Source organism: Cryptomeria japonica, chromosome 5 (genome assembly GCF_030272615.1).
Source record: "Cryptomeria japonica chromosome 5, Sugi_1.0, whole genome shotgun sequence".
Lineage (NCBI taxonomy): Eukaryota > Viridiplantae > Streptophyta > Pinopsida > Cupressales > Cupressaceae > Cryptomeria > Cryptomeria japonica.
Genome location: NC_081409.1, coordinates 167,060,376 through 167,132,464, shown reverse-complemented (window position 1 = coordinate 167,132,464; position 72,089 = coordinate 167,060,376). Strand labels below are relative to the sequence as shown.

The window sequence follows — 72,089 nt, the reverse complement described above, 5'->3', positions numbered from 1 at the left end:
AACCTAGATGGAGAAAATGGAGAGAAAATGACAAACAAGGTTAAATGAATAAATCATAAAACCCTAGAAGATAAATTAGGAATGCAAGGACGACAATTAGGTCTTGATGTAAGATTGATTTGATGTCGATTCGACCATGATTTTGAATTGATAAATGATCAATGTGATAAATGATTTGATTGATAAATGCACCAATTGACGAGGAACAATGACAAATTGATCCAAATTGACACGATTGAGAAGGACGACGATTGATGACAAATTGATCGCAAAATGACAAGATTGAAAATGATAATGCAAAACGACAACATTGAAAATGATAACGATCGAAGACAAATCGATCGTAAAACGATAAGATTGACAAGAGGACAAAACCCTAATTAGGATTGACGATGTCCAAAATGATGACAAATTAGCACGCACATTGATGCGACAGGATAAGATTGACCAAAATCATGACTGAAGATTGTTGTCGACAAGACCAATTTTGAAAGCGAGACAACTGAAGAATGCAGAAGAAAGACTCGATGCTCGCAAATGATAAAGACCAAGTGCGTGACATAGGAGAAATGTTAATGCGATGCAAAAACCTTAAAATAAGGCAATGCGCAAATGTTAAAGTATGATTCTGCAAGCATTGACCATTTTTAGGTGTCTACACATTGATCTGATGGGTGATAGTTCGATGTAGCTACCATACTACTTTACCGACTGAGGGAAAGGACTTCTCAAAATAGAAAAACATACAGACAAGTACTGAACCGAACTTTAGTGTGTTTGCCGAGTTGTTCTTCTTCGGCTTCCTTATTGTGTCCAGGTTCTCAAATAAGTTCTTTAGTAGCACTTCACATAAGTCTACTTTCATTCCCTTCTTTACTAATTTGTAGGCTAGGTCCACTACAGCACATGGTACACTATTTTCTCTTGCAGATTGGAAGAAACAGTAACCAATAACTCTGATTGCAAATTTTAGTTCAGCATCAGTGACATTATTCAATTTCAGTCCTCGGTAATCGTATTCTACTCCAGTTAGATTGATTAGCTCCTTTTGTGATATCATTTTCTATGCACGAGCATGATCGTAGATGGGATATCTGGTGATTAGGTGAATGAATTCCTTCATGATCTTGAACGGTTGCTCTTGTAGCCACATGAAATCATCATGTACTCTACTCAATACAAACTTAACCCATTGGGGTTTGAACACATGAGGATAGACTAGGGCTTCAGTTAATCCCTTGATTCTGATATGTTCAAATTTACTATCCAGTTTGTCATCAGTGCACAGTTCATCATATGTGACACTAATCTCTACATGATCGAGTTCCTCAACATGGCACTTGGTAAAGAATCTGACATCTTCTACCAATAGGACTCGATCTGGGATGAGTGAAAATGCAGTTTTATCATCCGGTTCTGAGGCGACTTTAGGAGTTAGGGAATACTTCAAAGATGGCTTCTCCACATTTTGGACAACTACAGGGTCTTGGATCTTGGGTGCCATGGTAGATCTCGAGTAAAATTCGACAAGTTATCCTTAGGGTTTACAAGTGACTTACTCTTCACACTCGGTAGACACTAGCAATTTGACTAGATCGGAAACTAGCTAAATAGTGTGAATAGATTGATGTAAATACCTCAAAATTCACTTTGAATGAAGTTTGATCACTTTGATTCACTCTGCTCTGCTTCTCAAAAAAATTGGTGAATGATAATGACCGCAAAAACACTTTTAAGTACTCAAAAATACCTTATCGAGCTCCATGCAGGTTAGGTCAAGATATTAAATGCACTCAGTTCACCTTTTACCAATTTACTCCATTTTTTGTTTTCACCGAGTACCCAACTTTTCTTTATTAACTGACTTGATAGGTTTCCTATATACACCGACTTGACAGGTTTCCTGTATAGTATACAAACTGACTAATTGCATCTTAACTATGCAGATTTTGAATTCTGTTCATAATAAAATAGGAACTGTTATGATTTAACTTTTAAAGAATGCAGTCCCTTCATACCTTATCTTGACTAATTTGAAATAGATGCACCTAACTTGGTAGGTAAGGTGCTTTCTTCATCAGACATAATTTCTTTCTTTTTCCAAATCATCTTGAATTTTTCTTTTATCTCCTCAGTGTCTCTTCTCGATTGATCTCTACAATCTCCAGCTAAATGTCTAGCTTTGTGACAATGAAAACATGCCATACCGAGATTTCTCCATGATCTCCATTTGTTCATTCCAAACGTTATAAAACAGTTGGCACTTATATGTCCATATCTTCCACAACATTTGCACCATATCCTTGTATTGTAATCCCATGGTACTGCTACATATTGTCGGTAAGGATCTGTTTGAGTTCGGTATCCTCCAGTGTTTGCTCGGTGTGGATACTTCATGTAGTTCTTTGCTTAAACCAACACTTCTCGATATTATGTCCATATCTATTGCAGTTTTTACAAAACCATTTGAATTTTGCCTTCTAATGGTTGTTAACAGACTTTGTCCTACATTGATTAGGTATGTGACCATATTTATTGCAATTATAACAATATCCATTGGACTTAGAGATATTCGGTTGCTTACCTTTTCTGATCTAGCATATGTTGGCAGTATGACCTTGATTTCCACAGTAGTAGCAAATAGGCTTCTTCCTTTTGATGTTATTCCTTTTTTCAGCTTGTTTTGATGATTCTCCTCTCTTGGTAGTATGAATTCCTTTCTCGGTAGAGTCTTTTCCTTTGTAACCGAGTCCTCCATCTTTGTAGAGTCTTCTTGTATTTAGTTGCTCATCCAACATCTTTGATGCTTCATAACTTTTCTCCAATGATTCTTTGGATTTCTTTTCTGTTTCAAGTTCACCTGTCAACCTTGATACTTCAAGTTTCAATGATTGATTTTCATCATTCTTCAGAATTGCTTCATGATGTGCATAACCTAGTTGATCTGTCATATTTTGTTGAATACCAGTTAACCTTATGATTTCATCATCCTTATCAGATACTAGAGCTTCAAGTTGTTATTTCTCTCTTTGTAGATCTCTTGCTTTATCCTCAACTATCCTTAATGCATCTAGATTTTCAGTCATTTGTGTACTAAAATGTTCATGTTCTCTTTTCATTGCTTTTAGTTGATCAGCCAATGCTTTGTTCTTTTCTTTCAACATTCCAATCATTTCTTCAGTCTCTTCAGATATACTGTTCTCAGATGATGTCTCGATTTGTTCCACTAGCTCTTGAGAATCCTACAAGTCATCAGATAATCTTCTCCTTACTTTCAGAGACTTTTGCATTTGCCTCTGCATGTCTGCAATCACTTGATTTGCATTATCTAGCTCTTCTTGAAGATGCACAATCCTCCGAGATTGTTTGTAGCCTTCCATTGCTAAGATCTTTCTCTTTAGGTAGTTAAACCCTTTTCCAAGATTCAAGCTCTGATACCAATTGTTAGGCCCAATATAGAAAGCTAATGTACTAAGAGGGGAGGGGTGAATCAGTACTCCAAAACTTTTCTTTGATAATAACCTTACTGTTATGCATAAACAGAATAGTGCAGTAACATAAAATAAAACTATAATCAATAGATAACAATCATACATGATTCACTCCATAACACATATATTTTGGTCACGCAGAAACTCTTGGTTAGAGAGAAAAACTGCAGTGGGGATGGCACCCACAACTTCACTACTGCAATAATAAAGAATGCTCAGTTAGAGCTACATTTAGCTATTTCTGATAGCTTACCCTGTTAGGAGTATTAAGATTAGTTAGATCTACCTTACTAAAGGATTTTTACAACACTATATAAGTGTAGAACCTAGTTAAAGGATTTACAATTTATAGACTTGGTTGGAGTCTTTTACCCTGTTAAAGGTTTCTCTTACAACTACAAAATATTACAATATAATCATTACAAATATCTACAACTTTACATCTGAAATGCTAAAGTAGATTCTATGTGCTCTAAATAAGATTACCTAGCTTGTAGCATACCTCGGTAACCCATAATGAAACTTGGTAAACTCTTCTGTTTACTCTGTTCTTTGACTGTTCACTGATAACATTCTCGGTGACTTCTCTGTGTCTCTGTAACAGTCTTCCTTCATGCATACACACTGCTATCTCATTGCATCTCATACCATATTTTTTTCTAACCCTAGAATCATGTTATATATATAGATCTCCTATAGCGGTGATCTGATTCATTGCTTCGATCTTACAAAAAGATTCTTCGAATGAATAACTAAACAAAATATCTCATAGGTTAGATTGGCCTTGTAATCATACACAATCTCCTAATGCAATTCCCAATGCAAAAATGGTTAGATGTGCCTCGATCTTGTAACATGTTTTCATGTGCATGTCCAGGTTCAATGTATCTAGTAAAACGCTTCACTCGGTGAATATCAACTCGGTAAGTTAACTTTACCACTCGGTAGCCATGAAACTTTACTTGTTAAACAGCTCGATGAATACTGTGTTATGTGGCTGCTTTCTTCAGTAACCGACTAGACTGTTCATACCAACTTCTCTGTGTGTACCGACTACATGATTCGGCAATACTAACCGACTAGAATATAGTATGACTTTGGATATGAAACTAATGGCAATTTGATAAGTAGTAACAGATTGAGTATTCTTTGTTTAGGTGATTATGCATGCAGAGCTAATGGTTATGGTATTATTGATACAACACATGCATATGTATTTTGGTGAAGTAGTTATCAAGTGTTGAATGATATTTCAAGTATTGAGTTTTATTGGTTTAGATGTCTGAAGTCTTACTCTGTTTAACCGGTATTGCCATGGTTAAGTTCAGTGATGAAGACAACTAGTTATCATTGTTTTAACTTGATAAGTTGTTGAGAAGTTTTTTCTTGTACTGATTCACCGCCCCCCCCCCTCTCAGTACCAGTTAGGGTATTTGTTGTTCATCATTATTCATCATCAACCTATTAGCCTGTGCAACTTATTTTATTAAATCATCTCCAAATTTCTAACTTCTAGGCTATTGCAGAATTTTCCCCTTTTGATTTCTACTCAGTAAAATTGTTTTGTTCCAGGGAGACAAATTTTGGACTCCATTATTACTATGCATGAGAAAAATCATTCCTTGGTTGCTTCAAACACATAGGGTTTTTTGCTGAAGTTGGACATTGTGAAGGCTTATGATAGGGTGGATTGGTCCTTTTTGAGGAAAATTCTTGATGCCTTTGGATTTTCTGGGAGGGTCATTATCCTTATTTGGCAGCTCATCACCATGACCTCAACTATTGTTATTGTCAATGGTTCACCATCTCAATTCTTCAGAGCCTCTCGCAGGTTAAGGCAGGGATATCCTATCTCTCTTATATTGCTCACCATTATTACTAAAAGCTTGGGTAGATTCATTCATAAACATGTGCTAGAAGGGACTCTAAAAGGCTTGAAACCATCTTTTGCCAGTTTAACTTGTTCTCATCAACAGTTCATTGATGACACTATCCTGATGGGGAGCTCTTATATTGGGGAAGCTAGAGTTATAAATTACACCTTAAGCCTCTATGAAAAGGCTTTGGGATAGGTGGTTAATAGAGACAAGAGTTCCATTTTCTTCTTCAATACTCTTGAGGCTAGACAAAATAAAATTGTCGATGTCCTTGGCTGCATGATTGGCTTGCTCCCCTCAATCTATTTACGTCTTCCTTTGGGATATAATCCTTCTGATTCATTTTGGCTTTCTTTGATTGATTGCTTCAATAGGAATTTGGCAGGATGGAAGGGTTCCCTTCTTAGTTAAGCGGGGAAAATTCAATTGCTAAAGGCCACACTACAGAACCTTTTGGTGTATTCCCTTAGCTTGTTCAAGATTCCCTCAAAGTTTGCAGATGTTCTTAAAAAAATTCAAGAAAGATTTCTTTGGTTGGGGGTGGAGGAAAGAAAAATAATCCCTCTGGTGGTGTGCAAGAATGTCTGTAAACCTAGAAAATATGGAGGTCTAGGGATTAGGACTATCAAGTCTTTTAATTTAGCTCTCTTGGCTAAACAAGTTTGGAGAACTTTTGATTGCAGGAGAGAATGGAATACTCTTTGGCTTAACAAATATCTCTATAATGTTCATACTTTTTCAAGAGTTTCTGAACTCCTCTCAAATCCCTATTGGATCATATCTATAGAATAACATTATTAAGGCCAAGGATGTTGCTAATCATGGATGTCATTAGAAGGTAGGGAATGGAAGGAGTATCCATTTTGGGATGATTGTTGGATCGGTAAGAGTTTGTTGGCCTCTGATCCTTTGTTGGGGACTTTTAGATATGTTTGTATTGCTTCTTTTGGGTCAATGGTGGTGGACTATTGGGTTGAAGGGAAATGGGTGAATCTCTTTTTTATTCACTTCTCTCTTGTTGAGATACAAGTTTCTCTATACTCCTTTGGATTAGAGAACAGTTCTAAAGATGAATTGATCTGGAGGTTCTCCTCAACTAGTAAATTATTTGTTGCTTTTGTGGCCTATTGTGATGATCCTCATGTTCCATGGTGGTCCAAGTCAGGATTAAACATTTAATACCTAAGATCAACATGTTTTTTTGGCTTCTCTTTTTGAATAAAATACTTACCATAGATAATATTTGTAAGAGAGGCTTTTCTATACCTAATATATTTTATTTATGCTTGAAGGAAGCTAAATCTGTTGATCATCTTTTTCTACACTATTCTTATGCAGTGGAATTTTGGAGTCAAGTTCTTCAGACATGGGATCTTTGTTGGATCTTTCCTAGTTCAGTTAGGGAGTTTGTTGACCAATGGAGGGCGCCTACTAAGAATTATTTATTAAAAAATTTATGGTCCTTTGTGTTTCCTCATGTGGCATGGGGTTTATGGAAGGAGTAAAATAATTGAATCTTTAGGGAGACCTATCTTCAGCCTAAGTTTGTTTTCAGGAAAATTAACCAGGCTATAATTGATAATCTCTCTACTGTCAGTTTAAAGTGTAAGACTCAAAACAATGGTTTTAAAGACTATGAAATTAGGATTGCCAATGCTTGGGAAATTAATTATGATATATCACATTTTGTTAGGCCCAATTCTAATATTAGAGCTAATCTTGGTTGGAGAAAACCTCCTCAAGGTTGGGCCAAAATTATTTTTTATGGGGTGGCCAAAGTTAACCCTGGGCCGATAGGATGTGGGGGAGTGTTGTGTGATCTTAATGGCAACTTTCTTTCAAAGATGGCTCTCCCATTGGGAACTCGAACTAACCATCTTGTTGAAGCCATTGGAGCCTACCAAAGCCTCATTCTTTCTAGACAACACAATTTCAAATGTGTTTGGTTGGAGGGAGACTCAAAAAATATCATAAACTATCTAAGGGGTATTTCTAAACCCTCTTGGAATGTTAAAATTTGGATTAAAAAATATAGGGATATTATTAAATCTTTTGATAAATATTTTATATCCCATATCTATAGGGAGTCTAATGTCATGGGCTACTACCTTGCAAATAAAGGCGTTACTATTATGATTCAATTGAGTTGGACCAATGGGGACAAGTTGGAGGCTAAACTTTTCATGTTGATCCTTCATGATAGAAGTCGAGGCAACGATATTAATGATAATTTGTGCCATCATGACTAGAAGTGCATCTAGAAATATCGACTCCTTTCCGATTTTGGCATGTGGCCAAAGAGGACAAAATAATAAGCGTGGATTTATTTTGCATGCTTTGTAGGTGTATATTGGTATTTTGTGGGCTTTGTTCTTTAGATTACAATCCATGAGTGTTGCTAATCACATAGAGAAGCTCAGAATGGGGGCGCCAAGAAGAGAACTGAGCCATCAAATTGTGTGCAGTTGAAGAAAGAGCACACGCTCTGGGGGCTCCTAGAGAAAGGGGGTTTTACCCCTTACACTGAAAGGTTGTAGGGTCAAAACAAGGATGTTACCAACTATTTTTCCAAGCACTAGAAAGATGGGACTGTTACTCTCCATGGGTGGAAGGTGTTGGTTGATGAGAGCCTCATTGACCAAGTCACTAGCCTATCAACTGATGGTATGAAGTATTACAGGGATAGGACTTATACTGAGCACAATGTGCAGAACATCCCAAAGATTGAAGATGAGAGAACTAAACTTGTGAAGAAGACTGCTAGCTACTATGATATCTTTGTGATCAAGAGCTTCTGGGCAAAACTCCTAAAGGTAATTATGGAGTATTTAACCCTAGATGGTCATTTCTCTAGAGATTGTGGACATCATTTTGTGATTATAAACCATTTTTGTCGTGGAGTCAAAAAAAAAAATTGTTCTATCTTATGTCTACTTTAAGGGCCAATTTCAAAGACCATAAGAAGACACCTACCAAATTCCCCATCCTTCATGAAGTAATTTTAGTCCTAATTGACTCTCACTTTTGTGCCCTTCCTGCTTCGAATGTTTATATTTAGACCTCTTTTGAGGATGCAACTAGTGCTAGGGAGTCGAGTGGTGAGGATTATGACTCAGAATCTGATGCTAAGTATCCTCCCCCTCTTTAAAAATTTATTTGCAAAGATCCCAATGGCCAAGCCTCCTATGGGAAAAGGTAGAAAAGGACAAAAGAAAGTTGTTATGTCTTCTTCTTCTACTTTGGCTGGCAAGGATACCCCTTTTTCTAGTGGTCCTAAATCTAACCCTGAGGTTTTTGTGAGTGAGAAGGAGGTTAGCAAGGTGTCGAGAAACCAAAACCTTCAGTTTCCCCCTTTGTTGCCCTCAGGCACTACTACTGCTAATATTGGTGTTGCGGCTCATGAGGATCTTGATCCCAAATGTGTTGATCTCAGTGATAAGAAGGAGGACTATGACAATGTGCTAGGTATGGCCAGGGAACATGCCATTGATACCTTCAGTATGTTCAAGTGGTTGTTTCATGAGTTGAAAGATGTCAGACTTAATCAGAGGGCACTGGGAAGCAAGATAGAGGCCATTCTTGTGGGTAATATCCAAGGCAATCAGAAAGAGGCTAGGTAGTGGATGGAGGAGGAGAATAAATCAGTGTTGGAGTGCATTAAAAGGGCTGGAGAAGGTATTAACTAAATGAAAAAATGGTTTGAAGATAGAATCTACAATATGGAAGCTGGCTATAAGAAAATCCAAGCTACCCTTAAGACTATTATGTCTTGTAGCCATAAGATTTCTAAGAAAACTGCAGATGCCATGAATGCAATGGTGAATAACCTTGATAGTATGCAGTAGAACATAACTATTATTACCATTAGAGATGGCAATGATGTGATCTAGGTTGACAAAGGACCCAGTAAGAGGACTCGAGGCAATATGAATAAGAAATCAGCCACTCAGAATGTGGACTACAAGGAAATGAAGGCTACAACTGATGAGATGAGTATCCTAGAGGTGAAGGTGGCTGAAACCCTCAAGTGCCTCATGTAGTTGGGTTGTTGGTTATGTTAGTTTGTGGGTTCGATCTTTATGTTGGTTTTTTGCTGCCCATTTGGGCTTTTGTTGTCTTTTTGTTGTTGTTTGTAATGTTCTATACTTTGCAATCTGTCTTGTTTTGGATACTTTTTATAAAGCTTTGATTCTAAATCTTTTAGAATCATTTTTGTAAAGGGTTTCAAGGCCCTTTCAAAAACTATTTTTCCAAAACATTTGTCCAATAACCACCCCCAAAGAAAACATCCTTTTGACATCATTGACAACATATTCCCTCAATAACTTTTATACTCCTTATACTTACACTTACTCCAAATTTCCCATCTAATCATCCCATTTCCAACTACTCTTCATATCCCCTATCATTTACTCTACTTTATTTCATCACGCATCATCTTGAGCATCATAGTGCCTTGTTGTACACAACATATCTATCATGGGGCATGTTAATCTTACATGACCTAGTCCTTAGATATCACAGTTGAAACTCTCTATCCATCCATCATAAGTCCCCCATCTATCCTATACTATCCACCATCCATTTGCCTCCCTCCATCCTATCATCACCACAAGCCCTTATACCTAGCCATAATATTTCCCTTGTCATTGGTATTTATCTTCAAATTACCCTACATACCTTTTAATATAATCTCCCCATCCATCCATTACCCCTAGCAATATAAGGCTCTTGGTAGTCCAATATTATAAGATAATCTTAATCCATGCAATCTAAGCACATCATCCAATCACAATCATGATCATCTTCCTAGCCTCATTGCAATCCATGATCAAAATCTAGTCATCATTATCAGGATGTATCCTTCTCAATCTTAATGTTGTTATGGAATATATTATTTCCACACAACAACACTTGTCCATCATCGATCCATTAATCTTAGATTTTCAACTTGACTAGGGAAACACCATGTTTGTATTTGTACTATTTTGTGTATGCTTTATTTCTTATTTTGTGTATTATCATTTTATTGCATCAGCATCACTCTATGTAACCTTCACAAATGGTGGCATCATGGTCTTCCATATCATGATTCTATGTGGCATAAGATTGCTTCCAACTTTTTTTATGCACTAGTTCATATTCTTTGGTGCTTAATTAGTCATACCATATCAAATAAATATTACTTAATCCAATGTAGCTTGACTAGCTATGTTAATCTCCCTCCACTTTCTCTTAATCCTTTTAACAATTATCCCTTCATCCCTTTTCTATCTCATCAATCTTGTATTATCCATCCTTCTGATATCACACTCATGCTCTCCCAGCCCATCTACATTCTCTTGGGGGCATCATCATCCTTTCTCCTAATAGATTCTTTGAATAACTAAGGCAATCCTAGCCAACTTCTTCCAACCAATCTTATACTTCTTTGAAGTAATGCTACTTAATAACATCACTTATCATAAAATTTGCTTGAAAAATGTGCAAAATGTAGAAATCAATACATTTTTTTATATTAAAGAGTAGCCAAAAAAGGGTGTTCTCCCTATAATAACAACCTAGCAAGTGCAAGGTAAACAAAAGGAGAATTAGCAGAACATTAAAAACACTTTAATAATTAGCTAATATCCAAAACTACATATCAACAACATAATAGCTAATATCTTTGGAATATTATCCAATGATCTATCAATCCTACTGAAAGTCTTAAAACCAAGCCACCTACAACTAAAATAAGTAACAGTCTTAATACATGGCCTTTTGCAACCAAAAACAACATTAACAACATCAACAATACAAATTAAAGAAAAAAGACCCCTAGCTACCATCCCTAAACTTGCATCCTGCTTGGTGGACAACATTGGACCAATCCTCAATAAGGAATTTAAATAGTTCCTTGTAGTTTCCCTCCTCTTCTTCTTTAGCTCCTAAGATCTTCTGCATTAAATATAGGGAAGTGGCCGAGCTATGCATAACCCTCAGACTGAATCAAGAAACACTCCCTAGTTTCCTTTCAAGTTCAAAAACCTTAGCTTTAACCTTCTCCAACTCCATGGAATTAGAATTACATCCAAAATAGGTCCCTTCCAACTGAGATTTACCTTCTACTTTCAGTTTGTTCCTCTCCATTTCATTGGGCATCATATCCTTAGTGAGATAGATTGGGCTATTTGAATTATGAGTGGAGCTATCATTGTTCATAGATATTTCCCTTTCCTCTTATTTATCCCCTCCTTTGTTAATTTCAACACTCTTCCTTTCCTTCTCTTCTTTGCTACCTAATTTTGTCTCATCCTCAATCTCATACTCCACAAGGTTCTTCAGATTTCCTTTCTCAGTGGAGCGAATGGCCAACCTAAAAGACCGTCTAGGGATATTTTCACTTTTACTCAAGTATCCCCCCTCTTCTTCCTCATCCTCACTCACTTCTTATATAGAAATTTTGGGCTTTTTGGTCAAGGGGAAGGTTTTTTGCCTTTTTTGGTCCTAGTAGCAGGGACCAGGCTTTGTATTTGGGGTCTTTCTATTCACTTTCAATTAGCAAGGGAGATTATAGGAACCAAGATTAGGACATGATTTTAACAACACTTGGGAATATGGTACATTTTTTTGAACTCGGGCTAGGGATGTCTATAGGGTTAGCCAGAGGCATAAAAGTAGGGCGAGAGACTTCTTGCACTTTAATTTTTATTAGGCACAAAGCCAAGTGAAAAAGATAGAGGCAAAAAATCAAGCCTTTATGGAGTGGTATAGGCTTCTTTCCCTAGCTCTTAGCACTCTCAAAAACCTCATTCACCACACATTCCAACGAATTGAGAAGGAAAAAAGGAAATGAAATGAGGCTACGATTCCTAAAGTGATTGAGCAGTAGAAAGTGATAAAAGTAAAAGATTTTAAATCTTCCTTCTAGGGTAAAATACTACATGATCATGAGACATACCTAGTTAAGGGAACGATAGTTTCTCTCTGTCAAATCCACCATGTAGCTTAATAGGGCTCTTGTTTCCCCTAAAACATTGGTTGAGACTCTCATCATAAACTCTACTTATTTTTTTCCATTTCTTTCCTATAGTTGGCAAACTGATTGCTTAGGCAAAGACCTCTTCATTAACCTCAAATTAAATCCAACCAATAGAAACCCTTCTATCCACCCATGATGTTGCAAAATGGATAGAGAGGCCCTCGTCATAACTATTGATGTTCTCAATAAACTGAGACACACCACCCTAATAACAAAAATGTCAGATAGTGACATCATTTTTGAACTCGTCATGTTTTCTTAGCTTGATTCAAACCTTGTCCCAACCCTTTCTATCACACTCAGTCACAGTAGAAGAAAGCGCCTCACAATTTTTTGAGAAACCCCAAATCATATTGAAAGGGAAGGGAGGCATAAATAACTAGAAAAGGTTGTAATTATTAAAATGTCTGCCAAACTCTCTGTCCCTCTCATAAAATCCTACTCATGCAGACAACACTTTCTTTTTATGAGTAATCAATTGGCCCAGATCACAAAATCTTTCCTTGGCTATGCTAAATTTAAAAAGCTTTTAAATTTCACCTTTTTCATCTCATCATGAAACCATCTCATCATTAGGGCCTTTTTCAAGATATTCACATGGTCCATGCATTTCCAAGTGATCCACCTCAACATATTACATGGGGACCCCTCCACATAAACATACCCTTCCCCTAGACCTTTCTTCCTTCTAAGCCATTTCAAATTCCCCATCACATGGGCTCATTTTCCCATCATTATCCTTTTGAGACGTTATCAATATAGACCCTTGTTAGCAAAAGTAAAATGTAGGACATGGTAGTCCATAACCATGGATTTTTAATCTCAATTCAGAATATTATTGGCTTTACTCTCTCCCTCTAGGAGAGTTCTGACATGTGGTGGGAAATAGTTGATATTTCTCCAACAACTAATACCATCCATTTCAATACCCATAGCTATCAAAGCATCCACAACCCTGATACCCTCTCTGAAGGAATGATAAATAATAATCAATTCAAGCCCTAGGATGAGTTTCTTGATATCCCCAATGATTCCTTCAATGGATCAACATGGTTTGTTTAAGCCTTTCACCACTTTAATAATTAGTTTTGAGTCCCCTTCAATGGCTAAAGCCTTAAAACCAATGGAGAGAGAAAATTGTATTCCCCATAGCTAGGCCATCCCCTCAGCCTGGTTATTAGAATAACCATTTAGATTTATAGTATATGCAATCACCAAATCCCCATTGGTGGATCTAATGACCCCACCCACAATAGCCTTGTCTCTTCAAGCAGCACCATCAAAATTAAGTTTATACCAACTTGGGATTTGTGGTTTCCACATGTTGTTCCTCCTTACCAATATTTTGGAGTTGTCAAACTTATCCTAAGTATTTTTCAAGTTCTAGTTTCTCACCATTTTTTCATCAAGAGGGGTAGGAGGGTAGGATGGCCACCTCCAGTAATGACCAGTAGGTTTTCCTTGAGTGTCTTATAGAGCATTCTGAAAACTACCTCAACTGAGCTCTCCTCCTCCCTAAAGATTTTGTCATTTTGTTCCTTCCACAAGATCCATCCCAGCTGGAGGGGGATCTACCTCTAGAGCTATCTAAACAAAGGGTTATGGGTAGGTCCCCACCATTTAGTGGCAAATTTTTGAAGGGAACTATTCTGGGTCCACTAAATTTTAAGCTTCACCATCGCTTTTTGCCAAAGCTTGTGAGCAAAATCGTAATGGAGAAAAACATGAGGGATAGCCTCCTTGTCCTAGTTACACATAACACACCTATTTGGTAATCGGAATCCTCTCTTAGTGATTTTATCCTAAGTTAAGATATTATTATGCATAGTCATCCACCAAAAGAAGTTTATTTTGGGGATCAATTGAGGATTCCAAATTTTCCTCCACCACCCTAAAGATTTTTCTCTAGTCAACAACACATTGTAAGCCAATCTAACTGAAAAAACTCCATGTTGCTCCATCCTCCATATGAAGTTATCATCTCTCAGTAAAAGAGGAATTCTAACTTTCTTCAAAAGCATTTGTAGCTCCACTACCTTCTGAGTCAAGAAGGGTTGATTCTGACAGCATTGAGTAAGATCCTTCCAACAATTAGAGGGGGTAAAATAATCCATAGCTAGAGTACCAAAAAAACTTCTGGCATTATCATAAAGGTATATGAAATTTTGGTTAGATGTACAAGGCATGTCCCCAAGCCAGACATCCTCCTAGAACTAGATTACACACCCATTCCCAATCTATCATTTCAAACCAAATTGAATGACATTCTTACACTTAGAATGTTATTTCAGATTTTTGATCCACTTGGGAATCCAGTAGTAGAGAAGGTTCTATAAACAAATTCAGAGTTAAGACACTTGGCCCCCATAATTTTGCATAAAATAGAGTTGTTTAGTGCAAGTTTCCACCCCATCTTAGCAATAAATGCTTTATTAATAGTGGTTAATTTTCTGATTCCTAACCCTCCCGGATTCTTAGGTTTGTAAACTATCTCCCAATTAACAAGGGTCATTCTATGTTTTTCCTCCATACCTATCTAGAGAAAGTTCCTCTAAGTTCTTTCAAGTTTCTCTACCATAGAACCAGAAATCTTAAAGAGAGACATAAAATAAATAGGTATTGTAGAACACAAGATATCATTGAGAGGGGCGATGAATCAGTGATTATAAACAATTTCAAATAATGTGTGCAACCAGTAGGATAATGAAAGCACTAACAAGCAATCACACACAAGAGAACATCTCATAACATCGGATATACGAGGAAAAACTAGTGTGGGAAAAGACTCAGTGAGAAAAGTTGTTGGAAATATACTACTCTAATCCAGCCTCATAATGAAATAACAGTTTTACAATGTTTAGGGCACCAACCCTTATTCTATTCTGAGCATCAACTCAAGGAGCACCGACCCCTACACCAAGCACCCACTCAGTGAAATACAATGAGATATAAAATCTATACAATGATAAACACTTGGTTACAAATGAATTTTGTAACACCTAGAAACTATTCACTATGTCGATTAAACTCTTATCTGTCACACTGCTTCTTCTTTTCTATCAGTCTTTTGTTCTTACTTTATGAATCCTCTACAACTCAGTTTCAACCTTGCTAGATCTTCTCTAAAACTCACTCCGCTCTCCTTCACTCTCTACTACTATCTTACCGGTTCAGACACTATCATTTTAACAGACTGTTAACCTTTGTAACAATTTACCGATTACCTTAACCCTTGCCGATTAAACCTTCCTTACCAGATCTTCTCCAACACTCAATCGCTTCAATATTTTCTATCACACTTAGACTAATCAACTCTTGTCTCACAGAGATTCACTGTATCATAAATCTCTCATCAAGCATCCTCTATCAAAATACTTAAGTTTTTTATCTGCATATTTATATATGTGCTTTCTCGCCAAAATAAAAACTCAAACTTCACATGCTTAGGGTTTTCTTCACTGACCTAGATCCATATCAAATCGGATCTCATCTTTCTTGAATCAACAACCTGCAATAGTATAGCAAAAAGCTCTATCCTCTTTTTATTCTTCCTATGAACATTTACTATATTTAGCAAACTAGACTCTGTTCATCAATCTTGACTTTGTCAATCACAATAAATGATCTAGCAGTTTCCTTCTCCAGATCAGCAAGATAATCAAATATTCTAATTTGATCATAATATCAAAGAATAAAATCTCTCCCTTCGATCTGCTTTGAGCCACAATCCTCGGCAACTGATCCGTGATTTTCGCAATTGACATTTAATATTGACCTAGTCCACAATTACCTCATCAACGCACCATTCACCTACCACTGCATGTTTGCCATCTGGAGTCCATGTGACATCATTGTCAACATCCAGCTCACTTGATTGTGTTAGTTCAAACTCAGTCACTAACTGAACATGCTACTGGTATACACTAACCGGTTAACTTTCATATTGTGCACTTCACTATTCTATTGGTTAGGTCATGTTATATCGGATTGCACTTACTGGGTTTTCTTGCTTAGCGGTTGACATCACATACCAGTTAACATCAACATGCCAACAATCTCCAATGTAGGTAACAATATCTTGCATACTGGTTGACATCAATGACAATAGAATGCCAACAATCTCCCCCTTTGGCATTCATGTCAACACCCATATTATCGGGTTAAACTCCACAACTTGGACTCACACTATGCACTATCTCCAACTGCATCTCTTTCTCCAATTGATAACTTTCTCCCCCTTTGACAACAATGAAAAAGGGCCAAGACAACTTTCAGAGGCCTCCCCTTTTGTAGGTAATTCATGAACTACTATACTCTATCTCCCAGTAGGCTAGACTACTTCTCCCTTTCACCCTGTGGTTCAATTTGTGATTTTGATTAAGTACAAATTGAATAGACACTCAAAACAACCACAAATACGAACTAATGAGCACATTCTTCCCTGGTGAAGTTACTCTCCAGGTCAAGTAGATTGTGACTTTGGTAGATAGACAAATTGAAGAGACAACTTTCCAAAGTCCCAAACCTGTCGGTATTGTAGCATAAAACCCTGAATTCATTTTTTATACTAAATTTTTTTTGCCATTTATGTGAATTGAAGAGACAACTGACACAACTATGAAAATCACAAACAAGTTGGGGATGCGTACTCTCCCCCTGAGTATAGCATATGGTCCAAGAGTCAAAAATGTATGGCTATGAACTCCCCCTGAACCACATATTTCCATACACATTTAAGTGCATAAAGTTGGCGAGAAAACTCCTAACTTTTGTCTTAGATATTCAAATGTGTTTACTGGTAGAGTTTTTGTGAAGATATCGGCAACATGTTCATTTGTAGGAACATATTGTACCTTCACTTCTTGCTCTGCAACCTTCTCTCTAAGAAAGTGATGTTTGATAGCAATGTGCTTTGTCCTTGAGTGCATAGCCATATATTTGGAAATGTTGATTGCACTTGAGTTATCACATCAAATTGAAATAGGGTCAGATATTTCTATCTGAATGTCCTTGAGGTTCTGCTTCATCCATAACACCTGAGAACATGTATTAACAGCAATATCTTTTGCCTCAGCAGTAGATAAGGAGATTGAATCCTGCTTCTTGATGTGCCATGAAACTAATCATTCACCTAAAAGGAATGCACCACCGCTTGTGATTTTTCGGTCATCAATGCAGCTTGCCTAATCAGCATCAATGTAGGCCTGTAAAGTGAAATCTCCTTGCTTTGGATACCATAAGCCATAATTAAGTGTTCCTTATAGGTACCTAAAGATTCTTCTAACTACATTCTCATGTGATTGTTTAGGTGCAGCTTGAAATCTTGCCACCATACATACTACCTGCACTATATCTGGTCTTGAGGCAATAAGGTATAATAGACTACCAATCATGGATCTGTCAGGGTCTGATCCACTTTCGGTGACTCATCAACCTTGCTCAACTTGCATTCAATCACCATGGGGGTACTTAGTGGTTTGTTGTCTTCCATCTGAAACTTCTTCAACATATCTTTACCATACTTGGTTTGAGAGATAAATATTCCTTTTTCTTGATGCGAAATTTTCAAACCAAGAAAATATGATAGCTCTCCAAGCATTGACATCTCAAACTCTGATTGCATCTGATCAGAAAACTCTTTACACAAGATATCCTTGTTGCCTCCAAATATTATATCATCCACATATACAACAACAATGATCAAGTGATTTCCATCTGCTTTGATGTATAGATTACTATCGGTGCTTCCCTTGTTGAAACCTTTCTCCTTAAGATACTTATCCAACCTTGAATACCATGCTCTTGGAGCCTGCTTTAAACCATACAATTCTTTCTTCAACCAGTATACAAAATTTGCATCATCGTGCACTAGAAAACATTTTGATTGTTCTATGCAGACTTCTTCTTCCAAATTACCATTCAAGAAGGCATACTTGACATCCATTTGATATACCTTGTATCCTTTGAAGGCAAAGAATACTAAGAACATTCTAATAGCCTCAAGTCTTGCAGCCGGTGCAAATGTTTCTTTAAAATCAATTCCTTCTACTTGAAAAAACCCTTTGCACACTAACCTTGCTTTATGCTTGACAATCTTACCTTCTTCATGCATCTTGTTCTAGTAGACCCATTTAGTACCTATGACATTCTTATCTACTGGTCTAGGAACTAATTCCAAAGTCTTGTTCTCTTCAATCTATTGCAGCTCTTCTTCCATTGCATCCATCCATTTCTCACTTTTGCTAGCCTCATTGAATGTCTTGGGTTCCATTTCAGTCATGAGATAGAAATTCACTTGTTCATTGTTTTGGGAAAGTCTTCTTCTTGTATGTACACTGCCATTTTTATTTTCCTATAATCTGCTCTTCCAGGTGATTTTTCTGCACATATTTGTTAGGGGTCTTGTTGGGTGTTTCTCTCGATTCATTTTCTAACTGAACTTCATCTTCATCACATGAATCATCATATCAGTTTACATGTGCTTGTTTGGCTTTATGCAGATCTTCATCAACTCTTACATGCACACTTTCAATGACTCTTCTCAGTCTTTTATTGTAGCATCTGTAGGCTTTGTTGTGAGTAGAGTAACCCAAGAAGATGTCTTCATCACTCCTAGAATCAAAACCACCTAAACAATCTTCATCTATCTTGATGGAGCATTTACTTCCAAACACTTTGAAATATTTAACTGATGGATTCCGATCATACCACAGTTCATAAGGTGTCATTTTTCTATTTGTTCTCAGCTGAACCCTATTCAATGTATATACAGTAGTATGTATTGCTTCCTTCCAATACATATCCGATATGTTTGCCTCATTCAACATAGTTCTTTCCATCTCCTTGATAGTCTTGTTTTTCCTTTCTACAACACCATTTTGTTGTGTTGTTCTTGGGGTTGAATATTGTCTTCTGATTCCATGCCTCTCACAGTAGTCTACAAACTCATTTGATGTGAACTCACCACCCTGATCTGATCTCAGACACTTCAGCTTGCATCCACTTTCCCTCTCAACCATCTTCTGAAAGATTTTGAACCTATCATAAGCTTATGATTTGTCATGTAGAAAAGTGACCCATGTCATTCTTGAGAAATCATTAATGAACAACATGAATTATCTCTCACTGGCTAAAGCTCTTGTTATGGTTGGACCACACAAATCTGTATGCACAAGTTCTAAGGGCCTTGAGGTATTATGTTCTTTGATCTTGAAGGTTACCTTAGTGTGCTTGCCTCTTAGACATTCATCAAAAAAAGTACTTGTCGGTTTGATGATTGGTGGTATATGCCTCACATATCCTGTCTTGCTTAATCTGACCAAATTATCAAAATTTATATGGTCCAATCATTTGTGCCACAATCAGCTCTCATCTACTTGTCCCATCATGCATTAGGACTCAAAGAATTCCTTCAGATTATACACATTTCCATCTATCTTGTTACCTTATGCAAGAATATGTCTGGTACTATCCTTCCTTATCTGACAACTGGTAGAGTTAAATGTGAATTTTTATCTTTTATCACACATTTGACTCACACTTAGCAAATTATGCTTTAGTCCTTCCACATAGTATACATCATGTTCTTTTAATTTGCCATCTATGTTTAGAGTACCTTTTCCTTTTATCTTGATGGAAGAATTATCGTCGAACCTCACCGAACCTCCATTCCAATCATCAAGCTTGATGAACTTATTTTTATCTCTGGTCATGTGATTGGAACATCCACTGTCTACAATCAATAAATTTCTTATTTCTGCATGCAGGGCAGTCTACACAATCAGACTTGATTATGCTTTATTCTTATCCTTCTCAACCCAAACTAGGTTGGCTTCCCTCTTCTTGTTAGTTGCTATTTCTTGCTCCGGTTTTGCTTCTGGTTTCTGATCCAGCACTGACTTATTTTTCTTAGAATTCCTTAGTTTACAATGCTTTGAAATGTGGCCAACATTTTGACAATGATAGCATTTCACATTGACATTGAATGAAGAATTTAAAAAAGTATTGTAGGATACCGGCTGGCTTCTCCTACATTCATAACTCTTATGAACAAAACCATTACATTGATAACAAGTGAAATTCATCTCCCAGAGTGTAGCAAACGAATTTCTACTTTCAAAACTAGTAGGGGGATTACACAACAACCTACAATCAGAAATTCTATGACCAAACTTATTACACCGGTAACAATAACCATGGAATTTGGGTGCAAACCAATCTTGTTGAATTGGACTGGAAAACCTTTGTCTCACTGGATGTTTTCCTCTCATGATATTGACTCTAGTGAACCCCTCTTCATCATTCTTAAACTTGCCTTTATGGTTTGTATTCTGGTATAGAGAGTGAGCCTTTCAGTTCTAAGCATTCTAGCTCACAAGAAGATTTCTTGTAGCTTCGGAATAGGTCTTCTTCTCGGTAGCTTTGTTGATAGTAAAGGTTTGTTTATCTTTACTCTCACTTGAAGAAGTAAATTGTATCTCCTTGTCGGATGTGTCTTTGCTATTTGAACTCTGTCCCTCTTCAAATCCTAAACCTCTAGTATCTTTTGAGTGCTTCTAATTACTCAATATTTTGTCCAAGATTTCAATGTTGCCCTCATACTTACTCCTCATCTTCAACTCATCCTTTCTCTTTTCAAGCTCCTTTCTGAGCCTTACAATTCCTTCTTCCAAATTCTGATGCTTCTTCTCTTTCTTTATCAAATCAGAGGATGTAACTTCACATATCCTCTTGGCCTCTTCCAACTGGAGTTTCAAATCATACTTTGTTTTCTTGGACTCATCCAGGGATTGCTTCAAATGGTCTTGTTCTTCAGTAGCAGCACACTTAACCTTCTTGAGATCTCTTCTTGTTTTACTCAACTCCTCAAGAAAAATTATGAGCTCACCTTCCAAGTGCACTTCAACTTCAATGTCTTCATCTTCATTATCTTCATCAACTGGTTCATCTAGTGCCATAAAGATATTGGTTTCTCTTTCATCCTCATAATAGTCATTTTTTGAGGCACTTTCTTCATCTATGACATCATCTTCAATAGTATACAGGTTGTTCTTCTTCCAATAGCTTCTTTTATCTTGTCGGTAAGCATTCTTCTTTTTATCCTTACCCGAATGTCTGTTGGTGCTTTGTTGCTCCTCTCCAGCATGACATTTTGAAGCAAAGTGTCCTATTTTACCACAGTTAAAACATTTGAGAGGTAATTTTCCTTTGTACTTACCGGATCCTCTTTTAAGCTTCCTTACAAAGTTTGCTACCACTGTGTCTGAATCTTCACTAGATTCTTCATGAGTAATTTCTTCCTTACCCTTTTTGATGGATTTGAAAGTAACATCTTTCTTGGAAGTTCCTTCATCGGTTGTTCTCATCTCATAAGCGGTTAGGGACCCAAATAACTCATCCATTGAAAAGGTTTTCAAAACCTTGGTTTCTTCTATTGTAGGGATTTTCATGTCATACAAAGATGTGAGTGATCTAAGTACCTTTTTGGCAATCAATTCATCAGCTATATCCTCTCCAAGTCCTCTAATAGTGTTCACAATTTCACCAATTCTGTGAAGATAATCAACAATCTTCTCATCTTTCATCTTCAATCCTTCAAGATGACCTCTTAGTGTTTGCAGTTTAGCCTCCTTGACCTTGACATCTCCTTCAAACAATCTTTTCAACTTATCCCAAGTTTCCTTGGCGGATGAGCAGTGCATTACCTTAACAAACTCATTATCAAACAGACCATTGAGAATAGCATGATTGGCCTTGGCATTTTTTTCATACTCCTTCTTAGCATCTGGATCTGTAGGAGGATTATTAGGGACAGTATACCCATTGTTCATTGACATCCAAACATCAAAACCTAGGGAGGACAGATAGGTTTCCATTCTTTTGCTCTAGAAGGCATAGTTGGTACCATCAAACATGGGAGCTTTGGAGGAGGAGGACTCATTCCTTGTCATTGTGTTCTTAAACAAGAATCTACCCAAGCTAGAGAAAGCTTTGACAAATAGGGAACCTAAGGCTCTGATACCAATTGTAAAACAAAAGATATCACTGAGAGGGAGGGTGAATCAAAGATTATAAACAATTTCAAACAATGTGTGCAACCGATAGGATAATGAAAGCACTAACAAGCAATCACACACAAGAGCACATCTCATAACACTAGATATATGAGAAAACTCAATGTGGGAAAAACCTCGGTGAGAAAAGTTGTTGGAGATCTACTGCTCCAATCCAGCATCACGATGAAATAATAGTTTTACAATGTTTAGGGCACCAACCCAAGGAGCACCAACCCCTGCACTGAGCACCCACTCAATGAAAAACAATGAGATATAAAATCAATACAATGATAAACACTTGGTTACAAATGAGTTTTGTAACACATGGAAACTATTCACTCTGTCGGTTAAACTCTTATCTGTCACACTGCTTTTTTTTCTCTACCGGCCTTCTATTCTTACTTTCTAAATCTTCTGCAACTCATTTTCAGCCTTGTCGGATCTTCTCTGAAACTCACTTTTCTCTCCTTCACTCTCTGTTGCTATCTTACCAGTTCAGACACTGTCGATTTAACAGACTGTTAACCTCTGTAACAGTTTACTGCTTACCTTAACCCTTGTCGATTAAACCTTCCTTACCAGATCTTCTCCAACACTCATTTGCTTCAATATTTTCTATCACACTCAGATTGATCAACTCTTGCCTCACGGAGATTCACTATATCATAAATCTTTCATCAAGCATCCTCTATCAACATACTTAAGTTTTTATCTACATATTTATATATATGCTTTCCCACCAAAATAAAAACTCAAACTTCATGTGCTTAGGGTTTTCTTCACTGACCTCAATCCATATCAAATCAGATCCCATCTTTCTTGAATCGTCAACCTGTAATAGTACAGTAAAAAGCTTTGTCCTCTTTTTATTCTTCCTATGAACGCTTACTATATTTAGCAAACTAGACTTTGTTCATTAGTCTTGATTTTGTCTATCACAATAAATGATCTAGCAGTTTCCTTCTCCAAATCAGCAAGACGATCAAATATCTTGCTTTGATCATAATGTCAAAGAATAAAATATTTGCCCTTCGATCTGCTTTGAGCCACAATCCTCTACAACCAATCCGTGATTTTCGCAATTGATATTTTATACCAACCTAGTCAACAACTACCTTGTCAATGCACCATTCACCTACCACTACATGTTTGCCACCTAGAGCCCACGTGACATCTCTGTCAGCATCCAACTCACTTGATTGTGTCAGTTCAAACTCAGCCACCGACCAAACATACTACCGGTATACACTAACCAGTTAACCTTCATATTGTGCACTTCACTATTTTGTCAGTTAGGTCATTTTATATCGGGCTACACTTACTAGGTTTTCTTACTTACCGGTTGATAGACTTACTAGTTGACAGACTTACCGGTTGACATCCCATACCGGTTGACATCAACATGCCAACAATCTCCAATGTCGGTAACAATACCTTGCATACCAATTGACATACTTACCGGTTGACATCAATGACAATACAATGCCAACAGGTATACCCTGAAGTGAGGTTGCAAGTAACTAGAGTTTCCCTACACTGGTAAGGAGTTTTCCTTTCCACCCCGCCAGCTTCTTTTGCAATCTTTCTAGAATTGAATTCAAAAATGTCGGAGTCATATCCTTGACAATTAGCGGAAGGCCAAGGTACATTCCAGGAAGGACCACACATTGACAACCCATGATGGCTTTGATTTTGATCTACAAGTCCTCCTTAGTGTTAAAAAAGTATAAGCTATTTTTTTCATAGTTGATATTCTACCCTAAAGCCTTGGCATAATCGGTAAGAAAGGTCCTCCATTCTCTAGCTTCAACCACTAAAGCCCTTCCAAATAAGATGGTATCATCTACAAACTGTTGCAAAAAAATAGGAGGGATGGTGAAGGTCGCTTTAACACCTTGAAGTTTGCCCAATCTCACCAGATTTAGGAAATTCATGTCCAAGATTTCAGCCAAGATGAAAAATAAGGGGTCAATGAGTCTCCTTGTCTAATACCCTTGGCCGCTCCAAAAAAACTCCTCGGTACACTATTAACCATTATTGAGAATCTAACAGTTTCAACACATTGTCTAACAAGATTGATAAGCCTTTCGTGGAACCCTAGTTTCACAAGAAATTTAAAGAGAAATTCCTATCTAACACTATCACAAGCCTTTGAGATATCAAGTTTGAGGACCATACCTGGCAAGCGACACATATCCATAGAATGCATAAGCTCATGGGTAGTAATAACAAAATCTAAAATTTGTCTCCCCAACACAAAACCTTTCTGATTACAGTTGATAAAACCATCAAGAAAGGGTTTGATTCTATTCATTGGGACTTTAAAAAAGATTTTATAGATTGTGTTGCATAAGTTGATAGGTCTAAAGTCTTTAAGTCTCTTAGGCTCTTGAATTTTAGGAATTAAGGCAAAGAAGGTGTTGTTGAGCCTTTTCAACAATTTTTCAATTCTAAAGAAATCTTTAGTTGCCATAGTTACATCAAATCCCATGATGTCCCATAACTCTTGGAAGAATAAATTCTTAATTACCACATCAAATCAACACATTGTTAATTACCTATTTACCTATCTCTTTCTTTCTTAATGATTGAATAAATTCTTATTTATCTTGTTAATTATCCAATTTACATGGACTTATTAGTTAAATAATATTTTATTATTTAATTATTAATATGTATATTACGAAATATGTAAGTCCTCAAAAGATATGCTTTGTTTTATACACTTTCTCTTTAATACATGTTTTGTTGATTTTTTCTTTTAATTTGTTATATTTACACTCCTATTCATTTTTCCTTGAACTTTTAGAATCCTATTCTTTTTTCTTTATATTTTCAAGATACCTGAACTAATTTTAACTTTACATAAATATCAATATCATTTCTTATTCATTGAACTTTTAGAATCCTATTCTTCTTTTTTTATACTTTCAAGATACCTGAACTAATTTTAACTTTACATAAATATCAATATCATTTCTTATTTTATCCTAATAATACATTAAAAACATCTATTTATATAATTAAATGATACATATTTAAAGATGAAAGAATCAATATTCAAAATCATTATAACAATTTTAATAACAAAATCATAAAAATAATCAACCTCTTTTAAGTAAATACTGAAAATTAATACATTTTAAAAATAATAAGAAAAGTAATAGTGAAATAAAAACTTTGACCAAAGAATGATGCAATGATATCCACTATGTCAAATCTAAAGCATTTTGCATTTTGTGAACCTATTAAAATATAAACATATATATATATTAAACTTATTTCAAAATTGTAAGGAATGAATAATGAATGGAGCGTCAAATCTAAATCACGAATAATGAGTTCCAAAGCAAGGGGCCACACCCTCAATTTCACAATCGATAATAAATAAATAAATAAAAAAGCATCCCCACCAAATACAAAAAGATATATGTAATAATAATAATAATAAAGCGTGCAAACGGCAGGCGAGCCATATTAATTAATTCCAACGGATTATTCACATTTAAATTGAAAATTGCTACATAAATAATTTAAATTCATTAAAGCTTTTATGAACGTTTAGATAAATATTTTAAATTCATTCAAGCTTTTAAAAACGTTTAGAAATTATTACAGAATGTTTTCACAAGTCTTTTTCTTTATATTTCAGATGTATAATCCATCACTGTTATGATAAAAACAAATTAAACCGTTTATACAATTATATCTATAAGTATTTTCAATTTTTTATAATATTATTTATGAAGTTAAATATTGGTAATTATTGTGGTTGTAGTTTTAAAATAGGCAAGAAATATTAATTTTTATAATTTGCATCAAAGAAAACAATCAATCATATGGTGACACATAAGATGTACGATAATACATGTCTTGGTACAAATATTTAGTATGCAGTCACATCAATTGTGCGTGTAGACTATCGAATGACCTTCTTGAGAGTAGAAAGCAAACTCTATATAAAAGCTACATTTTTATTATTGGTTGTGGATAGTAAAGGGTTAAGGTTATATTAGTAACCCAAGTTTCTAACATACCTTAGACAATTCTTTGCTAATAAAAATCTTCTAATTGTTTGTAATCACGATCTCTCAAGTAAGAAATGGGGAAACGATTCAATTAACTAAACAGAAAGTAATAGGTTCTTCATACTTTAAGAAATAATAATTTGTAGCTAGCTAGTAAGATTGGAATGATCTTGATGATGGATGAAATTGGGGGTATTCTATCACATCCCCACATTCAAAAGTCTCATCAAAGAATTAACTTTAAATTTCTATGTAATTTTCTTATATAAATTTAAGATATTTATTAGTAAAGTTGTAAATGTATTAAAGGGGAGAGAATACAATGTATTTTAAAGAGAAGAGGACAATAGTGTTCCATTCTAGTATTCTCATAAATTTTAGTGACCTTTTCTTTGTTTAAGAATTTAAGAAGATAGTGCAACCAATCTTTATTCACAATTTTTAAATTTGGATTTAATCTCATATTTGAGGATTAAATGGATATATACTCACTAATACATTTGTTAACATCATAGGCCTAGGTAAAGATATGGTAAATATTGCATAAAAGTATATGGATATTTTTATTAATAAATTTCACATTAGTATATCAATAAAATAAGGGATTAGTGCCTAGCACATTCAAGGTAATTTATGGAGAATGTTGATTTTGAATGCATACACTTGAGCTTCAATCTCGTAGGGGAGCTTTTTCTAGTATACATGCAAACATTTCAAGGTAGGGGTTAAAATTATTGAATGCATGTCCCACTATTTATTATCATGGATGGATCTTGACACACAATTAAGCGTAACTAAAAAGGAATCCAACACACCTCCATGTGCTTGATGATCTCTACCTAATATTTAACATAATTCAAACAAGTTTCTTTAATGGATACTCCATGGAAGAGATGGAGACTTATAACTACATTATAAATATATTTAATGGTTGAATGTAGCTTCTACCATATTTTTCTCCTTTTCTCATTAAATGATCAAATTAAATATGTTTTACATGCATATATGTTTCCTATGGTTACATGTTTGTTTTAATTGGTTAATGTCAAATTATGATCTAGAAAGATATACATGGTTTTATATTTTATTAATCAATCCTAACAATTTTATTTTTCACAATCTTTTTCAATTTATTTTGTTTGTCCTTTCATTCACCAATGAATCTAGAGGGTCATATAAAATGATAAAGGGTAAAAATAGCCCTAGTTCCTTTATATCAAGGAATATATGGTGGATACTTTTACCATGTCTATCAAAATCATTTTCTACTATATATTTATTAGGGAAGCAAAAGTAAATACATTCTCAAAAGTTAAGGAATGCGTCTGTAGAAGTTGAGAAGGAAATCCTAGCTCTTGATTTAGATATAAATGAATTACATGATAATATTTAGAGATGGTATATTATATGTTTGATTAATTGATTCCTTAACATATTACAACTATTTAAGAATAGACTTTATAAATGGGCTAAAAATCACTAAAATTATTTTCGAGAGAAAGGAATCATATCCAATATGGTATATTATTATCCCTCTTTCCAATGAGAAAGGCTATGAGAATATCTTCGAAGGAAAGAATTCGTTTCACCATAATGCAATACTTTTCATTAAGTTTTATTGGATTCAATCTTACTAAAGATATGCATCCTCAACCATTTATTTGATAAGATCGATGTCTTCTCACATGAGCTATGGTTATATCAGTTTTTGTAATGTTCTTAGACTTCATTGAAAAAAATATATGTTTGAATTTCAAGATATAATTGGCAGAGGGCTTTCAAGCTATGTGAAGATATATTTGTTAATATATTTCAAAAATTCTCTCTTATTATTATTTTTTTTTTTGTGAGGATCTAAAGAATTGAATATGAATATGTCCACTTCAATTGTAGAGTGTAATTGTTGACAATAGTATTAGCATACACAACTTTGAGTGAATGATAGGTAAGGACATGGATACCAAATAATATATAGAGGGTTGGGCTTGTGAGTGATGGTACATGGGCATAGTGACCTAAGAAAATGGATCAATCACTACCCTAGAGGAATTTAGCCAAAGATTGATGGAGTGGTTTGATAGGAAGGATCAAAAGATTCGCTTTAGGGAGTCGGCATAACTAAGGTAAGAGGGTACAATTGAGAATAACTATGGTGAAATATTTGAGAGGTTATTGGTAATGGTTTGAAATGTAACAAAAAGGAGACTCATAAGTCATTTAGTAGAGGGTCTATCCAAACTATTCAATGATTTGGTAATCTCATTTGATTTGCATTCCTTGCAAGAGTTCATTACAAACTCTATTAAATATAGAGGATTTAGTGACCAAAAATAAATTATAATCCAATAATGCACCATTTATTTCAAATAAGAAGTCTCCTCATAAGAGTTTCCATCAACCTAAGGTGTTAACCCAAAAACCAAACATGGATAAATAATAAAAGAATCAACTTCAAAAGAAAAATATGTGATTTTTTATAAGGATCCATGTAATCCAAGACATAGATGCTTAGGTAAATGACATATATATTATATTGAGGTGATGTCAAATAAATATTAAGAGTCAAATGATAAACATGATTTATTTAAAGATTATATTGATCAAATTACTAAGGGGAAGAACATGCAGTCGTAAAGGGAAGTACTCTTCCTAATCTCTCAACATTTTCAAAATATCATATTTTAAAAGTTTATGGAGTGCTATGTGGACATTGAATGGATGTGCTAATATATAGTGGGGCTACATAAAATTTAATTGATAAAGTTTTAGTAGAAAAGAGAGGAATAAAGATAGAAAAAATTGAAGGCTTCAATGTCGTAGAAAAGAGAGGAATAAAGATAGAAAAAAATGAAGGCTTCAATGCCATGGTAGATGGTGGATTCACCATTACATATACCAAAGTAATTAAGTAGCTCAATACAAATCTAGGGTCACATAAGGTACATGATAGTTTTTGTGTAGTTGTTTTAGAAAAGACTAATATTATTTTGGGTGTATAATGGTTGAATTATCTAGGGGAGTATACATAGAATTACCAAACTATGGAGCTTAAGTTCACAATAGATTGGAATAATATTGTAGTTAGGGGGATCTCAAATGGATCCCCATGGGTGGTGAAAACATAAGGGATGGGTAGAACCTTTCACAAACACCAATAAGTGTGGACAACAACATACCTAATTCTTCCAACAAAGTCTCTACCAGGAGAGAAAGACGTGCTTCACATTTTATAAGAATAATGTAGTTTTTAATGATACGTCTCCAGTACTCTAGTACCACCAAATAGAGTATTTTAGCATGTTATAGAGTTGTAATGGGATAAAATTGTTATAAATACACAATGCTTTCATCTAAGAAGATTTAAAAAGATATTGAGAATGTTGTCAAAAAGTTTCCTAACATGGTCTTTTTACTAACTAGACCTAGTCCATTTTCATCTTTAGTAGTTCTTATGAAAAAGAAGGATTGCGCTATGTAAATATGTATTGATTATATATCTTTAAACAAGAAGAAAATCAATAATAGATATCCTATTCAAGGCACAAATAAGATCATAGATAAATTGTATTGAGCTGTGTACTTCTCCATAATTGATTTGAGGTCGAGATACCATCAAAGCCACATGAGAGATAAATATGTTGAGAAGACAATATTTAGGTGTTATTATGGGCATTTTTAATGTAGCATCATAAATTGTACACCATTAATTTGGTGGTACAATTCCATACTTAAGTTAGCACCTTCCTTACTTAAGTTAGCACCTTCCTTAGTGTGTTTGCATCTTGCATTTCAAATTCTCTTTAAACATTTAATTAATTAATTTAATTTAATCCAAAGTCCTCTTTCATCCCTCTACACATCATAAAATTGAGCCCTTTACCCTAAGTGTTCCCTTTTCTATTTTATTCTTTCAATTAATTAATTCATCAAAAGCCCTAATTATGTCATATTTCAACCTTCAAGGTCCGATTTCACATATCCAAACACCTTGAATCATTGCATCCTTTTGGAATTGACTTTAGAATCATGATACCTTGCATATCTAAAAATTTGGAAAAAAGTCGGCCAGACCATGGCGTTGCTTTTTGGTCCCTACTTTTTGTCCTCGAATTTCGAGAGCATGTTTTGGCGGTATTTTTATGTTTGAATCCAAAGGATTGTGAAATTATATTGATTCTAGCTCGTCCTATGATCAAAAAACAAAGTTAGGGTTTCATACATATAGCCTTTCCTTTCCTCATTTGAAGGATTCATCTACAAGAAATTGAAGGAGCCTCTTATGAAGTGAAAGTGAAGGTTATGTGAAGTCTTCAATCAGAAAATCAAGCATCTATCAAGTCTACATCAACTATTTTCATCATGAATAGGAGCTTTGAAGACATTGAAGAATAAAAGGAGATCATCGACTGTTGATTGTCTTGTACCTCTCCCTTAGGGTTTGGTATGGTTCCATGTTATTTTCATGTCCTTGTCTGAGCTTCATAACATTCATTTTTTATATTTATATTCATGCTTTAGATCCATTATTGTATTTGTGATTTGAAGCATTTACATTTACATTTACTATCATTTAAGTTTTACTCTCCAAAGCGTAGGGTAGAACTCTAGATTTACTTTCTTGTTCATTTAGGATCTTGCACACACATTTTAAATACGTTATTAGCTATTTGTGTAGGTGGAAATCACCAAACAAGGTGTTTGACTAAGGAAAAAACCTATATAGCCACCTAGACACCATTTTTCAAGTTGTAGGTGCAGGTATAGGAATCTGACGAATGCATGACATTTAGAACCGACAGATGACACAGGTGTAGACTCGAGGACAAAGAAAGATCTCAGTTTTCTGAGACCAAGGCATGGCACCCTAGTCCTGGACTAAGGCATGCCCCCCCAGTCCTTTAGTTTTTAAAGATTCTTTTGGCAGAACTTCCACAATGCAGACTTTTAGGATCTAGATTCTAGAAGTACATAAAGGTACAGTATCAGGGGCCAAGGCCTGGCACCCTGGTCCTGCATAATCAACATCAAATTTTAGTGACAAGTGCACATTTGAATTCACCTTCCTGCTCTGATTTTGTATCTCAGTTTCAAATCTTCAAATTTCAGTATTTTCAATTTACATTCGCATCTTTGTTTATCTCCTAGCATAGTTGATCACAGCAGCAAAGGAATAGAAACCCTAAATATATTCCTTGACTCTCTCTTGCAAGAAGTAGTCAAAGTGAATCATCTCCTTAAGATCTTTTGTATTCCAATGTGTGCACGAGAGTGGGATTAGGTCTTAGTTTACTTGGTTCCATTTTCATCCTATACATTTAGTTTCTAATCATTCCTTTTAGTCTCACTAATACTCTAGCCACTTTCCAATCATCTACAAACAAAGGATTTGGTAAAAAACTCAAAAAATTGTGCTAGTATTCTTTGATATCTTGATATATAGTAAAACATAGGAGTATTTGAAACATATAAATATTTTGGGGGGTATTTTGGAGTTTTATTATTTCGAAGTTGTCCAAATATGAGTTTTTTTTGGAGGAGATTTTATTTTTGGGAAATTTCATAAGTTCCAAGGGTGTTCACATAGATCAACATAAGATCTAAGTGATTCTAGATTGTTCACCTCCCACTAATCTAACATAGTTGAAAGAATTATTGGGTTTATGTTGTTACTACAAGATATTTGTGAAATTTTTCTCTTAGTTAGCAATTCCTTTAGCTATATGAACAAATATAGGAGCTTTTACATTTAATGAAGATGGTAAAAAAACTTTTGATGAGCTTAAGGAGGCACGTAGTATTGTAAATTGTACTCTTTTAATTATGAGTTCAATTTCACACTTTCCCTAGCACTTATTTTAGTTTTCCATTCCACTAAGCATTTTATGATCATGTCTAGCCTTGGATAAACCCTCAATCCAAGAATATGAGTCCTATCCTATTGTAAAACTTTAACACTCTCCTCCTTGGACCCTTACTTCAGTGTGCCCTTTTTCCTATATCATTTCAAAATTATTTGGGGTTCTATCCTATTTTAAATTTCAATGACTTTATTTCCCACTTAATTATCATCAATCCTAATATAAATTTCAAGTTTAATATTAGGGCCCTATTCTCTCAATTTCCTAAAAATGGGGGCCTATTTTGTTGGGAAACTTGCAATCGTTGCTAGTGTTTGATGCCTTTTGGATAGAATTTTAGGAAAGTAACATGTTGACCTTAAAATTTTTGGATCTGGTCTCGGCATTGGGATATGACCATTGTAAGTTAGCCAAAATGAAAAAATAACTTGAAAACCCTATATAAGACATCATTCTTAATTCATTTTATCATCTCATATCTACAAGTTTCATTTCAAGAACAAATATTCTTCTGTCAAGAGTAGATTTGAGTATAAGGAGCATCAAGCTAAAATAAGTTATCTTCAATTATATTTTCATGATGGATTTTATTTACCATTTTATTGCATCAACACTTGAGAGACTTATCTAAAGAGCATTGCATCATTAATCAAAGGTATAATCATTTCAATTCAGTATTCCCATTCAATCATTTCATTTCATATTTAGCATCTGTCATACTAGGGGTAAGCCTTCTTTTTCATTATCATTAAAGTAGTATTAATTCCAATCTAGGGTTTGGTTTAGGCAACCCCTATACAACCCAATACCACCTTCTCCCTATTTTTTAGGTTCAAAAATAGGCCTTAGTCAAATTTTGAATCCAAATAAGTACTCAAGACTCACAAATAGAAGTTCTCAAATAATTTTATCATAAAATATTTGGATAGTGACAACAAGCGCTAGTGTCCTCAAGACTATGGTGCCTAGCACCACAATCTAGGTGTTTCGACTTGAAATTTGACCAAAAGATAGTTTGGAGATTCTTGAGACTAGTTTGACCTATGTTTTGCACCTGGACACCTAATAAGACTAGGACACCTAGCTACAGTGTCCAATCATTTTGAGCTCGTACTTTAGACACAAATTCCTCTCTACAACTCATTTTTGTTTCGTACATATCAGTTGATTCTTAGATTTGCATTTGTCTGATTATGTTTATTATTACCACTTTTGCACTATTTAGCCTAGCTCTTGCATTTACACATCTAAATCATTATGTGATCATATTCAATCAAAAGAGAACAATCAATCATAATGCCCAACTCTCCCAAGGGTTTGAAGTTGAGCCTAATTATTTGTTCTCCAATTTAATTAATGGGATTGGATTTGACTCCTAGTTTGTGTGCTTAGACTAGTGAACCCTGTTTACACTACACTATATTTTGGTGAACCCGACATGTCTAATTGTAGACACCTAAAACTGTCCTATCTAATTAAATAAATATTTTTATTTATTTAATTATTTTATCCTAATTCTTCTATTAATTAAATGAATCTTTATTTATTTAATTAAATTTGTTTATCCTTTTCTAGCCTTATTTCTCATTTAAATAAATACATTTATTTATTTAAATTATCATTTTTCTAAATTAAATAAATATCTCATTTATTTAGTTGATCCCACTTCTTCTATTAATTAAATAAATCTTTATTTATTTAATTAATTCATTAGCCTTTTCTACCCATGACACATGTCATTCATCTCTTAATTCCTACACTACCTACCCTCTCATTATTTTCTTATTTTCTTTACCTGCCCTCTAATCCTAGCCGGCCATTTGTCTTTTACACCTCTTAATCTTATCCCTCCATTTCTTATAGTTTCTTCTATATAAGGATATGCTTCCTTCATTATCAATCCCTTTGGGAATCTTTCAAGCATTCTAGCATTCGAACTTTCATATGTGATCAAGCTATCAACCACATTCTGTTCTTTGTTAAGCTCTTGTGCACACATAAAATTTGAGAGCAAATATATCAAGCAAGATCAATGGAGATAGGAAGAATGGAGATCCAAACCCTATTGGACATATGATGGTATAATCTTTGTGATTTCATTTGATTTGCATTGTCTTAGGTAATATTCATTTGTTATGGTGGATCTTTGTTGTTGTTAGGCTAGGGTTTTGTGGTTGACTCTATTCAATCCTTCAATATTGTTGCTTCCATTTTTACCATAAACACTAACAATTGCATAATTTTTTATTTTAGTTTCAAATCTGATTTTGCATGAGTTTTTTATATTTAGGTACACTCAATTTTCAAATCTATTGCTTGTGTTCTTTCATTGGCTAATTATACACAGTTCTTTATCAAAATTTCTCAATCATTTGGTTAATCATATCATTGTTGATTACATAATTTTCTTTGAAATCTCATTGTGTCCTTAAATAGTTAGTAAATTTTCTTTTACAATGAGGTCATTTCATGGATGTGATAGTTCATTAGCTCTTCTTATGACCCTCTTTCCCTCTCCTAGTGATCCTCCTATCCATAAGGACATTTCAAGGCAAGAGGATGATTACACTAGCTCCTTTATTAATGCTTAATCTTCTAAGGATGAAGCATTAATGAATCATGCTTTTCCCTCTTCATAAATTATCCCCACCAATAAGGATAATATAGTGAAATTAGATGATACCATTAATACTTGCCTTCATGACACTTTGTAACCTCTTATTCACTTAATGATATATGCCCTAGAGATGAAGTATCCATGAATCATGCTTGTCACTCTCCTAAAATTGATCATATTCATGAGGATATTTTGGTGCAAGAGGAAGATATCACTAGTAATATTTTTAATGCTCTCTCCTAGAGATGAATCTTTAGTGGATAAATAACCTAATCAAGTAAATTATATTTATATTCTTAGTAATGTGAAGCCTAAAATTGTTATCCATTTTTATCATGATGCCCTTCAAACTCAAAACAAACCTACATTATTTTTCTAAATGGTGCTAAAAAAATTTATTATCATGTAATAGCTCACACATATAAACTTTAAATAACAAGAAAGATTCAAATGTTCTTCCTACTTCTCAACCTTTTCTTCCTCCACCACCTCGTCTTTCACAACATTTTGGTAAGGAGTATGATCTTGATGAGCAACTTTGTGCAACTCCAAATAAGATATCCCTTTGGTATTTGATTAAAAATTCACCTAAATACCATGGGATGCTCCAAGAAGCCTTACAAAAGGTAGTTGTCTCACCTTATAATAAACCAAATGATTTATCAACCTTTCTCAATCATATGCATGAAAAAAAGACATATATTATGTTCCAACAAGGCAAGTTATCTCCTTTGGAAGTTCAAATTTAGTATGATCCCCTCATGATTATTATCCTCATCAATGGTACTTCCTTAAAAATAATTTAGTTGATAATGGTTGAGGTCTTAATATTTGAATAATAAACTTGTTGCATGAAATCAAGATGGATGCCTCCCTTATTCAACCAAATTATATCTCTATTTGTGGATTTGACAATGTTGGTAAATAGTCATTAGGTACAATTATATTTCCCATTAAACAAGGTATAGTGATCTTACCCACACCTATCCATGTCATTCCCAATACCTTACATATAACCTTATTCTATGTAGACCTTGTAATCATGCTATGCAAGCAGTCCCTTCTACTCGTCATCACAATCTCAATTTAATTTATAATAATATGATTTGCACTCTAGATAAAAATATGTGTAGTGGTGTACAAAAAGAGGTAGAATATATCTTCCCTTAACACTATGGTTCCTTCTACAACACAATCTCTTGTTGATGATGCTTTCCTAGAATATAATTGGGGTCCTTTAGAATTTGTACCTCCTTTTGTGGAGAATATAAAGTTACTAAATTCAAACCTAAAGCCTTGAAGGGGCCTAATGTGTCATTTGTTCAAGCTTCTTTTAAGTCCATTCCAACTGTTTCTTCTTCCAACACATGACTTCTTGATGATTAAGGATCTTTAGAGTTCAACCAAATCAAAACTAAGAGTGAGCCCTCTCCTCTTGACATTTCAACACCCACTAAAACTCCTACATTTAGTTTGGAAAAACAAAACAATTTGGATTCAATGTCAAAATTGTTTCTTAGCATGGATACAATAGACATGGTTTAAATTGTGTGCAAAAAAGTGTTGAGGCTCATGAGAAATCTACATCACACTTTTTTAAAGAGATTTTAGGTTTCCAACCTCCTCATTTGTCAACATCCCCTCCCCCATTGTCTAGTACATCTATGTCTTCCTCTCTTAACTTTTCATCAAAACAAGAGAGCGTTTTATTCGACCTTCTTCAATACAACTTGATTGCTCTTCCTTGGTCCAAATGAAGGAAAACCCATAGAAAAAATCTTAAGAATTATTTAATTTTTTTATCATTAAGTGTATAGCCACTCCACAAATGAATGTCAAGCTTTGAAGACTCAAAGTCAACAATTCATTGATCCTAGTATCATTCACATGATAAGTGATAATGAGTGGCACCTTTGTCATGACCTTTCTAAGTAGCATTTAGTTCCTATTATGTTTCTCCTTACTATGTGACATTGGTAGCTTACCTATCGGGAGCTCATTGTTATTCATGGTAGTACAATTTTATGTGCAATCATACTGGGGTTAGAACATAATAACTTATTTATTCTTGTGTCTAGGTTAGGGGGTGTAGACACCTAAAATTGTCCTTAATTAAATAAATATTTATTAAATTTATTTAATTATTTTACCATTATTTCTTTTATTAATTATTTCACCATTATATCCTCTATTAATCAAATAAATACTTCCTCTCCCAAATGACTTAAAGGTTGCATTTCAATCATAACTCAATAACAGGTAGATTGTCTATTCTAACCAAGAGGTTGAAATATTTTGGTTAAAAGAAAAATCAAGAAAATATAATGTGAAGGATGGCTATAATTTGTCAAGTAATGATGGAAGTATTATTTCTTGGCCAATAAGAATTAACTAGGAAACAAAAATTAAACACCCTTGAGATAAGATCACTTTACACCCAAGACTTCTAGAAAAATTCCTATGACCTAAGTAAACTTAACATGTGAATAAGAGATACTAGAGAACTATTTTGGTAAAATGCCCCCTTCATATTGACAATTTACATCCAATGAATCTCAAATACAAAGTCTGTGTCATGATCATCCAAAATCATTAGGTTTTTTATTCTAGGATTCCCATACTTGAACACAAATGATCAAAATAAATTCTAAAAGGAATTTGATTAAGTGTATATGACCCTTGTAAATGTACACATTCATCCCTTTATATCCATCACAACGATAATGGGTCAACCACAATGTAAATCTATAACTCCAAGTTTGAATAGTGATTATGGGTAAGAAAAAGTCCCACTTTTGAAAGTTATGGTGCCAAAACTGATCATTAATGACAATATAAAATGTGTTTGGGTGATGTGGAGAGAACAAAAACAAAGGTGGGAATATTAGGAACTAGGGCTCATAGATACCACAAGACTCATACCATAGGTCCAAGGATTGTGGCTTGAGCAATGGGCATGCAAATAAAGATAGGTCCAAAAGTCCAACAAGGAATAAGAAAAGGTTGTACTTAGATAGGGAGCTCTAAAAGTCTAATGATTAATAAACACTTAGAAGAATTAGCACGCCTTCAAACTCAAATACTTTGAAGACCTATACAAACAATGGGGGAAAGAAAGAGGAAGAACAAACAAAAAAGGGACCAAGGGAGATGCAAAAAATAGGAAATGAACAATTTGGTCCATAACTTATTATTACAAAAAGGGGACATGTCACTTAAGTAAAGAAAAAAAAGTAGAAGAGTTTCTTAGTCTTCTTAACTAATTAGGATGACTTATTATTTGACCATAAATGCAATACATTCTACATCTACATTGTTTCCTTGGGGTTAATCATCAAAGTTTACTTTATAGAGTTTTATGATGTAGTTTGGAGAACTAACATACACTACCCCTTTAGACATAGGAGCAATGAGTTGTAGTAAACCTACTATATTTGTTTTTTCCTGCTAGTTAACTTATAAAGGTTTAGGTTCAACACACATGCTAAATCAAGTCGTCAAATGTGGATTTAAACTAGAACAAACATAATGATTTTATATACTCTTGTTGGAAATATGTTGGATTTGGTTAAGTGTTGTCATTGATGTCAATAGTATATCCCGGTTGGAGACTATCTCGGTTGGATCTTTCCTAGTTTTTGATTATGAGAAAAGCAGGTTTTGAAGGGACCCCGAAACCCTTTACAAAATATCCTTAAGAAATTAAAGCATTAAGAAACAAGAAGAAACAAACAACTAAAAAACCAACATAGAAACGTGTAATATCCAGCAAAAAAGCCCCATAGAACCAGCAACGTCCAGCCAACACAGACAAAACACAGAAAACAAACTACTTAATGTTTTTCAGGGCATTAGCGAGATTTCCTCTAATCCCATGCAATTCTTTAATATTATCCCTAATTTTAGGGATTTCCTTAGAAGAGGTCACCACAGCTTTCTTCATGCTTACCCTTGTTCTCTTTGTCACACCACCAGGAGCACTTTCCACAGTCCCTATCTCAATTGCATCCTCATCAATATCAAGGTCCACAATGGGTTTGGGAGTGCTAGAGCCCTCAAGAACCTTAGATATTTCCTCTAAGTTCTTAGTAACAGTGGTAAGGATATCCGGAATCATTACCAAAAGGTTTTTCATAGCAGTTTTTCCTTCCTCCAAATTACCAATCTGAGCTTCCATCTTCTTTTCTTTTTCCTCCATATCCTTCTTCCATTGCTCTTGGTCCCTATCATCTTTCTTCCTTTTCTCTTCCCACTGCTTCCCATTTTTTCCCAGGTTCTTGATTCCTTCATAAGCCCACCTGTCAAAACCCATTCTAGCCTCAGATAGATTTTTGAGATTATCCAGAATTAACCCTTCTCCAGCATAATCCTTATCCTTGCTCGAATTCTCCTTGTCCATCTCCTGCTCAAATTCCTTATTCTTCTCCTTCTTAATATCCATTTCTTTTTCCTCATTAATCTTATTGTCCTGCTCCTCCATTGGCTAGCTATTGACAGTACTTAAACTAACACTATGGGTAGGACTATCATGATTGAAAACGTCCTCAGCTCCTCCTTCCTCATCCCCCACTTCCTCTTCTTTCTATCTTTCCCCTCCTCCAGACTCACCAGTTTCCATCTCACTACCATCTTTTCTGATATCCTCTGAGTCAATCTTCATCTCCTTTTGATTATCCTTGTCCTCTTGAATTTTCACCCTAGTTGCTTTTTTGCCCTTTTGCTCTGAATCTACTCTTCCTTGCTAAGCTCGCCTTCCTCCATCTTCCTCTTACATTTCCTCAGAGACATAGACAATCTCTTATTTTCCTGGATAGCAAGAATTTTGCAGTGCTCATTAATGAGGAAAATGAGGCCACAATGAAGCACTGGAGTCGAAGGGTTCTTGCTATGCTTATTAAGAGACCTCGACAGAGACTTGAAGAGGTAGTAGGGTAGGGAAATCCTCTTCTCATGCTTGAAATGATTTAAAAGCACAAAATGGTATGTGTGGACCCTAGTAAAATGATCCTCCACAGTAATGTATTCCATAATAGCATTCAACACACATCCCCAAATTTTCTTAATGTTGGATCTTTCTTGGTTAGTCTTGGTGATCTTCTTAGTTTTGGCTATGATTCTGATCCAATATGATCAGATCTCTGGATTAGGTTTTGGATGCTTATTCTGGTTGGTTACATGCTTGCTATATTATGTTGGTTCATGATTTGGTGCTTTGGTTGTTATCACTTTTGGTATTTACCAGTACCGACTAGTTTCTGACTTTACCGGCTTGCCTCTCCTATCTCGGTTAGCTTTCCCGGTATGCTTTATTTTGTGACTTGGTCAGTGGATTTTGGGTCCAGCTTATGGAATTGGTTTTTATCATGTCGAAGGTGTTTCTTGATCATATTCCAAGTATTTGGTGACTTTGCATTGGATGACGTGTTGTTATGATGGTCCTATTTGGATCTGGTTAAACTTTTTGTTATTTCACTAAGGGTTTCTATCGGTTGGTGAAGCGTGTTGGATTTTGGTCTTAGTGGAATTTTCGACGGATATAATTGTTTGGATACTTGATTTAGGTCCATGCTATGTAATGTAAATCATAATATTGGTCTGGTGGTATCATGTGATGCAATTTTTGTAATTATGGGTTTATGGGTTTAGGCTTTAGCCGACCTTGTCAATAAGGTTGATGATTTGTATTTATAGGTGACTTATTCATGTAACTTGGATATTGATGGGATGGATGGTTATGTATGCATTATCGAAGGAAGGAATATGTGTGAATAAAGTCATATCATTCAAGTGAAGGTTGGAAAGGTTTTGTATTGCAGAACAGACATCAGTGCTTAACTAGAACTATATCAAGCATTAGTAGATGCTACTTTCACAGTTTATTTCTTTCCAGATTGTAGTCCGATGTTTATGTAAGTCAGCGAGAATTCCCTTTGTGATGAGCAGTGCACTCTAGGTTGTTGGCCTTTCTGCAAGTGTAGACCCCATTGTAATTATTCATAATACTACTGCAGAGTATTCATCTGATTGTGGGTAGGGTTTCCCACCATGTTTTTTCCCTTTATGGGTTTTCCACGTCAAAACATTGGTGTTATGTGTGTAGTGCCTTCATGATATATCTTTCATTGTTTTGTGCTCTAGTATAAGGTTTATAACTGAATTAATTTTTGTACTTGTGAGTAAGCTGATTCACCCCCCCTCCCAGTTTACTATTGATATCAGATCATTCCAACAATTGGTATTAGAGTGAGGTCCTCTTTGCAGAAGCTTAACTGATTGAGGATATCCAATGGCAACTACATCAAGTTCCACATTCAATCCTTACCGGAAGGACAATCCCATATTTGATGGTACTAATTACAAAATATGGAAGGAGCGAATGAAGATTAATCTCAGATGTCTTAGATCTGAAGTTTGGGAGATAGTGGAGAAAGGGTATATACCTCATGATCCTAATTCTGGAACACCGACACCTATTGATGAACATAAGAGAGCTGAAAAATGATGTCAGAGAAAAAGAAGCATTGTTAAGCACCATATCTGATGAAAATCTATTGAATGTCATAGAGTTGGAGAATGCTAAGATGAGCTAGAAAAAGCTTGAAACTCCTTATGAAGGTAAATAGGCTATGAAAATCGCAAAACTTTAAGTTTTCCGAGTAAGATATGAAACTTTGAAAATGGAAGAAGATGAGAAGATAAGTTCTTTCATGGATAGAGTCAATGAGATTGTCATGGGTATCAAATGTTGAGATGGATCAGTTAGTGAGGATGAGATAGTGTCAACAGTTTTGAGAGTTCTATCTCCGATTTATAAGATGAAGGCTACTGCTATTAATGAACTCCAGACAATGTCAAGTACCCCTATGACCAAAGATACATTAGTTGGGAAATTGACTGCTTTTGAACTTGAAGAAATTGGAGATCAAAGTGCTGCTAAAATTGAGACCGCATTTAAAGCATCTGCCTCCGGTAAACAGAAGATAGATTGGAAGGAGATGTATGCTAAGGATATGGAGGAAATTGAGAGAGAAGAAAGATAACTTGAAGAGATGGAAGCCCTGATTGCTAGAATAATTCCTAAAGGACCATCTGGAAGTAAGTATGAAGAAAAAGTCCCTTTTAAATGTTTTTCATGCAATAAGATTGGTCATTTTGCATCTAGATGTCCTGAAAGAGCTGCTAGGAATCATGAAAGATTTGTGAATAGTTATAAGCCTAATCCTGAATATCAGAGCAAACCTAGATTAAGAAGGAATAAGGATAAATCATGTTATTATGTTGGTGATGATGATTTTAGTATTTCTGACATTGATGATGGTGAACCTTTGAGTAGATCTGGTAATGGTGCCTCATCCGTCAAAGATTGGGTCTTTATTGTTATTAAGGATGATTCTCCAGAATGTCATTGAAACAACTCATATGGAAGAAAAGGCTTTAGCTACAAAAATTGAAGAGAACGATGAATGGGTTATAGACAGTGGATGCTTGCATCACATGACTGGTGACAAGAGAAAGTTTTTATCATTGCAAGAATTTGATGGTGGATTGGTCAGATTTGGAGACAACAAGGCATGTAGGATCAAAGGCAAATGAAGAATATCATTGGATGGTAAGACTAATACTGATAATGTTTATTATGTTGAAGGCTTAAAGCATAATCTTTTAAGTGTAGGTCAGATGGTGGATAGAGGACTTTATTTGCAATTCAAGGATGGAAAATGTAAGATCATTAATAGATCTAGATTGGAGATTGCTTCTGGAACTCAAACCAAAGGTAATATCTTTTATTTGAACTTTGGTGAGAAGGCTTGATTGATTGCTCAGATTGATGAAAGTTGGTTATGGCATAAGAGGATGTATCATGTAAATTTTGATTGCATAGTGAAGATCGATTCAATACCAACTGTCAGAGATTTGCCCAAGATTGTTAAACCTCATAATCCAATATGTAGAGAATGTCAAATGGGTAAGCAAGTTAAAACTTCTTTAAGAAGTATGCATGATAAATCTAATGAATTTCTTGATCTTATTCATACTGATTTGTGTGGACCGGCAAGGACTAAAAGCTTTCAAGGTGATAGATATTTTATGTTACTTATTGATGACTATTCTAGAATGATGTGCGTAGCATTTTTTAAAGAGAAATTTGAAGCTTTTGAGAAATTCAAAATCTTTAAGACTATGGTTGAGAGTGAGACAAGACTGAAGATAAAATGCTTAAGATCATATCATGGCGATGAGTTTACATCTGGTGAGTTCAAAAACTTTTGTGAAAGGAATGGTATTAGGAGACAACTTTCTGCCCCAAGGACTCCACATCAAAACAGATTAGTGGAAAGAAAGAACAAAACAATAGTGGATGCAGCAAGGAAAATGATGACTGATATCTATTGGAGGGAAGCTGTCAATACAACGGTATACACTTTCAACAGAGTACACATAAAAGGTGATAATGATAAGACTCCTTATGAATTATGGTTTGGTCATACTCCTACTGTTAGATATTTTAGAATTTTTGGAAGCAAATGTTACATTATAAGAGATGATGCATTAGGAAAGTTTGATCCTAGAAGTGATGAAGGAATATTTTGGAGTTATTCTACTAAGAGAAAAGCATACAAATGTTATAACAAAAGATTGAATAGGATAATGGAGAGCATAAATGTCAAGGTGGATGAGCATGACAATAATCATATCAGATCATTTGATTATGGACCAGAAGATGAATTTATCAGACCTAAACCAGTAATGCAAGAATCGGTTCAGAACAATGAACTTGTCACTCCGGTAGCATCAAAAAATTCAACGGTGATAGATGAACAATAGAATGAGTCAGCAAGTCAAGAAAATTCAAAGACTCCCAGGTATGTAAAACTAAATCATTATGAAGATCATATTATTGGAGATAAAAGGAAAGGTGTGATGACTAGGAGAAGGTTATTTGCTGAAGAGGTATGTTTAATTTCTCAAATTGAATCATAATCATTTATTGAAGCAAGTAAGGATGAAAATTGGATAAAAGAAATGGAAGAGGAACTAGATCAGATCTTTGAGGATTATTGCAAGGTGTGTGCCCTTGGTTTCCTTGTGTTGTGCACTGCAATGCTTAGGTTTGTGACATGGCTTAACTGCCTCCTATGGATTATGTTAGTTTCATGGCTTAGTAAGAAACAATCATGTACTTCATTGTCTACAACTGAAGTAGAATATGTTGCAGCTGCTACCAACTGTACTCAGATTTTATCGATGAAACAAATGTTAAAAGATATAAGGGTAAGTTATGATGAACCTATTGTTATTTAATGTGATAATACGATTGCTATTGATATGTCAAAGAATTCAGTATTTCATTCCAAATCAAAACACATTTTTATAAGGTATAATTTCTTGAAGGCAAAGGTTGAAGCAAAGGAAGTTAGATTGGTTTATGTGCCTACTAAGGAACATATTGCAGATATTCTAACTAAACCATTGCCTAAAGACACTTTTAAATATCTCAGAGATCAATTGGGGGTAACCAACCCTCCGGAAGAGACTTAGAGATGCAGAAATGCATCAATCCGGTAAGCTCCTTAGATATTTTATTTGATTCAAATTGATGAAGATTGTGCTACTACTCAAGAGGAGTAGTCAGTTGTCTAGCTCAATATTTTTGGTCTGGTATCTGTCCTTTGTCATTGATGTCAAAGGGGGAGATGTGGTATTCATGTGAAAATCAATCATATCTTTGAGGGAGATTGTTGGCATTCTTTGGCACTTGGATGTTTTTCACATTTAGTGTTGCCATCAATGCCAAAGGGGGAGATTGTTGGCAATATGATGGATTTGGTTAAGTGTTGTCATTGATGTCAACATTATATCCCGGTTGGAGACTATCCTTGTTATATCTATCCCGGTTAGTCTTGGTGATCTTCTTGGTTTTGGCTGTGATTCTGATCCGGTATGATCAGATCTCTGGATTCAGTTTTGGATGCTTATTCTGGTTGGTTACATGCTTGCTATATTCTGTTGGTTCATGATTTGGTGCTTTGGTTGTTATTGCTTTTGGTATTTACCAATACCGGTTAGTTTCTAGCTTTACCAACTTGACTCTGTTATCTTAGTTAACTTTGTCGACATGCTTTATTTGGTGAATTGGTTAGCGGATTTTGGGTCCAGCTTATGGAATCGGTTTCTATCATGCTGAAGGTGTTTCTTGATCATATTTTGAGTATTTAGTGACTTTGTATTGGATGGTGTGTTGTTATGATGGTCCTATTTGGACCCGGTTAAACTTTCTGTTATTTCACTAAGGGTTTCTACCAGTTGGTGAAGCATGTTGGATTTTGGTCTTAGAGGAATCTCTAGCGGATATAATTGTTTGGATACTTGATTTAGGTTCATGCTATGTAATGTAAATCATAATATTGGTCAAGTGGTATTGTGTGATGTAATTTTTGTAATTATGGGTTTAGGGTTTAGTTGACCTTGTCAATAAGGTTGATGATCTGTATTTATAGGTGACTTATTCATGTAACTTGGATATCGATAGGATGGATGGTTATGTCTGCATTATCAAAGGAAGGATTATGTGCAAATAAAGTCATATCATTCAAGTGAAGGTTGGAAAGGTTTTGTATTGCAGAGCAGACATCAATGCTTAACCGAAACTGTATCAAGCATTAGTAGATGCTACTTTCACAATTCATTTCTTTTCGGATTGTGGTCTGATGTTTATGTAAGTCAATGAGACTTCCCTTTGTGATGAGAAGTGCGCTCTAGGCTGTTGGCCTTTTTGCAAGTCCAGACCCCATTGTAATTATTCATAATACTAGTGCAAAGTATTCATTTGATTGTGGGTAGGATTTCCCACCATGGTTTTTCCCTTTCTAGGTTTTCCACGTCAAAATATTGGTGTTATGTGTGTTGTGCCTTCATGATATATCTTCCATTATGTTGTGCTCTGGTATAAGGTTTATAATTGAATTAATTGTTGTAGTTGTGAGTAAACTGATTCAACCCCCCACCCCCTCTCAGTTTACTGTCGGTATCAGATCATTCCATTAATTCTAAGGCCTTTGTCTCAACAAGGCCCTAATTTCAAGCACATTAGCAAATCAATTTTTGACATCTTTAACAATATATTTTTCCATTTAAAATCCAGCTAATTTATCTAGTTTCATAAAAAAATAAAATTATTATTCCGATCAATTTATTTATCCCAAGGTGGATTTATTTATTATTATGATTGAATTGATTATTTAAGATATATATGTGAGGATATGATTTAATCCTTTACAATTGGAATCTTATACCTTTTCATCTTTTTTAGGACATTTTAAACACGTTATAATGTGAGAAATAAAGAGAGATTCTTGTCCCAAGGAGACGTTTCTACTTAAAAAAGGTTTCGTGACATAAATCTTTAAAAGAATAATAATAATACGGAAATTAACTACTCAATGATCTCATCATAAGTTTACATATATTAAAAGAAATTAAATTGTATAATTTGTTTTCACACACTTTCTCTTTAATGAATGTTTTTGTCAAGCATTTTTAGAGATATGTGATGTTTAAACTTTTATTTATTTCTCATTGTACTTTAAGAATCCTATGCCCTTTTCATTATATTTTTAAGATCCCTAAACTAATTTTAACTTTACATGAACATTAATATCGCTATCTTATTTTATCCATTCTTATAATCTATATATAATTAACTAATAATTTCCTATAAAAAGATAGAGTACTCTAAATCATTATAACAAAATTAATAATTGAAACACGTATCACATAAATAATTAACCTTTTTTAACTAAGCATTAAAAAAATACTACATTTTAAAAATAATAATAATAAAAAGAAGAAAAGTAAGAGTGAAATAAGAACTCTATATAAAGAAAGATGCAATAATATCCACCAGTCAAATTGTAAAGCGTTTTGTATTGGTTAACCTTTTTTTCAATATATATCTGTATAAGCTTATTTGTTTGAAAATAGTAATAAATAAAAGCGTCACATCTAAATCGTGAACAATGAATTCCAAGCATTTGCAAAAATAAAGGCAACGTGACCCACCCCCTTGTTTGACAATCGATAAAGCCACAGAAATAAAGTCTGCTGGGTAACCATCCCCACCGAACACATTAATAAAGCGTGCAAGTCGGCCTCTCATATTAACTAAACTAATTGCAATTGTGACGTTTCCCCCATTTTACATCTTTTGATGTAATATTTCTTAATTTTTGTGGCGTTTTAAATAATTGGATGTAGTTCATGTATTTAGATCATTGACCTCCATAATATTAAACAAAAAAATTAAACTTTACCCAAAATAAAATAAAATAAAAAATTTTGAATTATAATTTATCTTGATTTAAATTTAATTTATGTATTAGAATATTTTTTTAAAATTCATTGTTTTTATTTATGCAAATAAATTATACGTAGTTGAATCAAGAAACATAGCACAATGTTTAGTGTTATTAATAATTAGAATTTTAGTCTATTTAGTTTTAGTTTTTGATTTTGAATTTTTTTTTTCAATTTTTTGGATTGAAGTATATTTGTTTCTTCTTTTTGTTTTGCTCTTTACTTTGTGAAGATGGATCATGGAGTTTGATTCTAAACGTTGAAAAAAGAAAACTTGCATAGCCAAAACCAAGAGCAATGCATTCTAGCATTAGAGGAAGCGCACTAGTAGCCGTTATAGCTAACTTTGTGCACCCACATATCCTAAATAAGATATCAGATTTCAACAATTTTTGTTGTTGTTGTCTTGTTTTGACTTTTGGGTAGTAATGACACACACTATGAGATCTGTTATGCGTGTAAAGGTCAAAAAGTACACATTTCAAAGTGTCACCTGGTACCTACTTAAAGATGCCCCAATAACCGTGCACTTTAAATTGTCAATATTTATGCACAAATGGCCTAGCAGTTGTGTACAAGTGCCCCAATAGTCATGCACAAATGGCCTAGCAGTTGTGTACAAGTGCTATGGTCCAAAAATGCTTGAAAGTCAGTGGCTATTGGTACCTGTGAAATTTATTAAAAACCATGTGAGAGTATGATGAGAAATTACAATTAAGGGAAATGCTTGACTTTTAGTTGTGCAACTCAGAATTGGTTCACATCATCTTAGATGCAAGACATGTAGATGGATGGTCCCTAAAGAGGATTAGGAACAAAGAACTTGTATTCTCTACAACAAAGGGATGGTTGAAATTGAATGACACTTCAACATGGAATGTCGAGCATATGAAGATATTTGTATTCAATATGAAAAGAATTTAAAAGTAGGTAGTTTAAATGAGCTATTTGAGGAGGCAAGGCTTCTCAATATTGGAAAGAACTAAAAAATTGTAAAAGATTCGCCTCTTGATCTCTTGGATTGCTAATTTCATTAGTGTTCTTAAAATAAATTCATTCATGAATAGTGGAAATTATATATATACAATCATAACCTTACGGATGATTGAGTATGGCCTAAAACATCAATTAAAAAAAACACACACACACACACAATTTAATCCATGAATTTTTGGGAAAATTTAATTTTTCTTTCGAAATCAAATTTATTTCATCTATGATAATATTTTTTCAAAATTCATTGTTATTAATATAAAATTATAATTTTAGTATATTTCGTTCTAGTTTTTTATTTTAAAGTTTTTTCTCAATTTTTTGGATGGAAGTATATTTTTCTCTCCTTGTCATGTTCACTACTTTGTGAATATGGATTGTGGAGTTTGATCCTAAATGTGGAGAAAAAAACTCACACAATTGAAACTAAAAGAAATGCAACTATCCTATGTCAAAGAGCTCAACCTCACATCGGAGCATGATGAGAAAGACTATCTAAGGATCAAAATTAAGATAAAGGCTAGACTTTTAGTTGCATAATTGAGAATTGGTTCACGTCATCTTAGAATTTTCTCAAAAAAAAGAGTGGTTGAAATTGAATGAGCAAGATATGAAGATATTTGTAATCGACATTGTTAAAATAAAGTCACCTGTGACCTTGACATGTGAAAATCATATATATACAATTGCAATCTTATAATAGATAGCTGAATACATATGAAATATTGACCCAAAAATACACAATTTAATCCAAAAACGTATTACATGAACTTTAAAAAGGTCATACCATAACCAATTCAAAATAGAGTCCAAATGACCGTCAATTTTGAGTCCCGGAAATGCATACATCGGTAACGGACCAAATCTTTATGTGCGGCACACTTTAATGCAGAAGTAATAACACAAGCAACGACATAGACCAAAAAAAACATGAAAAATGAAAAATGAATCCGTTACGATAGCAAGTCAACGAAAGCGTTTTGGGTCAATCGTAATCATGAGAGAATCTTGGGCCTTTCGATTCGACAAACTCACGCGAGCTTTAAGCTTGTCCGTTAATTAAGAGAATAGCGGTGCAGCCACACAAACACTCGTGGGGAAGTTAAAGACACTTGCGGTAACAATTGCACGGCCGTTAATTAACGCAGAACGGTTTTCCCGTCAGTTCTCCGTCAAGGAAACCGACAGAGAAGTTAGTATGACGTGGGACCCGCAAATTGGCAAGTACGTGATACGAAAAGACACGTCAGCTGCTGCAAGTAATACGATGCTTGCGTGGCAAGTTAACGTGAGCCGTTAATGTCCACGGTGGATAGCGGTTATTGCCGTCAAGAAAGAGGAAAGTGAACGGTCAAGTGTGGGGTACCTACTTTAATATATTTAGTTAGGTATTAATCTTGGTCATGGGCTGCCCACCAAAAATTTCTCCAATTTCAGCAGTGTATTTGGAGGAGGAACTGGGCCAACTCGCCCCGCCAAGTTTGAATTGGATATAATATTCAGCGAAGGATCTATGCCCGTTTTGAACAGAAAACTTAAATTGGAATTTTGGGGTTGTTGTTTTAGTTGAATTCTTTTTATGCAGTGGGGACACCAAGCCAAATAAATTCCAGTCAAAATAATTCATCGGTACAGTCTGAGTCTGGTAAAAGTTTGATAAGGCTGCTGTCCTTTCTTCTGATGAAAACTATCTATACTTCTGAAGACCAAATGCACTTTTTTGGGGAATGAAAATTTGGTATCAGAAGATAAAGTTGAGATGTTTGAAGGGTGAGATCTGGATGTAAAATTGAAGAAATCTGTTTTGGGGACGTTCGGGCAAGTTGGTTTTGCTGAGGATGGTGGTGGAAGGAGAAAAGAGTGCGAGGAACAAGCCTGTAACCTTATTGGTGGGTGTGAGCGTAGGTAAATCTAGTAGGGAGTTGTTGACATGGGTGTTGATGAAGGTGGCTCAAGCAGGGGATCATGTGATTGTTGTTCAAGTGCTTCCATCTCCTGCTGGTATGTATGATATTTCATGCCTTGTCACCAATTCATGTATTGTACATGTGATATATTGTCAGTCTGTGTCCTCGTGATCAGATTAACTGTACTTTGATGTTCTAATGTTACCAGTCAGATTCATAAAATGGTTTCAAACTCCTATGAACTTGTGGGTGTTAATGAATTAATGGCGTTTGGTTCTGTTCTAATGTTGTCAGCCCTGTGTATCAGATGGTATTAAACTCTTCTGAATTTTATGGGTGTTAATGAATTATTCAATTTTCTTAAGTTTGTTTTTAAGGATTTGTTAACGTTTGATGTTCTAATGTCGTCAGTCAGGTTTATCAAATAATAGTAGGCTTTCGTGATTGTTCAGGAATTAATGAGGTCTTTTCATTTTTTTCCATGGCTGGTTTGTACTTTGTAGGCTCCTGTAGAATTAGGGAAAAGATCTAAAACAATTTATATGTAACGAGCTGAGGCATATATGATATAGAACAACACTTGGTTAGACAGTGCTTACTATATCTGATTGAATTTAGGCCATGTGCTAACAATTGGATTTACTTCATATCATACTGACCAGTGGTTAGGCATTGCTACTACATCTCATTGAAATTGAGGTCAGGTGCTAACAGAGGAATTTACTTCACCTCATACTGATCAGATGTCAAATTAAGTTGTGGGTGTTCAGAAAGTAATAGCCAAGTTTGGCTTTAGGATTCTTTCGAATTGGAGTCAGATCTTGGATTTTCTCCTTTTCTTTATGGACTCTTTCTTTTTGATGATGGATCATGGAGTGTGATTCAAAACATTGAAAAAAAATTCTCACACAATCGAAAAAACCCAACTAACTTAATCATATTTCAGCTCATAGTTTTATGCACCTTAATCAAATCAGGCTTTGGCTTGTCAATTCCAGAATTTGTAGATGCTTGTTATTTTAGTCAAAATAAAATTTGATTGCTGTTGTCTCTCTCCATTATAATTAATAATCAGGCTTCTACAAGCCTTTTAAATTCTTCCAACTCACCAAACACTTAATGAAGCATGATTTAGTTTTCTATTGACATGCCTCTGCCAGATAGGTGATATTTAGTTACCTGACTGTTTTCTGCCCATTTGCATATTCACAAGCACTGCTATAGTCTAAATGATGAAATAATGAGTTCACATGTGCTCTCTGCTGGATCCCCAAAGGATAGAGATATTAGAGGCCACGTTGTGAATGATATGAAGAGATCTTGTAGCCTTAGAGGAAGATCTCGTGATGAAGATAAACATTCTGATCGTGTAACAGTTCAATCTGAAGCACTCACAGTTGAGATCAATTGATAAAATGATTATTTTTCTATGTTTTGGTTGTAAATTGGTGTACTGTTTGAATTTGCAGATCAGGGGCATAAAGAGGAGCATATCTTTGATTACAATCTTACTGGCCCCTTCGATGCAAACATTTTTGATGTCTACGAGGGTTTCTGCAGATTGAAACAAGTAATTAGTCTTAGACCTTTTTCATGTTGATACCTCTTACATTTCTTTGTAAACAGAGATTAAGAGATGAAACTTGATTTTTGTTGGATTAGGTGGAACTTCATGTGAAAGTCTCTTATGGTTCTCCAGTAAGAAAGGTATTGGCAGAAGAAGCAAGTTTGTACAAGGCCACAAAGCTTATTATTGGCAAAAGCAAGCAAAATACCTTAAGGTACGAGGAGTATTTTGTGATACTCTTGGTGTCTTTTAAGATTTGGGGATTTACCCTTAAAGCAACAAATATAATTGAAGAAGTGAAGTTTCTGATTTGCGTAATCCTTGATGTCTCAGATCCTCTAAGTTACTTGCTACCTACTGTGCAAAGAGGTTACCATGTACTTGTTCTGTACTGATCATTGATAATGGAACAGTCATATTTGAGAAAGTTGGAACACAATCTCTCCAAGGTAATCGATATATATATATATGAGAACAAGGCATTGATTGTGGGTAGATCTTTTGAATTGCTATGAAGGATTTTATTGCTTGTAGCATATATATTAATTTAATTTGGTTACCTCTTTGGGTTGATTTATATTGTTTTGCTTCCAGGAACTGGTGCCAGAGTAAATAGACTGAATTCCTTACTAGAGTCAGTGAGAGGTGCACTCCCAAATGATGATGTGTATAATGATTGTAGAATTGCTAAAAGTCCTTCAGATGCAGCTATAATACCATCTGTTCACAATTGCTACCCTGGTAGGCAGGCCATTATCCCCCTAGAAATGGACGCCTTCAAGTTATGCCTTCCTTTGAGGTCAGCTTGCATGATTTGCACATCAGACATTAATACTGTTGATGAAGAAGGGAAGGAAGATGTCAAGGAACAGGATCCTAGAAAGTCAGAGAGCTATTCTTCGTGTGATTCCTTTCGGACAGTTTCTAGTGCTTCTTGTCGGATTTCACAGAAAGAAGAGGATGCAGAAACCTCATCTGATAAGTCAAAAGAAATTAAAGAAAATATATTTAGATTAGCTCCTCAGAGACAGAACACTTCTTCCGGATGGCCGTTATTGAAAAGCGCCATTAGAGTGAACAAATATCCTAATCCAAGGCCTGCAGTCAGAGAAATATCTGTGGTTGAGTGGGCTTTGCAATTGCCAGATAGACGTGGACAGGTTACACAAAATCTACCAAGTAAAATTGAGATATCTCAGGAAGACTGGAACAACATGAGTGAAATCCAAGCACCAAATGGAGCAACATTAACAGAAGATTGCTGTACAGAAATTAAGTCTCCTTCCACTACTCAAAATGAGTCTATAGAAGAGAAGTTCTTGATCCAGAAGTTGAAACATCTTTGTAAAAATAGGAAATGCATACAGTTCACATATAAAGAATTAAAATCTGCAACTTCTGAGTTCTCAGCAGGTTGTATATCTACCCCATTTTCATCTGATTGCAAGTTATTATCCCTTTTCATTTCTTTTCTTTTCAGTCTGCTACTATGGAGAGATAATTTCATTTGTTTTATCGTTCTTTTATTTAGATAACCTCATTGGAAAAGGAGGCTGGAGCAATGTGTACAGAGGCATTCTTCCTGATGGACAGCCTGTTGCAGTGAAGTCATTAAACGCTTCTCCAGAAACAGAGCAAGAACTCCTAATGGAAGTTGAAATTACTACAACGCTACAGCACAAGCACATCATTTCATTAATGGGTTACTGTGTTGACGACAATAAGTATTTCCTGGTCTACAACTTGTTAGTTAGAGGGAGCCTGGAAGAGAATCTTTATGGTACGCTAACTGTCAATTGTAGGATGCTCGCATGTTTTTCCTGTTGGATTTTTATTTAGCAAGCCTTTCTTTGTTGGTAATTTTGGTTTGGAAAATATTCTACATACAGGAGGTAAGGATAGACCACTGGTCCCTTGGACAGAGAGGCTGAAAGTGGCCATTGGAATTGCTGAAGCATTAAATTATCTTCATGATGACTGTACCCGTCCTATAATCCATAGAGATGTCAAATCATCCAATATTTTGCTATCAGAAGACTTTGAACCGCAGGTATTATAATTTTTCTTGCAAGAGGAATAAAATGTGAATGTTCTTCTTCACAGCTGCTGTGTCTTAACGTAGAAATATAATGCTTGCTACATCAGAATTACAGAACTCTAGGACATATGATCTAAACTTTTATTTTTTTGTAAGCAGTTGTCAGATTTTGGATTAGCCAAATGGGCATCAACTACTTCGGCATACATCACATGCAGTGATGTTGTAGGTACATTCGGGTATGCTCTTATTTCTGTTTTCAAGCAGGTCTTTGATCTGAACAAGAAAGTTTCTTATTTTATCAATTGACTCCTGTGGTGGATCTGCAAGGTTTTTGTGTTTGGAATAAACTTTCAGCTATCTAGTCAACAGGATGCATCATGGTATTGATGGCTCGATGTTATACTGAAATTTTGACTTTTCATCAATGAAAATCATTTATAACTTGTTTATTGTACCATCGCCTCAAACAAATTTAACACCAGTCCTCATTGATAAGAAGTCAAAATTTCAGTTGTGTAACATCCAACCATCAATGTCATGATGCATCTTGATGACTGGATAGCTGTTACCCCTTTCTGTATGGTGTTATCTTTGGTCCTTGCTATTTATGCCCATTGCCCACTAACTTTGTTGAATTGTTTCCAACAAAACTAACTTTGATAATCTTATTAGATATTTGGCTCCAGAGTACTTCATGTATGGCAAGGTTAACGAGAAGACAGATGTGTATTCCTTTGGAGTTGTTCTTTTGGAGCTAATAAGTGGAAGAAAACCAATAAATAGCAACAATCCGAAGGGCCATGAGAGTTTGGTTATGTGGGTAAGGCTTTGATTTACTTTCTTACTATCTTGTTGGTAGTTTTAATTTACCCTGTTTTCTACAACTGTTGTTTCTGCTTCTAATCATTCTTTGAAATTTGGAAACTTCAGGCAAGGCCATTAATGGCAGAAGGTGCCGTGGAAGAACTTGTGGATCCACTTCTAGAATATTTATATGACACAAGTGAGATGAAGAGAATGATTCATAGTGCAGCACTTTGTGTACGAAAGGCATCTCAACTTCGACCTCGCATGAGCCGAGTAATTCTTCCATTGCTCTTTCTTTGTTCATGCATGTTTGGGTCATTTTAATCATATATAAAACTGAGTGCACAAAGCTTGTTTTTTCTTTATTTAAGAGGTGAGGAATGCTCCAATTTTTCTGTCATGAATATATGTAGCAGGGGAATAGCCAGCCACTAGTACATCATTTTCTGATACCATGGTGGTTCAATTTATTATTTATGGTGGAATTTTCCATATTGAATGACTAGTTCAACCATGTCACAAATCTGTGAGCACAATAGTTTTGAATCTAGTTTTGGTGTCTCAACACCGTAGCAATCAGAGACATTAGATTTTCATAGTTTATAATGATAAATGTGTTTAGTTTCTGGATTCAATTGTGTAGGAGTTATTTGCATCAATGTTTCGGATCACACTCCATGATAAATCATTAGAACGAGAGAGCTGTAGAAGGAGAATGTGATCATGGATCATGAAGTGTGATCCAAAACCTTGATGCAAATAACTCCTACACAGTTAAATCCAAAAACTAAGCACATTTACCATAACAATTCTATTACAAGTCTACATTCACCCACTACTTAAGCTTCCTTGGGAATCATGAACTTCTACTAACAATTAAAGTGGGTATCTTGCTTAAGACACGGTGTGATCTTTGTTCTTTACTGTCTTTGCTAGGCTATAAGCCTTTCTTGCTTTGTATTTTTCATTTCTGTAATAAATTGTTACCTCTTTTTGATTTTTTTTTTCAATGTAAGAATCTCCCTAATCATTTATGGGTCCGACTTCTGCGATGCAGATATTGAAGATTTTGCGAGGCGAAGTGGATGATCTCAACTACTGGTCCAAGAGGCAATTATCAATGTCCAAGGACATAGATGAACTGGTTGAGGATGAATATGGATCAAATCATGGGGGTTGTGATATCCAAACCCACTTATCGCTTGCCATGCTTGGGGTTGATGATGATATTGCATCAGTTAGCAGCCCTGACCAAAGTGTAGAGCTTTTGCATGCCAGTAGATCCTTGGAAGACTATTTTCGTGGCCGTTTCAGCCGTTCATCAAGTTTTGATTGATTCAATGTGGAGGACACAAACTCGGGTGTGAGATAGAACAGGAGGAATGGGAAGAATGCATCTGCATATTCTGTACAACAAGAGCAATAGAAACATGAACATTTGATTGTGGAATCCACTACTTATGACCATAGATCAATAAATGGAAAACATAGGAGTGGACTCCATGTTGAAACTCTTCGAACAGGGGATGCATTGAATTTTAGAGGAAAATCATTAATTCGTCCAAAGGCAAGATGCAAGCAAAAATATCTTAGGCTTCAATCCCTTCTGGTGGTTGAGACAGGTGAAACATTGGTGGTCCCATGACAACAATGTTTGTTGGATGTGAATAAATTCATTTCATTTCTAGTTGATCATGGTTTTCTTTCAGTATTCTCAAATCTTCAGAGGATGAAGATCTGCAAAAGAAAATGACACCATTAGCACATGCTCGTCTTCAATTTTTGCTTTATGGGGAGCTGAAGCTATTGATGAGGAATGGAATCCTTGAAAAAACAAAAAAAACGATTAACCCCCCCAATGTAAATATGAGTGTACTAATAAATGCATAGCGACCCAATGGGCAAGGAAAGTCATATTAATTGTTTGCCAGACATGAAGATTTTAATGTGCCATTGTGTTGACAAGCTCCTGTTATTAATAAAGAGAGTTGGTGTGATTTGAGAGCTCAAAATTTATACTTCTCGTTTTCTACTATGATTCTATGTAAACAGAATAATATTTGACAAAACGATGTAGAAGATATTCACCAGTTTTACTGGAGTACTGTTTGGTGCAATTAAGCCAATCTTTTGCTTTGAATTGGAATAAAATTTGGCACGAACCTAAACTTGATGTTTAAAGACTACCTATCCAGTTTGGAAAAAAAAATTGATTTATGATTGATTTGTTGTAGATAAGTAAAAGATCATATATGGGGACCTCATTAGACATTCAACAGTAGCATTTCAGTGGGATGAAGAACAACAACACCACAATTTAACCATCACATCATGTCAATGTCATCAAAGGTCCTGAAATTGTTTTTAGTCATGCATTTAAAAAATTATATAGAGAGAAAATTGATAAAAATAAAATAAAAATCAACTTAAACATTTGAAAGAAAATAAAATTAAAATTCAACTCAAACATTTGAAATAAAATAAAATTATGAAGAGCAATCTTGCTAATAACATTCTTTTGTCATTTGTCTTAAGAGATAGTTTGTTTTACTTAAGATCTAAACTCACATATGAATTATAATGATGATGACAACTTGTGACAATGTATAAATTAAATTGGTTTAGAAGACTTCTCAATTTTATCATTCAGTCATATAATATATTATATCTATTAAATTTGGTGTATAGAGTATTCTTGATGTTATGTCATCTCTTTGATTATTAAGGATGCAAAAAAATTCATAAATAATTGGTATTTAAATTAGTATCTGTCCTTGTTTTAATACAACATTGCATGTCAAGAATATTCTATATTTAAAGTATTATGTTTCTCCTTATTTTTCCTTGTACATTATAAGAAAACCTCACTATATAGTTTCTCTTTAATAGTCAACTATAAGGTAAAATACATGTGAGATAATTCCACACCATGATAAGGTTAAAACATTTTTTAACACCCCCATTAATATGAAAATTACAACACATTCATGTTATATTTAAAGAAAGAGAATCTCATGATGACATTCTCCCCTTTATGACAAACTCTTTGAGATACAACATATACTAAACCTTGACAAACTTATGTTTTGCTAAGGATTTGTTAACTACCACTTGGTTCTATGTTTCAATTTAATTGTATTGTGATCTTTGTGATGCTTGAAGTAGATATACTTAGTTCTCACATGAAAAATAAAATATTTATGAATTTGAAGAGAGCTCTAATTATCACAAAGAATTATTTACATATATCTTAGCACATGCAAGTTATAAAGTATCTTTCACAACCACACTAATATATTCAACAATTTTCTTGAGCTAGTCCAATGTAGTTTGCCTCAACTATAGATTCTAGAAAACTTGACGACTATAGAAGATCATGAGATCTATGAATCTTCCAACATTAAGGCATAACTAGAAGTAGATTTCATGCCATGAAGATCTTCTAACCAATTATAATTTGTGTATCCTTGTAGAAAATAGTGACCTCCCATCTTGAATAAAGTTCCAAATATAGAGTTCCCTTATTGTAAGAAGCATCTTGCAACATTCATGTGACTATTTTGTGGTACTTGCATCATCTTGACCACAGATATGATGACATATATATTAGGGTGAGTGTGTATTTATAAGAAGTTGACTATTTGGATGTTTCCCAATACCCTTTGGAGGGTAGGGGCTCTTTGGTTTGGTATACTCTAAAAACAGGGGCTCAATTGGTTAAGAAGGGACTTTTTTGGATCTGCAATAGGGGGTCAAAAGCTCTCTTTTGGTTGGACTCTTGGGATGGACATCCCCCTCTTCTTTCTATGTATCTGCATCTGCAGGCAATCTGTACTTGTTTACACCTAGTCGGGATAAGGTTGTGCATTATAAGTTTGTTCATAATTTTGGTCTGGTTGTTGGGTATAGATGGAAGGATTCTTCTCAATGACCATCGGGTGGTTTGGAGAGGGATCAGAATGAGCTAACTTAGATTATTGCATCTCGTGAGTGCAACTCTCTAGTAGAACCTGATATCCTTGCCTGGGGCAACGTCACATTTGGTAAGTACTTTGTATCTGCAGGGTACCTAGAGCTTACTAGACAGTTGTTTGGAGGTATTGAGGTGCCTTGGTGGAAGCAGGTTTGGAATAAATTTTCTTGGCCCAAATGCAGTTTTTTCATGTGGTTGGTGATTCAAAACCATTGTCTTACTTGGGATAATTTATGCAAACGAGGCTTTCATGGCCCCTCTATGTGTGTTGTGTTGTAATAGTGAGGAGTTTGTTTCTCACATTTTCTTCCAATGCCCTTTTGCCAAGGAGATGTGGCACTTTTGTTGAGGTGCTTTGGGTCAGCCTTGTTGGCATGTCTCCTCTCTAGTTGATTTTTGGGCCTGTTGGAGTAAATCCCCATGCTACTACCTCTTTTATTTAGATTGTGTGGGCTCTTGGTTCTTCTTTTATCATTTGGCATCTTTGGTTGGAGAGAAATCAGAGGATTTTTCAGGATGCTAGGATGATCGCTATACACTTGTGGTGGAAAATTTTTCACTCTCTTTGTGAAACTATTTTGGCTAAGTGTGATATGGATGGAGATGTGGATCTTGGAGATATTGATATTTGCAACCGTCGTAACTTTCCTCTTCATGGAGGAATTTAGGTGTCTGCGGGTCCGGTCAAAGGTAGTAGATGCAGGTATCCTTTGCAACCAATCAATCGAGAGGGTCGTTGGACTCCTCCTCATGGAGTTATCAAAATTAGCACTGATGGTTCATCTCGGGGGAATCTTGGACACGCTGGAATTGGTGGAGTTGGTCGAGATAGTTTTGGTGATATTCAGTTTATTTTTTCTATTTATAAGGGCTTTCATATAAATAATTTAATGAAGGCTCTTGCCATTTTGTATGTTGTTGAGCATTGTTGTGCTCTTAGTTGGCAGAGGATTATGTGTGAGTCTGATTCTCTGGTGGTGGTGACTTTGTTAACTCGACAAAAACTTGAGGGTGTTAGTTGGCACTTAGCTTTGGTTATTAGACAGATTCTCCATGTATGCAACTCCTTGGAATCTATTACTCACATTCTTAGGGAGTGGAATAGTTTTGTTGATTGTCTAGCCAAACGGGCTTCAGATCAAATGCAAGATTGAAATATTGTGGATATGGGACAATTACTTCTTGATATGCTCCATATGTTGGATCAACTTGTGGCTAGGGACAAGATTTGGTAGTGCTCTCTCTGTTGTGCACTCTGTTCTTTTGTATCTCTTTTGTGATTGAATAAACTTTTACCCCTTTTAGTTAATTAGACCATCCAAATCTATTATCCTAGGATTTCCCCTCACCTATTCCTATTTGTCTTAACTACTAATACTCTTGACTATTTGTTTCAACATGCATTGTCCACTAAGCTTATAAAAGGTATTCCATTGCCAAGTAATTTGAAAGTCCCTCACTCATATTTTATGACATGACAATATGATATTTATTCAAAATTCAATAGATCAATTGGGTAAGTGCACAAAGATGGTGTGCACAAAAGTGGACACACACCTAAAAAAACTTGAAAAAATAGGCACTGCATTCTCGGTACTTAAAATTCAAATCACCCTGTACGCACTAAGGTTTGTTGTCCCTGAGCCTAAAGGGACAAAATCGCGTACAGGGTTCCTTTAGAAAAATGATCGCATACGTGGTTCTTTAGGACTTAGAACCTTGTACGCAGTTTTAACTCCTAAAGCACCGCGTACACGACACCTGTCAATATTTTTTTTTGGCTGACTGTGTCTTATTTTTCACGTGGCCACGAGTTGAGAATTTGGATTTTTTTTCACTAAACCACGCACGGGATCCCTCTTTTCTCACCCAAACAAGATTCTGAAAATCCACAACAACAACAACAACAAGATGCACCTCCTCAAAACCCCAAACAAAACCCACAGAATACACCTCCATCTCCTCCTTTTGACCGTACACCTGATACACGGGAGCAATTGCTTAATCAATTAGGGCAAAACACAACTAAATTAAATAGACTTATTAATAAATTGAAAACATCTGAACTTGAGCATCATAAATCTCTCGCCACTAGCCTAGAAACATTAGCTAGTGGTGCCACTGCAATTTCCACTCAAATTACAAAATGGGGAAACTATAGGGATAGGTGGACCACCAATATTATGCTAGTGGGTTATCATATGAGGGAGTGAAAAACAAAAACATTAGTAAACAACAATAATGTGCCCTTTTTGTTGATCCTAGAACGGATGAGTTGTTACCTCTTGATGCAAAGAGGTTTCCCAAACATTGGTGTACCAATGTGCAGATGAATCTTTTTTGGCAGAGGTGGTGGATGGTCTTTGACGAGCCACCTTGTAATAATTTTGAGGTGCCATTGTATTTTTTGAGAAAAGTATACTGTGAGTTTGTCCTCAATGAGCTACCTAATTATTTTGACGTGAGAGAGTTCCATGGTAGAGGTGGCGGCTCTGCCCAAGATAGACATGGAGCCCGTAGGCAAGTAGCCCAGGAGAGTCATTGACCACTAGCACCCAAACCCAAGGTGCATTTGACTGTCCCAGTAGACTTGAAAGAGTTGATGGAGATACAGACTCTTTAGGCGGCCACAACATTTATTGATGCAATCATCCAGCATGGGACACAGTTAGCACACCCTCTTGTACCGAATGTTGAGCCATTACTTGCTGTCGGTGGCGCTAGTGAGCCCAATCAGCATGTGTGTGCCACTTGCTCAGGGATATGCACAGGGACGAATGACGAGGCCACTGCAGATGGATCCACATCCCATTTGTGCACAATTTGTTGTAGTAGATGTCAGACCTGCACAACTGAGGATGTGGCAATGACGGATGAGTTGATGGACATGTTGTTTTGCAGTCAGTCGTAGACACAAGTGTGTTGATTTGAATTCATAGCATTTTATTTATCAGTCACTTAAATTTGTAATTGTAAATGAATTTTCATTTATAGATCAATTTAAATTGATACAAATAATATGCATTTCAGGATGCAACAACAGTATCTGAAATTCCTCCCGCAGTTACTACAACAATGACTTCAATGCCTGAGGTATAAATTTTGTAACATGTTAAAATAGAATAGTACACTTTAAATTCAAAAAAATTACAAGATATATTAACTCTCTATAATGCTTGACAATTTTTTGTTTGTAGGCATTGTCATGGGACCAAATGTCCCAGATTGATGATGTCACACTCTCAGCAATCGATTTTGGCCTACAAGGATATACGGTATCATATTTTGTACACCTTATTTTATGTATTATTTTGATGGAATATGCAAGTCATTTCATTTTAGATTTGTTAAATTACGCTTAATATTATCTGTGCTAATATCTCATGTTAATTTTGTTTTTTTAGGGTACCCCCTCTGTGTCTAGGCCTCGTCCTCAACAAAAGAAATCCTCGAGGATGCCAAAACGTGGGAAGAAGGTAATTGAACACATTTTTAGTTGTACAATTGTTTTAAAAGGTTGAAATTTTCTTAGTTGGGATTTGTAGATTGATTAGTGTTTGTTGTCTGTTTTATATGTACAACGGTCATTGAGCTATGTAGATATGTTGAATGCACCTGATACGCCTAAGGATTGAGAGAGGGCGAACGTATGTATCTCTACTTTATTTTCTTGATTTGATGATTATATGCATGTGTACATGTGAACTTGTGATAAATTATAATCTTATCATTTTTTCATATAGGAAATATCCATATATCCATAGTTGCTTCATCAATGGCGAGCCCTCCTCTGTATACTGGAGAAGCATCTCAGGCTCCGGTACACTTTTGTTTGATATATTAAATTAATTATTTTTAACCTACAATACTTATCATTATATTAATTGTATTTAATCTTTGATCATTTTTCGTATAGGTAATAGCGACAACTTCTCCATCAATGGTGAGCCCTCCTCAGTCTATTGAAGAAGCATCTCAGGCTCCGATACACTTTTGTTCTCTATATTAAATATTTTTAGTGTTTTTGATGTATATATGTTAGTACATTGTATTAAGTGTACATTTAATCTAGAATAGCCCCCTTTGCGGTTTGGCCATAACTTGGAGCCTTTGAAGTTTGTGTTCAAGAAAACTCCTAAGACTGACAAGGAGAAGAGCATTAAGACATTAGATCCGAGATCAGCCGATGAGGTAATCTACATTTTAATTGCAAAAAATTATAGTTAAATGCATAGTTATGTTGATAATTGTGAACTACTCTCTACAAAAGGATTCTAACTTGGCTTTTGAATTGTGGTTTTGCGGCCATCTATAGAGTTGTGTACTGCATCGAAGAGGCTCGATTTTGATGATCCATCACAAGTATAACATCATATAGTGTTAGTTGTGGTCATTGAATGACCAATACATGTAGATATATTCTACATTTTTATTGTATATCAATTTGGACATGGCATATGCCACATTTTTGTAATACTTATATTGACTTAGCATACATGCCTTTTTTGATATATATAAATGTTGATATTTGATCCAATAAATGTGTATTGAGTTCATTATTGTGTATTCGTTGTATTTGGTGGCTTCCCTTTTATAAAGTTAAATGATTATTTGCCTATGTAATCAACAATATGAATATAAACAACAAAAATATATGATATAAAACATTGCAATTGTGGAATATGATTTGATAAACTTTCTAAAATGTTGAATTAACTCTACAAAACTCCTTGTATTGAGTTCATTATTGTGTATTCGTTGTATTTGGTGGCTTCCCTTTTATAAAGTTAAATGAATATTTACCTATGTAATCAACAATAAGAATATAAACAACAAAAATCTATGATATAAAACATTGCAATCGTGGAATATGATTTGACAAACTTTCTAAAATGTTGAATTAACCCAACAAAACTCTTTGTTTCAATGAAAATGAAATTCAATGGTAATGGTTAGATTTGATCCATGGTAATGATCTGTGGATGCTTTTGGTTCCTTTCATTTATATTTGTCAATGTGTGTGGTGCGAGAGCACCCTCATGCTCGCAATGGTCAAATTTTGTTTCTCGTCTTGTTTTACCATTGTTTTATCTAAATAAGGTAATTTGGGACCATTAATGATCATTTGAAGGCATTTGTGAAAGTTTGGGGTCATTTGGATAAAATATGTAAAAGTTGCTCAATTGTTGTCAAATTTGCTCAGTTGTTGTCAAATTTGTCAAAGTTTGGGCTCATTTGGATAAAAGATGTAAAAGTTGCTCAGTTGTTGTCAAAGTTGCTCAGTTGTTGCCAAAGTTGTCAAAGTTGTGAGAGTTGTTAAAGTTGTCAAAGTTGCAAGATAGGATAGAATTGATTTCGTTCATTATGTGCACAAACCAATGCCACGAGCGCGTCCGAGTGGGCAGGTTTATGCTAGGCATGCTATCATATCTCCCAAAGCACTAGAACATTGAGAGTCATACCCTACTGACGCGATCTCTCAAGTGCCCTGAGTCCAAAAAATTACCAAACTTTGACAGACTGTTTCTCCCAATCCAGGACACATATGTTTGATCCGTTTGAACCTGTAGGGTCATGTGAGGTTCTTCTACAATGGCCTATCTTAGTTTCTGATGAATCAAAGCCATTTTCAATTGGTAGCATTTTTTTGCCTATTGCAAAAACCGTCAATTGCATGCAATACAAAGTTGCAAGAAAGGCTAGAATTGATTTCGTTCATCATTGCACAAATAAACATCATGAGCACATCTAGGTGGGTAGGTTTATGCTAGGCATGCTCCTTTCGTGCCTCCTAAAGTACCAGAACATCGAGAGTCATACCCTACCGACGCGATCTCTCAAGTGCCATGAGTCTAAAAAATTGTCAAACTTTGGCGAACCGTTTCTCCCAATCCAAGATACATAGGATCGATTTGTTTAAACCTATAGTGTCACGTGAGGCTCGTCTACAAAGGCCTATCTTAGTTTCTAATGACTTGGAGCCATTTTCAATTGGTAGCATTTTTTGCCTACTCCAAAAACCGCCAGTTGCATGCAATGCAAAGTTGTAAGATAGGCTAGAATTGATTTCGTTCGTTGTGCACAAACCAATGTCACGAGCGCATCTAGGTGGGCAAGTTTACGCTAGGCATGCTCCTGTCGTGCCTCCAAAAGCACCAGAACATTGAGAGCCATACCCTACCGATGCAATGTAGAAGTTGCTTGACAACTGTTTTGATAATATTGACATTTTTTTCTCAAATTGTATCTAGACTCAATCTATGACTCCCATGACCCAATAATGACTCAAATAATTCTCCATGATTATACAAGAATCAAGAATACTCGTGATTGACCTTATCAATAATGGTCATGATTGACCTTATCACATCACATAAACTCAAAACATAGTCACATATTATTAAAAAATTTGCCTCTAAATATGGACAAATCAACTCTTAGCTATTTAAATATACAAAAAAATGTGTTACAAATCATCTCATGGGTTTTATACAAAATTTGGCATTTAAATATGTGTGATTCAACTCATCGCCATTTTAATATACAAAATTTGGCATCTAAGTATGTACAAATAAGCTCATGGCCATTTAAATATACAAAATTATGCCCCTAAACATGTACAAATCAGCTCATGGGCATTTATATATACAAAAAATGAATATATAACAATTTGTCGACGATATATACAAAATTCTCAAAATCATTCTACTCTGGACCGTAGAATCAATCAAGTGAGCCTTCAGGATCGACTCTAACCCGTATTGTGTCAAGTATTGCCTCGTGGTTAGATTCATGAATGAGGTCTATCACAATACTTCATCAAATAAATATTTGTTGCAACAACAAGGTTAGAGAAATGAAGAATATGTCTGTGTGTTTCAAAGTCCTCAAACAACCAAACATTAGGATTTTTGATAGGGTATTTCCTAAGCTATGTTTCTGTCACGACAACAAACCCTATTGGGTAATCAATACCCTCTTTGTCAATGATTGTGGTTGTCAATTTTCTTTTAGGCTCAACACGACACAAAAAGTAATATGTCCCTTCTTCATTGTTCTCTTCTACAACATCTACATACACATGACTTGCATTTTATAAAGTGATAATTAATACCAAAAATAAAGTGTGATGTACAAAAAAATGAACCAAAAATATTACTTGCAAAAAAATTAACTTAAAAAATCACCTGAATCCACTAGGTCGGATACATAGTCAAAATCCACTGATGTCTCCATCTAGCTCAATTGAAGTGCTTTGGGAATTTGATATGTATCAATGGGAACCAACAGTCTACAAGACCATTTGTCAACCCACTCTTGTGATTCACATTCTTCCCACAAAAAATACACGCATGAAGAAAAAAAACATACCATCTGTCTCGTGTAAATTACTCGTGAGCTTGAATTTGAACTCATAAATGAGTGCATGTCACTCGATCCTACAACTGTATAACAATCTAGATAGTTTTCAATGTTAGATTCAGTGATCAACCAAAAATATCTACGAATCATTGACGTACCTAGATTACCTGGACCCATCGTAGAGTTACACCATCGCACAATTGTTTCTGCATCTAACAACTCAGCACCACCTTCGTACTTCAATTCTTCCCTTGCTAGGGCTCTTTTTACACATGCTCCTGCACCATCGTGCTCTCCCTTACCATCTCCAGCCTCAGTGAAATTCCAAAAATGTTGTACGCCACTTGTCATATGCATCCTTGTCAACCAATAAAACATCCTTGCATTCTTGAATATTGTAGTGCAATTATCTGACCATATTAAGTGTCGGTTGTATTGTATGTTTCTTTCCTTTAAATTATCATAAAAAACTTTAATGCATCCTTGTACAAACTCCGATGAATGAGTACAATCATCACTTATGTAGAAGTGATACTCTCTTACAACCTTTCTATCCTCCTTTGTGCTATCATCTGCATGCATGAATGTTATGTGTACAAAAATAGAAACTTGTGTAGAACAATAATACATAGATTGCACTTCATTTTGAGGTTGTAGTGTATAATTTTCAGCAAAATCAATGATAGAGACAATGGTGCCAAGAGGAAATGTGTCCTTACATATCGTGAATTTCTCATCTAACCATCTAGCTCTATGTGTATGCATTATGTACTCATAAACTGGTTTCTCTTAAAACATTTTCATAAATTCAGCTACACATATATCATTTTTCACTAGCTCACATCTCTTCAAATATTTTCCATCTTTAACTCCATATGTGATTGTCTTGTATTTTCCAAAAGAAACTAGTTTCATACCAATTTCATGTGTGCTCTCCAAATGTACACATCTTGGTTAACGTTGCAAACCACCACATATAGCACAAGAACCTTCCAAACAAGGCATCTTATAATAAATGCAACCATCATGTCTATTACATAGCACACTTGAAATAAATTCTCTTGCCGACTTAGGAGGTGTTTGTATATTGCATTCCTACAAAACATCGTTAGTGTGCAAAGTAGAACAAATATGATGAAAAATATCATAGTGCATGGAAAATTCAATATGCATCCTACAACAACACGTGATGCATACATGATTAATCTTAATATAAAAAGGTTTGGCCATTTCAAAAATATTTGACAAATTCTTATTTGAGGAAACTTTTCAAGGAATATTTCTTTAAATTTTGTTTGAGTCATATCCAAATAGCGTTTGGCATGTGGCTCATGATTTGTAGACCTGATTCGCCTTCTAACAACATCTCTTTGGTTGGGCGAAACTCTTGTGTTGTCATGCCAAAAATTTTCAATTAATATTCTTAGTGCATCAACAACAACCTTGTCTTTGCGTGGTAGTCTAACCGAGAATGCCCAAAGATAATTATTGTTAAGTTCCTCTATTTTTTCCCACCTCTATAATGCTTTACTTAATGTTGTTCTACTAATGTTTAATGACTTACTTGTTTTTCTTATCAAACAATATTTTTTTATTTTCTTTCTCATTATGGTTGATGTAATGACACGTTGAGTAACATTATAATCTTTAGTACATGATTTTAAAACAATAGCTTGATATGCATCAAATAGATTTCTCACAATAGTCCTTTCACTGTTACTTTCGGATGATCTTAGGCCTATAATTTTTATTCTCTAAAATTCAAATTTTTAATCATTTGAACAATTAATTGACATCTTGCGGTTTGCTTTAAGTTTTCAAAATAGTTTTTCCATATTTTTTTAACCATTCTCCTACAAGTTTGTTCAATCATTTTATCGGGCATTGGTTTCAATATATTCTCATCAATGTCAATTAGATACTTTGGTTTCCTACGAATGATTCTAGGAGGTGTTAACATTGGTGCATTTCATGCATTAGGTACATTCAATTCATCAAATAGAGTAGGTGTATGTTCATCATTTAATTGATTGTTCAATGTGGTCTCTTCTTCAATTGCATTAGGTTCATATGGTAAATCAAATGTCTGTTCTTCAATTGCATTAGGTGCATTATGTTTGTTTGGTAAATTGAATTGAGATGTTGAGGATGACATACCTTCTTGTCTCATTTTTCTTATGTCACGTAATTTCTTCATAAGCTACCTTTGTCTTTCCTTTTTAGCCTCTCGTTCCAATTTTCCTCGCTTGTTCTTTCCCATGGTTGATATCGGTTGTCCTAAATAGAATCATATTACATATATATGTAAAAAAAGTTCATAAACAATCAAATAACCATAAATTTGAGAATTATCATTGTTGTTTTGAATCAGAACTATTAAACAATCACAATAAAATTGAAAAAACTAATAAGAACAACAATTCAATCATTTCAAATCATGCAAAAACAAAAAAATCACTTACTTCTATGTATAAAACAGTCACAGAAGCGCAAACACAGTTGCAGTGGGGCCTTCAACGACCTCAAAAAATTCTTTTGAGGTCGTTGAGGTGGTTGGGCAACTAAAAGTATATGTCCCAGTACCGCATACACGGTCTTTTTAGTAACCTCGTATGTGCTATTAGGCCCTAAAATTTTTTGCACACCAATGTTAATATTCTCGATACCCTGTACGCGATGTTAGGCCTTAAAAATGTTTACTAGACCATCAAACTAATAGTACTAGTACCCGATACGCACTTTTTGTAGTAAAGAATATGTGAAGGAAAAGGGAGGGAGGGAGAGGGAGAGGGAGAGGGGGAGGGAGCATGAGTGGGAGGGAGAGGGGGACAGGGAGAGAGAGAGAGAGGGAGGGTGAGGGGGAGAGAGGGAGAGGGAGGAAGAGAGAATGGAAAAGGGAGAGAGAGAGAGAGAGGGTGGAAAAGGGAGGGAGGGAGAGGGGGAGAAAGGGAGAGAGGGAGAGAGAGAGATTAGAGCTTAATTATCATTAATAAAATATCTATACACATATTTTAAAGAACTCTTATTTATTTGACATGACTGCAAAATCTAAAAATATCTATTTGACGTGAGTGCAAAAATGTTAGAATATTTATTTGAGATCGTTAGCTAGACCATTAGCTTGGAAACAACTCCGTCATGTGGCTCTTATTATTCTGAGAATTGCAAGGGAACGAATTGGAAAGAAAAAATGTGCATTATCAAAGATTACCCAAAGCCCAACAACAGGAGTGTGGTTGAGGGATGATGCACAATGGGTTTTGTACACTGATTCAAATGCTAAGAATATCAAGGAAAGCATAGCCTCTACTGCTCAAACTGTGGACCTTGGGATTATTAGGTCTACTGTTCATCCAAGTGGTGACCACTACATGACAGACCTAATTGCAATACAACAATATAAAGTAAGGGAGATAAAGGGGGTAGGGAAAGGGAAAGAGTGGGGAGGGAGAGGGGGAGAGAGGGGGAGGGAGGGAGAGAGAGAATGGAAAAGGGAGAGAGAGAGAGAGAGAGAGAGAGAGAGAGAGAGAGAGAGAGAGAGAGAGAGAGAGAGAGAGAGAGAGAGAGAATGTGTATTACCAAAGATTTCCCAAAGCCCACCAATAGGAGGAGTGTGGCTGAGGGATGATGCACAATGGGTTTTGTACATTGATCCAAATGCTAAGAATATCAAAGAAAGCATAGCCTCTGCTACTCAAATTGTGGACCTTGGGATTATTAGGTCTATTGTTCATCCAAATGGTGACCACTACATGGCAAACCTAATTGCAATACAATAATATAAAGTACGGGAGATAAAGGGGGTAGGGAGAGAGAAAGAGTGGGGAGGGGGAGAAGAAGAGAGAGAGGGATAGGGTATGGAGGAAGGGAGAGAGGGGGAGCATGCTGGTTTGTTATTCTTTTAAGCAGGATTGGTACTGCTTTTTATATTGTAATAATGGTTCATATTTCCACCTTAGGATACCGTATGACCCCTTAGGACTTCATATGCTCCTAAAGGGTCATGTGGTGTTATGTGGGATCATACAGTGTCCTATGACCCCTTAGGATACCACATGACCCCTTAGGTGTCATTATGGGTCATGTAATGTGTCCTTAGGGGTCATATTGTGTCCTACCACCCTTTAAGACACCATATGACCCCTTAAGACACCATATGGTGTCATTATGGGTCGTATGGTGTTCTAAGGGGTCATATGGTGTCCTATGACCCCTTAGGTGTTGAATTTTGTAAGCAATATTTCAACATTTCTTTTTATATTGTAATAATGGTTCATCTTGCCACCTTAGGACACTGTATGACGCCTTAGGACATCATATGCTCCTAAAGGGTCGTGTTGTGTTATGTGGGGTCCGGAGGGAGGGAGGGAGTGATGGAGGGAGGGAGAGAGAGGGGGAGAGAGAGAGATAGGGGAGGAAGAGAGGGAGGGCAAGAGTGTTGGTATTTTGGTATGGTTTTGTCATTGATGTCAACACCTACTGAATACACCTACTTTGGAGATCCAGCAACATTCACCCGCAAGCAATAATCTGTGCAACAGTTACTGGTATATGGTCAACCGGCAGGATATAATGTTCATCGGTACCTGGAATGACATGGAAGACACTTGGTAATATTGAAGACATCATGTGGACACTTTATTTTGAAAAAATAATAATTGGTATATTCATATTTGTATATTTGCTTTTACTGGCAAATAGGTCCAGGTTATCTAGGGTTACACTGGCAGGTTTATCTTTTCCAGATCAGCATGGCACACTATGGAGATGATTTATTATTGTTGTAAATGCATTAAGCCGACATGTTTAATCAGTTATTGCATCGGATATTATATTATTTGTAAAATGTTTTTATTGTAATATCTTGTAGAGATGACCTACTAAAATTGGTCTTAGGGTATGGTATAAATGTAAGATCTTATTTGTAAGATCAAGTGTGGAATGCAAAAAAGATTTGAGTAAAGGTATATGCGAGATCAAGCAGAGGCATACATGAAGACATCATTTGAAGGTGAAGTTAGGTTTTTGTAGAAGCATATCAGCATTACATCGGTACTGAATCTAGCATATGAAGATGCTATTTTGAGCAGTACATTCTTATTGGATTTAACCATCCAACTATAGTCAGTGTGACTCCCATTTGTGATTGAGCAGTGAGCTTTAGGCTATTGGCCTTTCTGCATGTGCAGACCCTTCTTTGTAAACTTGCTATCTGTAGTATTATCATCTAATTGTGGGTAAGGTTTCCCACCGTGGTTTTTCCCCTTACAGGGTTTCCACATACAAATATTGGTGTCATGAGTTGTGGATGAGTTTATGTTTATGTTTCATGCATTAAATATTACCAGTATAGCAATTTACCGTTAACACTATCTACCGGCATACTTAACTGGTTTACCGATATTAAGCATTAAGTTGGTTAATAAGTTTTTGGTTTGAATTTATTATACAACTGATTCACCCCCCCCCCTCTCAGTTGTATCCGGGACCTAACAATTGGTATCAGAGCTTAGTCCTTTTTTGCAGAAGTTTAACAACTTGAGGAGATCCAATGACTACTAATTACTTCAGGAAGGACAGTCCTAAACTTGATGGAACCAACTATGGGATATGGAAGATTAGAATGGAGACACATCTGAATTGCATCGGTAAAGACATCTGGGAAGTTACTAAGAATGGTTATACTACTACTGTAGCCGGTCAGACTGCTCCAACTACCTTAGCCAAAGATGAAGAAAATGATTGCAAAGCAAGAGAAGCACTCTTGAGCGCATTATCAGATCAACAAATCATGGGATTATCTGATAGGTCTACTGATAAAGCTATTCGGGATCATTTGGAAACACTGAATGAAGGAGATTCCACAGTCAAAATTGCAAAACTTGAAAGCTTCCGAGTTAGGTATGAGCATCTGAAAATGGAAGAAGATGAAAGGATTTCTGGTTTTATGGAAAGAGTAAATGAAATTGTTTTAGGTATCAAATGTTGTGGAGGAACCTTGAGTGAGGATGAAATTGTTTCAAATATCTTAAGAGGTTTGCCACTGGCATATAAAATGAAGGTTACTGCTATAAATGAGTTGAGAACAATGCCTAATGCATCAGTAACTAGGGATACATTGATTGGAAAACTTTC

The 72,089-nt window shown here is 35.2% G+C and overlaps 1 protein-coding gene across 1 annotated transcript; it reads left to right on the top strand.

The window, feature by feature from the left end:
- The first annotated feature begins 49,704 nt into the window (after positions 1–49,704).
- Positions 49,705–56,631, top strand: LOC131041147 (protein kinase STUNTED). Its single transcript, XM_057974131.2, has 11 exons — positions 49,705–50,298; positions 51,674–51,774; positions 51,867–51,985; positions 52,105–52,220; positions 52,366–53,184; positions 53,303–53,551; positions 53,661–53,821; positions 53,969–54,048; positions 54,485–54,632; positions 54,743–54,892; positions 55,677–56,631. Exons 1-11 carry the CDS (start codon positions 50,136–50,138, stop codon positions 55,953–55,955), a joined length of 2,385 nt encoding a protein of 794 aa, XP_057830114.2. The 5' UTR covers positions 49,705–50,135; the 3' UTR covers positions 55,956–56,631.
- Positions 56,632–72,089: the final 15,458 nt, after the last annotated feature.

Bases quoted from the DNA above. Each gene is read 5' to 3' on its own strand.
- LOC131041147 (XM_057974131.2), top strand. From the start codon at position 50,136: ATGGTGGTGGAAGGAGAAAAGAGTGCGAGGAACAAGCCTGTAACCTTA. The intron at 52,221-52,365 runs GTAATCGATATA...TTTTGCTTCCAG, and splicing joins TGGAACACAATCTCTCCAAG to GAACTGGTGCCAGAGTAAAT. The intron at 54,893-55,676 runs GTAATTCTTCCA...TCTGCGATGCAG, and splicing joins TTCGACCTCGCATGAGCCGA to ATATTGAAGATTTTGCGAGG.